The following is a 72,089-nucleotide window of genomic DNA, read 5'->3' as shown; positions in this document are numbered from 1 at the left end:
ATACGTCTCCAAATCCACTATTATCGAAAACTAAACTAATCATAATATGGCATATATTTTTTTTATATTTTATTTGTTTATTTGACAGAGAGCTAGAGAGAGAGCACAAGTAAGCAGAGTGGCAGGGAGAGGGGGAGAGAGAGAAGCAGGCTCTCTGCTGAGCAGGGAGCCCGATGCGGGGCTCGATCCCAAGACCCTGGAATCATGACCCGAGCCGAAGGCAGCCACTTAACCAACTGAGCCACCCGGGCGCCCCAATATGGAATATTTTTAAAAATACATAATTAACTCATTTATTCAAGAAACTTGTTTCTCAAAATTTGGCCTAAAATTCTATTCTCTTTATTGTATAATTTTCCATTTCTGACTAATATTTTTCCCCATTAACAACCACTTTTGATTAGTTTTTCATACAGATGTACACATTTTGCATGAACAAAATTATCACTTGACCTTGAAATTTTCTCCTCTTTAAAACTGAAAATATTTTTGTGTGTGCATATGTGTGTGCTTTAACCATGATGTTGGTGTGAAGACTAGAAGATAAATAATAGGCAATTATGCTTTCCTAAAAATTTGACACAAAAAGCAAAAGTACCCGACTTAGGGAGAAATCACTTTTTTTTTCCTGAGGCTATTTCAACTTCACTTAGTAAAATTGCCAATATATCTTTTCCTTAAACATATACCTCCTCAAAAAAGTATATTTCATGTTTAGATAATAAAAATTAGCTATATAATTCAGATTGGAATGTAACAGATATTCTAGATATGAGTGAAATTAAAAACATGTTAATATATTAATGTATAATTTTTCTAATATTTTAAATTCAAGATATATTTAATTATAATACAAATTAAGAAAACAACACTGAAAAGTTATCATAATATTTTCATAAGGGAAAGAATATTTTTATTGTTTGAAGTCTTTAATATAAGTATTTGTAGTATAATACAAACGTCCAAAATATAATACAAATTGTCCAAAAATGGTTGCTTACTAGTCATCCAGGATGTATTAAGCTTATACTAGTTTCTGAGCCCCATTTAGAGATTCAAATTCAATAGGTCTGAAATAGAAACCTGAAATAAGTAATTCTAAAATTTAAATATTGTAATTTTTCTGACTTAAATGGAACGCAAATGTTTGGGAACATTGTTCTTTCTACATGTGGGAGTTCATGAATAAATACTAAATCAGTCACTATATTTGAAAGGCAGAATGAATGCTTAATTTGGGAAAGTGTTTATTCCATCATGAGTTGGAGTGATATATGTCACTGTGAAAAAGGCTGCAATCAATTTCATTTTTTACTGTATACAGAGAGTATATGAATAATTGTATTCTAATGCATTCTATGTACATGGATATTATAAAGTATTTATGTATACAAAATCCATATACACATATGCTCACAGAAGTCAAGATATGCATGTATGCTTATAGTTAAAATACATATAGCTCCTTGGAGGTATATTCTTAAAAATTATGTGTTTTTTTTAATACGTGTTTTTTAACTTACAAAAGTTACATTGTGTTACATGCCGTACTCTCAATATTTTATTTTGAAATCAGGTAATTATACTCTATATAAACTTAACTCAGTCCTTCTATCTGTTGCATAATGCCCAACAAACAGATACATAGTATGCTTATCATTTATGGATGAAAACTTACACTACATCCAACTCTTTGCTTTCATCACAATCCTGTAATGGGCCATCTTAAAAATCTTTGGCAGTTTCTCTCTGGTAAATACCTGAGAATGGGATTGCTGGTCTGTAGGTATTTGGATCCATCATTTTGGTAACTGGGGTTGTATTACTCTTCAAAGATTCTGTTACCTATCCACACTGCTGAAATAATTTCTATGTACTCTTACTGACTCTTAATTATCCTACATTTTAATTTTTTGCTAACCTAATTGTTGTAAAGCGGTGCTTCGATGCTATAAGAATTCAAATTTCTATAAACATTTATGATTTTGTAATGGGACATTGATTAAAATGAAACCCATTCATTGACTGGACTCATACAAATGAAGCCCATACATTGATTACAAATTATAACTCTGACCTTATATTTTATTTATTCAACTAATCCTGAGCCATACTAAATGATGGCTAATATGACTCCATATGTAAGTGGTACCTTTTGTCATTTACTATTTTTTTTTCAAAATTATATCACCTTTATATTGACCTTTTTTACTTGATACAAATCTTAGAATCTAGCTTATCAAAACTTTGGTTGGGGGGCGCCTGGGTGGCTCAGTGGGTTAAGCCGCTGCCTTCGGCTCGGGTCATGATCTCAGGGTCCTGGGATCGAGTCCCACATCGGGCTCTCTGCTCAGCAAGAAGCCTGCTTCCCTCTCTCTCTCTCTCTCTCTGCCTGCCTCTCCGTCTACTTGTGATCTCTCTCTGTCAAATGAATAAATAAAATCTTTAAAAAAAAAAAAAAACTTTGGTTGGAATTCTGATATTTAATTAATTTATTGACTGGGTTAGGAAAATTTGACACACTTACAGTATTTAGTAATCCTAGGACAATACGTGTCTTCTAGTATCAAAATATTCTTTATATGCTATAATGGGGTGTTAAAGTATTCTCTATAAATACCCAATTTTAATATTTATATACATTTTAGTGTTATTGTTGCAAACTCTGAGTTTCTTTTCTGTATATTGGTTATTTTTGGTTATAAACACTTGTGGCATTTTAGTATTGATGTTTTATTAGTCAAAGTTGCTGAAGTCTCTTATTGGTCTACTATTTGGCCCAATTGATTCTCTTGAGTTTTCCATTTAAAGCATTATAGTGTCTCCAAATAACAAACCTTTTGACTGCACAACCAAATGTTACTACTTACATTGTTTTTTTTTTTTGTTTTGTTTTTAGTGATAAGATCAATATGTTTATTATATTTCTCAGTATATAGTATACATTTCTGGATGCAGTAGTGATAATGAACAACTTTGTTTTGTTGCAAACATTCAGTGATACTTTTAAAATTGTTTCATTTTGTATGGCACTATGGTATTTTTTGATAAATAACATTTTTTTTGGGGGGGTTAATAAAATTACCTTCTATTTCATTCGAGTTTTTGACTCCAGAAACTTAACCACAGCCATTGTCTAGTTTCATTGCTGTTCTTTATTATGAACTTTCTAACAATTTATTGTTAGGTTATTTTTATTTTTCATAAATGTCCCCACACATCTCTGGTTCTCCTGGCCACCCCTGTTTTTAGCTGAGCTCCCCACTCCCTAATTTTTCAATCAAGAATTGTCCACTTTGCATTTCCCAAAGGTTTATCATCAATTTATCATTGTTGTTGTTATTGTTGTTTCTTAGAAAATACTCTCTACTTCTTTTTCCTCTTTTTCCTCCTCCTTTCTTTGGTTTGTTTCTAGATTGAACATGGAAGTCTTGGTTAAGTCAACATATTGTCCTAAATTGCTCTTATATTTATAAAATCAAACTTCAGAAGACTCAAATATCTCTTGATTAAGAACAAACATGGCGCACCTGGGTGGCTTAGTACCTTGAGTGGCTGTCTTTGGCTCAGGTCGCCATCCCAGGGACCTGGGATCGAGTCCCGTGTCAGACTCCCTGCTTGGTAGGGAGTCTGCTTCTCCCTCTCCCTCTGTCATTTGCCTTGTTCAAACCACTTTGTTAAGGAATAAGAGTTATCAGTCAATTTCGTGGTCAATCTTTATTAGAAACCTTGAAATAATTTACTTTTGAAATATCTTTCTTATTCAAAAGAACCCAAGATTTCCCAGTTCTTTCTTATGTTCTCCTATCAATGAGTAAGCCCCAGTTAGAGAACCACAGGCTTTTTGAGATATCTATTCTTCTTGGAAGGTTACCTGGTACAAGATGCCTATATCTTTATTTTGTAATTGAGAGTGAGACCATTTTATATATTGTTCTTTGTTCAAAAGACATTCTGGGAGCTTGTGTTCATAGTGATTAACTAAAATTTAATAACTCAGCCTAGTACATACTTACATCAGTGACACCTAATTAATTTTCATTACTAGAATGATACCAACACAGCATTTGAATAATAAACACAAAGCATGAGTTATTTTTGTGTATCTTTATATGCTTTATAAATAATTACACATAAGTTCTTAATGAGTATCAATGCGGTTCAGTTGTATTGAATCGAGCTGATGCCTAAGTTCCAAGGTAGCTTAGTAATGTTGATTTCATAATTTGACTTGATTAAATGTGGTGGATATACCTGTTGTCATGAGAAGACTAAGGCGGCAGCATAACAATCTTTATTTTTTTGATATATATAAAATGAACCAACTCTGTAAGTACAATTTGGTGTCAGCAACCTATTGGCTACTTTTCAAAAAGGAAATAAGATTAACTTAAATGTCAGTCCCAAAAGTATAGTAATGGAAATCTTACAATATAAATTTAGCTCTATGGTTGTTCCTCTTTATAGCTGGTAAAAATTACTATAAGTAATTGCAGTATCCAACATTTTTTTTTCTGAGTTCAATCATATTTTCACTTGCCATGTAAAATTTAAATCAGATGTATCACTAATTAAATTTGGGATGGCTGGGTGGCTCAGTCAGCTAAGAATCTGCCTTCAGCCTAGATCATGATCCTGGAGCCCCCAGATCCAGCCAGGCATTGAGCCCCAAACCAGGCTCCCTGCTCATCAGGGAACCTGCTTCTCCCTCTCCCTCTGTGGCTCCCCCTGCTTGTGTTCTCTCTCTCTCTCTCTCTCTGTGTCAAATAAATAAATAAATAAATAAATAAATAAAATCTTTTTAAAAATTAAGTACATTCAATCTTCCCAACGAAAAATGACTTATGTTCATTGAAACAAATAAACTAGGAAGTAACTTATATGAAAGAAATAATTTCTTCAACACGCTGACATAGTACTTAAAGGTAATAACTAGAGGAGAGCATAGATTACTCAAGTTTTAAACTCACACTCTTCACAAAGATAGATTTTGTTATTCACAAGAGCATGATAAAATTGCACATATGTAGGATAAATTTGACAAAATGAACATTGCTTCAGCAATGCCTGTCAGTTTGTGGAATGCTTTGAAGATGTGAAGAATAGTTTTATGTTACAATAGCTTAGGTTATCAGCATCCATCTGCAAAGTCATTTAATTAAGGATGTTGTTGTTTTCTGTAGCTTAACATGTTATTTATTAATGAAATATACATTCATGCACACTCAGAAAGGTCAATTTAATGCTTAATAGGATATTTCTACATCTGCTATTTTCAGCATTTTCATATTAATGAAACTTTATAGAAATACACAGTGAAATTTGTCTTAAATTTTTTCACCAAACACCAGAATAAAACAACATTCTCTATTCCTATTTGGATTGCAGGTGAAGCTTTCATGGAAAATAATAATAGCTTGAAAAGAAAATGATGTTAGTGCTTGTAAACAAAATACAGGTAAATGTTGAGTTACCTATAAGCAGGTTGACCTTGAGCTTACTTTGATCTGGAATTATAACATCAAGTCTCTGAAGGAAAGTTCCTGCATAAATTTGTCAATACCATATCAAGGGAAAGTAGAGCATTTTAAAATATAAGTTGTTAACATATGATTAAATAGATAATAACTAATACTTTGGAGACAATATTTAAATGGATATGCAAAGCAAATAACTGAATAAATATATATGTAGAGGTGTACATAAAATCTTAACAATTCCCTTTAGATACATGTAATTTTAGCTATCAGCAAATTTGACCTTTTGTTTAAAATCAGCACAGTAAGACATCATGCTAGAGAGTCATCTATTTCCATAATGGTAAGTCCCAATGAATGATGATACATTTAATTCACAGAAGCACTCTAATCAATGCTATAATAGAATGTAATTATAATGATCTTTCACATTAACCATTGTATCTTTGGTCCCTGGGTATTACTTCATAAGTGCTCTCCTCTTTTACTAAGTCTTTCTGACAGAAATATATTGGTAATCCATGACTAAAGAAAATGCTATAGAAACTAAATTGATTAATATCAAATAAGGTCACAAGTAAGACGTAAAAGAAAGTATTCATGCATTTAATGTGAATTCTTGTAGGTAAGTAAACAATTTCACATATTACTATCCATTAAGATAAAGAAATGACTTTTATTCACTGAATACATTCAGTGAAATTTAAATAGCTAATGCAGACCTAATACATATGAGGCACTTGGGGATAGCCAGTGTCAGTATAATGAAACATTAGAAAAGTCTCTAGTACCTAACATCTTAGACTACAGTTGTAAAGTTAGAGGGAGAGAGGAATGTGAGTGAGTGAGAATTACCAGTAATGTTAAAGAGAACAATAACAAAAAGGATTCACCATTTTCAAAAAAATGTGTGCGAGGCACCTGGCTGGCTCAGTCCATAGAGCATGCAACCCTTAATCTCAGGATTGTCAGTTCAAGTCCCTTGTAGGACATGAAGCCTACTTAGAAAATAAATAGATGTATTTGTTTTGCAAGTTATTTATTTTTCTATGATTTAATTTTCCTAATGCAAAATGGCAATGACAATATTAGCTATCTGATAGTTGTGTGCTTGTATGACGACAGAGATAATATGTGTAAAGTGCTTAGAAATAGAATCTCACAATCTTTTCTAGGAAGGAATGTAGGGGGAATATATTATTCTTCTCAGGGTTTATAAATTTTGCTAAATGAAGTAAATTTAATATCAAGCTTTTCAGAATTAAAATAATTAAACCCATCAAGGAATGGAGGGATGTTGAAGCTAGGAATTTTTTTTTTCTAGAAAGAGTTCAACACACACCTGAAATACATAATTGATGTGTTCAGGAAATGTTCATAGAGAAAGGGTGCTATTGCTGAAGCCTACATTACTTCAGGGAAGCACAGTAGCATGGTAACTGAGTGACAAGATCTAAAAACTGGACTACTTTCCTGTTCTTGTATTTCATTTAAATAGAATCATATATCTCATATATCATTAGCATTCGGGACCTGGAATTTTGACTCAATGTTAACCTGCTGATTGTTAAAATTCCTGTGTGTTACTGTGCAAAGTGCAAGTGTTTTATTTATTCTTGCTGTCCAATATTCCATTATATGAATGAATATACCAAAATTTATGTATCACTAATAGAATTTTGGATTGTTTACCATATTTGGCATTGTATGAATTTAATAGATCCTATCAGTTTTTTTTTTTTTTTTCAAAAAACATTTTTTTCAACAGTGGCCAATTTATACTGCCACCAAGCAATATGTGAGAGTTCAATAATTGTAAGTTATTTTAGTTTGAGACATTGTGATGGGTTTATGGTTATAGTAGACTTGGCATTATGTCTCTCAGATATCCTTCCAAAGAGGACCTGACACAAAGAATATAGTTGGCTAATAGCCAACTGTTGTTATATTATCTTCCTTGGGTTTTGAGCTAAGATCTTGTGCTTTTCTAGTACTATCAAGCCACTGACTGAATAAAGCATTGCTATAAACCATTGCAACTACTCAGAAGTGCAGTATTTCTCTGTGGACAACATTTGTGCTGGCTCTTCTCTTGGGTTGGCTAAAACATTCTCAGGACTTCCCTGAAGAATGAGGTTCTTCCTTCCCTAACCTCCATGTTCCTTCCTCTTCTTTCACAGACCTGCACTGCAACCTTAAGTATTTTACTTTTTTCCTCTATCCTTGATCTTTTATAGGTATTATTCCTACTACATCTTATTATATCAACCTTCCTCTTGACATCTGTGTCTCAAAAGAGCCAGTCAGTACAGTAGTGATATTTCACACTGGCCATATTCATTTTCCTAATAAAAAAAAGTTGATCACTCTGTCTTATATATCTAATGGTAATATAAATATTTTCTTTTTACCATGCCAATTCAAGCATTTTGCTGACATTTCTATTGGGACACTTGACTTCTCTTATTGGGAATTTTTTTAATATATTCTGGATAAGAGTAATTTTTTCCAATACAGTACTATAAATATATTTTACCCATTTATGAATTACTGATTCACAATTTTGGTGTTTTCTGATTATCAGAATTTCATAATTTTTTTAAAGATTTTATTTATTTCTTTGACAGACAAATCACAAGGAGGCAGAGAGGCAGGCAGGGAGAGAGAGAGGGGGAAGCAGGCTCCCCGCTGAGCAGAGAGCCCAATGTGAGGCTCAACCCCAGGACCCTGAGATCACGACCTGAGCCAAAGGCAGAGGCATCAACCCACTGAGCCACCCAGGCGCCCCCAGAATTTCATAATTTTAATAATAATATTCTTTTCATATATTTTCTTATGGACAGTGGGTGTTTTTATGTTTTTTGGTCCTTTTTTTTTTTTTTAAGATTTTATTTATTTATTTGTTCGAGAGAGAGAGAGAGAGCGCATGAGCACAGGCAGACAGAGTGGTAGGCAGAGGCAGACGGAGAAGCAGGCTCCCCGACGAGCAAGGAGCCCGATGTGGGACTCGATCCGAGGACGCTGGGATCATGACCTGAGCCGAAGGCAGCTGCTTAACCAACTGAGCCACCCAGGCGTCCCGGTCCTTTTTGTTTTAACTACTTCTTCCTTCTTTACTAATATAGTATTTTAGTATTCTAATTCCATTTTATTTCCATGTAAATTAACCACATAACAAAATAAAGGGGATAAAAACATGACCTTTGTATTTAGTACAGAAGACTATCTGGAAAAAATCCAACATTCACTTATGAAGTTGGGTGAGCCTGGTGGTGGGTATTAAGGAGGGCACATATTGCATGGAACACTGGGTGTGGTGCATAAACAATGAATTCTGGTACACTGAGAAGAAAAAAAAAACACCTTTATTCACATGTAATTCCACCTCCTTAGAAAGTTGTTCTTAAAAAAAAAAAGAAAGTTGTAAGTTCCTTTTGGTTGGGAGCTATCTTATCCAATTAATTTTGTTATTTGTTTTTGTCACTGTACGGTAACATAATCCACACAGAGTTTAATTCTAAAAAAAGAAAACAACAACAACAACAATAAAAACTTCCAGCAACTGTAAATAGAAAAGATCTCACTGAAATACAGACAGAATATCTATATAAACCTTCAATGAACATATTATTTAAATGTTAAATTAACTGTCTCTGTCCTAAGTTTAAATTAAAACCAAGGATATGTACTATGAGACTTCCTACTAAACATTGAACTGACAATCCTAAGTAGTACCATAATAAAAGAAAAAAAGAATATGGTAGTTGAAGAAAAAGAAGTAAAGCTATCACGATTTGCAAATTTCATGATTGTACCTATATATAGAGAGAGAAAAATAGAATAGAAACTATGAACCTATGAAGAGATTAATAGATTAATAAATGAACCAAGTACATTGCTAGATAAAGGTAAATATATATATATATATATATATATATATATATATACTAGTATATTTCTATATATTAGCAACAAACCATCAAAATTTGAAACTTAAAGTAATTCTAATTTGGTGCAAAATATAAAAATATAACATAATAAACTATCCAAAAAATTATAAAAAATGCTCTATATCCACACTTAAAAATTCCAGACTTGTTAATGTGGTGCTTTAAAAAATTTAAAGACTCTCTTAATAGCATGAAGGAATATGTTAACATTTGTATAGATAAAAGGCAGCACTATTTGTTATTTACAGCTCGAAATGAGAGAAGGTGACCAGGTAGGACCACACAGGGAATTGTACCTAGGAAGAGGGTAAAAGCAATCTGGAACTGTGGGGGACAGCTTACATATGGGAGGTGAAGTGGGTTAGCTTGGTTTTGCAGGCTCACTGTCAATTAGCTAATTTGCATGTCCCAGAGCAGAAGACTGTCCCTAGTTATCCGATACCTGGCCCCACAGGTTATTGGGGAGGGTGTATGTCAGACTTGTGAGATACCGATAAGGGAAATGGTGTGAACTTAATCGGCTGCTTAAGAAGGGGAAGTGGTTAAACTGTACAGGCCTTCAAAACTGAGTTGAGACATTTCAAAATGAATGAACTAAAACAAAAAACCTATATTATCTGTGGTAAATGATGACAATTTTTCAAAAATTAATCCAATCTTGCATTTCTAAAATAATATGCATTTTTCTAGATTTTTTATTTATAGTAAAATTATTTATTATTTTATTTTCTCATAATTGATGTTTTGATATGAGGGTATTGATATGCGGGTTACACAGATCTCACAAAATTGCTGGGGAAACACTCCTATTCTTTGAAGTGTTTTATGTAATATGAGTGCTAAATTTTTTCTTAAATGCTTGAATGAGTTCACTTATGAAACCATTTGGGCTTGGAGTTTCCTTTGTGGGAAAGTATTCTTTGAAATGTATTAGTGAAATTATTGTTTCTTCTATTTGTATTAATTTTAATCCATCTTATTATTTTAATTACTTGTGTTATTTATAAAGCCACTTCTACTTTTCTCTGTGTTCTACTCAGTCCAGTGAGAGATGAATTTTTTTTTCACCTCAGATGTCCTTCTTGAGTAGTTTTTCCATTTTGTTTTGACCCTACCTGTCCATCAGTTTTTTAAAAAAGGCTTTTAATATATCTAAATGCTTCTTTTTCTCTACTTTCTGACTAATGTTGAATGACAGATGACATTATGCCTCTTGATGTCTTTTGAAGAAACAGAACAAAGGTTTAATTTATGAATATCTAACTTCATGTTTACATGTTCATGTTACAGGTTGGGCTTCATTCTTTACATAACTCATTTAAAAATCTTATTGGCAATAATTAATATTTAAATGATACTTAAAATGTTAAGTATTGGTATTTCATTAAAAATGATAACTTCATTGTTATTCACCTAATAACATTAGTTATTATTATTTAATACATGTGAAAACTGGACAAAAGTTTTAATAATTGGCTCAAGAGACATACCTAGTAAGTGGACACTAGCGAATGACAGTAAGCATTGAAACGAAGTCTGATCAAACACTCTTATGTTTATCTATGAAAGTATATTAAGTCACATGAATGATAATGTAATCTTTAATTGACTTTGCTTTTTTGAATTCTCTAAACCAATTGGTATGTTTTTAATCAATAGCATTGGACATTGTGCTTAATGCTTTTTCAAGCATAAATCTTCATCCATGGTTAGCTAGTGCTTTGTAAAGGGTAGAAGAAAATTATGCTTGTGTATATATGCTTGTGTATGCTTGTGTATATAATTATGCTTGTGCCTGGTTTATTTAACAAAGAAGTGTAAGAGACTGAAAGAGATATTAGTATTGGCAAAAAAAATAAAATAAAATACAATCTTACATTGCCTCAAAATTCCTTTGAAATCCATCTTTTTTTCTATTGAGAAGTATACCTAGAGATGATTAGATGAGGCCTTAATACAAACTGACATTGCTAGGCTACCACAATTATATTTTAACCGAGTCACAGAAACATCCAGTTCTAACACCCTGTCAATTTTGTCTGACTCAGGGTTAGTCAACAAATTGGATAAGGAGAACCCGATTTCATTGTTTTGGATATTTTCACCATATAATTCACTAAAGGTCTAATTCCATTTTTCTAGCTACTTACATCCATGTCAATGTGGCTATCTTAATTTGCTCTAAACTCATAATAGCCAAATCTGGGGGACATTTTGACTTTGTTAAAACTACTTCTCATAAGCATTCCTAGCTCTTGACATTTTACTCACCAAATCTTTCCTTAAATGCTACTTATAATCTCATATTCTTAAAACAGCTAAAGATAAAAATTTCAAAAATGAAAATTACAGTCAGGTAGATTAATGGTACACTTTCTGTAGCAGGTATTGGTTAAATTTTAATAACAGAAAGAGATGAACATTCCCTCTAAAAGCTCATTCTAAAAATATTTATTAAACATTTATAAAATGTTTTAATAAAAATTAACTTGCCTTACATATTTTACATTGTAATAATTTTGGATAGTTCCTAGATAAACTAAGATAAAAATTGTAATCCTTCTATATTGTTTCACGCATTAGCATCTGTTTACATAGAGTCTGAAGTTCTTTAATTTGGTATTATGTATAACGTTGTTTTAAATAATGACATTCTAGGGGCGCCTGGGTGGCTCAGGGGGTTAAGCCGCTGCCTTCGGCTCAGGTCATGATCCCCGGGTCCTGGGATCGAGTCCCGCATCGGGCTCGCTGCTCAGCAGGGAGCCTGCTTCCCTTTCTCTCTCTCTGCCTGCCTCTCTGCCTACTTGTGATCTCTCTGTGTCAAATAAATAAATAAAATCTTAAAAATAAATAAATAAATAAATAAATAAATAAATAATGACATTCTAGTTTATAGCAGGTACCTTCTATATATTTACCAAAATTTTAGCTGGGGATGTTAGAACATATTTTAGTTTTCATTAATAGTTCATACTCTTGTGGCATTTCAATATTTACATGTGAATATAAGAGAGTTGAATGAGATAGGTCTTTTAGGTTTTTTTTTCATGATTTATTTATTTTATTTTATTTTTTAAAGATTTTAATTGACACAGAAAGAGAGATCACAAGCAGGCAGAGAGGCAGGCAGAGAGAGAAGAGGAAGCAGGCTCCCTGCTGAGCAGAGAGCCCAATATGGGGCTTGATCCCAGGACCCTGAAATCATGACCTGAGCTGAAGGCAGAGGCTTTAACCCACTGAGCCACCCAGGCACCCCTGATTTATTTATTTTAGAGAGCACACATGAGTGGGAGGAGGGGCAGAGGGAGACAATCTTCAAGCAGACTCTCTGCTGAGAACTGAGGGCAGGGCTCTTAGGACCTATGAGATCATGACTTGAGTCAAAACCAAGAGTCAGCTGCCTAACTGACTGAGCCACTTAGGTCCCCCTATACTTTGTTTTTAAGTGAAAATTTTCCCAAACATGTGTCTTCTCTAAGGCATTAAGACATCTTAAGTTCTGGCTCTATATCCCATTTTCTCTCTGATTGTCCTCACACTGTTCAGTTGTTCCAATTGAGCCATGTCTCCATACATTTTCGTCTTTTTCTGTTAGAAAAACCCAGCAGAATAGATGTCCACACAATGCTATGAATACTCATTTCAATCAAAGCTTAAGTAAAAAGTCTGTGTCGTTCCAAACTAAAAACAGTTTGAAGACATTTGTAGCTCCTAAATCTTTCTTATTATGTGGAGGCAGATTCTAATTTAGAAGGCAGTACCTCTCTTCCAGCTGATACATGTTGCTGCCCTTAGAAGTGCAATTAAGCTGTGTTAGTGGAGAGGTCACATCAGAAATCATAGAAATTAAACATTTATAACATTGGATCAAAAATGATTTGTGCATCACACCGATAATCCTCCATTTATACAATTACCCGGTCCTTAGATTGCTTGGGTCTCGAGACATAAAAACCATTAATAGAGCAAAAATAAGTATGAAATGAGCATTAGATGCAGTTTCTAATGAAAAATGTATTAGTCCATGCTAATGCAAGCAAATAGAAGTTAAAAAGATTGGGATAAGCACGATCAGCTGCAAGAGCATAATCATTCATGATGCTCCTAGCAGTAGAAAAATCAATGTTTCCAAAGGCTTGGGAATTTTAAAGAAGTGTGTGGAGTTCAAAAAGTATGTCCATACTTTACACTAGGGCAACACTTTCTGTTGTAGGCATTGCATTTTAATAGAAATGTTGATAAAATCATACATGAAATAAAAAATTCCATTTTCTTTCAAGTACCTACTATGTGACATCCTAGATGTTAGGTAGGCAACCAAGAATAAAACATAGTTCCTCTTTTGTGAACTCAGAGTCTAGTTAAAGGAGGCTGACAAAAATGAATAAATTGCAATGTAAGATTTAAAATTATGAATAAATATGCATACAAAATCCTATAGCAAATAGGTGAAAGAATGTCAAATCTGAATACATGAAAGAAAGGAAGTATCCAAACAAGGATCATATGGGAGTAAAGTGGCAAAATCTTCTTGAGAGATGAGGCAGCTGCTGTATCCCTGCTCATTCCTCCCTAGGGTGTCTCCTTGAAAACAAAATAGGCTGGGTAAGAAAACCAAAGGTCTGATTTTACAATGCAAGATTGCAGGTTCTCTGGCTCTTGGGATCACATATACCTAACTCTGGAAATTAACCTTCTCATGATGTATACAGGAGACAATCACTAGCTGCCTCTATTTGTTTCTCAAGGAGAGAAGGGATATTAAAGTTTTTCTTCCTTCCATTTTATTGTTTAAATTTGTGTACAATTCCATCCAGACTTGTAGTCACTTTTGTGTTAATTTAACATGTTATGCACATCTTCTATACTGATATGAACAGAATTTTTTTGGCAAGATTGTTTTATTTTATCAGCACCAGACAGTTGCATATCAAGAATTTGGCAGAGCAGAGTTCTGCACTGGAAAGAAGATTCCTAAATTCCCTTTTAGTTGTGAGTTTTATTTTATGATTCAATTGTTTTCATTAAGGGCTAAGTTAAACTGGATATACTGGGGTAATATATTAATCTAGTTACTATAAATGAGAGGATTAATTGTTTTTTAGTTGATGCATTATGATAATTGAAACTATCCAAAGCCACAGAGCTCTCAGTTTCATCCAACATGAATTGATTATCATATACTATCTTCATCAATATGAAATGATACTTCTACGTCAGGGAATTCTAGATAAGGGAGATACAAATTGTAGATAACTGTATTGTTCTGAAAAACCCATGTGTATAAACATTAAAGCTTTCCATTTTTTTAAGATTTATTTATTTATATGAGGGGTGGGGAGGGGCAGAGGGAGAGAAAATCTTAAGCAGACTCTGTGCTGAGCCTGGAGCCTGATGCAAGGCTTCATCTAAGGACCCTAAGATTGTGACCTGAGCCCAAACCAAGAGGCTAATGCTTAACCAACTATGGCACTCATGTGCCCTTTAAAGTTTTCCATTTTTAAAGATAACATATCGAGTGACTATTCAGTCCCCAAGTCTTTTTGAAACACTCAAGTTAAAATCTTTGTTTTATTATGTCCACTAATACTCAACAATTTTATTAGGATTCTTACCCAAACTTAATCAAGTCCCTGTGTTCAGAGACTGAATTTAAACAAGTTTTGACTCAAAACCAAAATTATCATGACTTTCCCCCCCGTGCTTTGGAGTGGTACAAGGACTCTCTCAAAGCAACAATAAGAACAGTTTTGTTTCACAGACATGTTTGGGTGGTATATATGCCTAAAGGCATGTATAAACTGTATTGACACATATAAATAAAAGAACAATTCACACAGTACAAAATTAAGGGATCTGAGTCCAATTAAATAAAAGTCTGTAAACCCAAATTTATTGCCAAATTGTGGTTTATGTTGGCAGAGTAAGTCACATAAACCCTACTTGTCACTACTAAAAATTGGGGAAAAAGGTAAAAAGTGAAATTTTAAATATGTATATCTGTATCTCTTCATCTATATATCTACTTCTATATCTATATTAATAGATCACAATAATCCAACTGACAAACAAAGGAAAATGCATCTCATTGTCTCCTTTTCCAGGTTGATTTGGTAAACAAGGGAAGGCAGATAAATTTCTTACCTTTTAATCCTGCCCAGTCTGTCCTCACATAGACCCCCCAAAAAGTTCTGTGAGAATGATAAGGAAGAAAAAAGAAATGAATCAGACAGAAATCCTAATTTTTTTTTTTACTCCTATTTTGGAATGATGTAGATGGTTACATTAGGCAGGAATTCTGGGGGTAGATACACAAATCCCAAACATCCTAATGACAGAAGCTACTCTTAAACTTTCCATTTTTCCACAAGGCATGAAAAATTACTCAACTTGTGTGTGTGTGTTTGTGTGTGTGTCCCATTGGGAAAATAACTGGAGAGTGAAACAAAATCATCATCATCATCCAGAGTTAATTATGTCCTTCTGTAAACAGGAATTTAACAGAAAGGAAGTTAAATGAGAAAATACACAAGGCAAAATACTCTAGGGGAATATGAAAGCTGGGGAAATAAAATACTTCAAAGACACTCTTGAAGATTTCTCTGAAGCTGGACACTAACAGTGCTATGGCCCCCACACACAGTACATGAGAGCTTTTCTTCCAAAATCCTTCCAAGATCTATACATGGAATGGAATGGCTGAGAATGAGGTAGTGAGGAGTGGTGGGAGGACAAGGGAAGAATATGGTAGAACAAATTGCCACTCTTGAATTGTATCTTTAGGAGACTTTACATTGGAGGAAATACAAAGCTAAGTCTTGTGTTCCCATAAATACAAGAGCAATATTCCAGTGTGCCCGGAAAGAAGTGTAGAACTGGTCAAAGGCACTTACTACTTAAGAAGAAAATTAATTATTCACTAAATAGCCAGGGCAAATAGGAGTTTCAAAATAATGAACAGGGCAATGTTGGTCCTGAAATAAATTTCAGATAAATCAAAATTTTCTCATTTGTCTCCTATACCTTGGTACTATCTAAGCAATATTTTGAATGTATCTGTTGTAGGTGGAAAAGCGAGGTTGAACACAATAAATGAGGAAACTCCAATAATGTCAAATTGGATTTTTGTGAGTTTGAGAATTATTTTTGGACACTTCACAGTCATCAAAATTCAAAGAAATATCATTTGAAGTACTTTTTTTCATTGACTGCTGTCTTGTTGGTGTTGAATTTACAGAAAATTCTGAAGAAGTTCATTACAGGATAAGACAGGAGGATTTTCTTTGTAAAAACAGCTAAGTTTTAAAAATAAATTGTCTCCATTTTAACATAATGATTTAAAAAATACTCCTCTTATTACTTAGGATTCAAATGAAGTATACATATTTTGTGATTCACATTCTTTAGGAAGATTTTATAGACAGTATCTACTAGAGGGGCACCAGAGTGGCTCAATCAATTGAGTGTTCAATTCTTGGTTTTGGCTCAGGTTGTGATCTCAGGGTCATGGGATTGAGCCCCTAGTTGGGTTTCATGCTCTGTGTGGATTCTTATTGTTCCTCTCCCTCTATCTCTGCCTCTCTCCCTGATTATGTGAGTGAGCATTCTTACAGCACACTCTCTTTCTCTCTGGAATAAATAAATAAAATCTTTTTAAAAAAGAGAAAATGACTCTAAAAACATTAAAATTTCCTACCAAACTAAAATCATAACTCCACACAAATACTACTAATACTTTCTCGTCATGAATGGATTGTACACATATTTAATACCTTCTTAGCATCTCAAAGATATATAAACATCTTCGAAATTTTTCTGAGAGCTGCTTCTCCACTGTATAGCATTCGTTTGAAGTGTCACACAATTTCTCCAAAGCTGAAATTTCTTTAAAACATTTAATGTTTTCTTAAGATAATTTTATAAATTAATATAAATTATATACTCACACACATGAATAGACACGAAAAAAAAGTAGAGCAAACAGATGTTTGAGTTAAAGTACATCTGTTGGCAAGTAAAGAAATTTTATGTATGCTAAATTTCATCTGCCCCTTATCTTTCCCTTGATGGTAAATATTACAACTAAAAATGATATTTTATCAATGAAAATAATGATTACCAAGAAGTGAATTTTCTACTTTTGTATCCTAAAATGTTTCATTTACTCCATATTTTTATCATATAGAAAACATATATAACAAAAATCATTTTGTGTATGGGAAATGGGATTTACCTGTAAAGTCATATTCATAATGATTAATTGTAGCTGTATACTATTAGTAATTATTAGAAGAATTGTGTTGGGATACATTATGTCATCAACTGACTACGTTTATTGTTATTAGCAAGAAAGATACTAATTAAAATCACTTTCTAATTACATATCTGCATATTTTATATTGATATAAATAGCTGCATTATTTTCTTGACACCACAAAGAATATAAAAGAATCATGATTTATTGCCAGTTGTGGCAACCTAAAAAAAAATCAGTTAAGTAAAGCTGAAGGAACAAACCCTAAACAATGGTGCACATGTTTAAAAAGGGTGCCATAATCTAAAGGATTAAGTGGGTTATATTTATGGAACTGACATTTCTTACATTTGCATATTGTTGGCTTCTGTAATATCTAAGAACATGTTTCAGTTGATCAAATAATTTATTAAAATAGCCTAATGGACATTTTTAATTATAGCAAATAGGCAAAAATATCTACTGAGAATATAATAGATACTGAGATCATGTACAGAGGAAAAAAGGAAATATTTTTTATTTAAAATGCCAATCTTCATAGGAAAGATCTTTATTTTATTTTTAATTATTAATGTATCAATATATGATGAAGAATCCCAGCTTTCTCAACTTTTCACTATACTTATCCCCGGAAGCTTTTTATTCATTCAACCACTGGATGAAGTTAAAGGTAGTATATTTGGAATAAGAAAATCTAATTTCAAATATTGGGATAGGAACTTTATTCTGCATAAGTCATAGGTTTTGCATATATCACCTGGCTTCCACAATTTTGTGTAAAACTAGCTTAATATTTTGGCTTATTAATTTAGGTAACATAGAAGCATAGGTAGCATATTATACTACATAAAATCAGAGTATTTGCTAAAAAGTTGTTTTTTCTCCCCTGAGAGCTGCTCAATTTTTCCTCAGTGTTTTCATTCTAAAATATCAAATTTAGAAGGTACCAGCTAGTTTAATCTGTAATTAAGTGCTCTTACAAACCTCTATTTTTTTAAGATTTTATTTATTTATTTATTTGACAGAGAGAGATCACAAGTAGGCAGAAAGAGGGGGAAATAGTCTCCCCACTGAGCAGAGAGCCCGATGCGGGGCTCAATCCCAGGACCCTGAGATCATGACCGGAGCCGAAGGCAGAGGTCTAACCCATTGAACCACCCAAGCGCCCCGACAAACTTATATTTATTTTTGAAAGAGACAATATTATACATTTCAAGGTATATTTTAAACTAAAATGTAAATCATATGTTTTATTAGTAAAATATAGTTAGTATGTTCAATATAGTTTTACTTTAAGATTGAGGCATGCATTGAAACAAATACTGTGGAATAGGGGCGCCTGGGTGGCTCAGTGGGTTAAGCCGCTGCCTTCGGCTCAGGTCATGATCTCAGGGTCCTGGGATCGAGTCCCACATCGGGCTCTCTGCTCAGCAAGAAGCCTGCTTCCCTCTCTCTCTCTCTCTCTCTCTGCCTTCCTCTCCGTCTACTTGTGATCTCTCTTTGTCAAATAAATAAATAAAATCTTTAAAAAAAAATACTGTGGAATAAAAGTGTGTGAGAGCTGTACATGTAATCTCAAGTTTTAAAAAATTAGAACCTACTTCTAGTATTTACTTCTACCTAGTACTAGTTGAGGGTTTTTTTTGTATATAAACAATAAGATGGTCTTTGAAAGTATAATTACTACTTAATTTTTTATTCCTTCTATAAGAAAATGAGTTTTCTTTTTGCAGATTATATCTTATAAATCATGTATCTTGAAATTGAGAAGTCTCTTTCCCATGCTATCCTCAACTCTGTAACACAGTTTCTAACAAAGACATTCCTCTATCAAAGCCTTTTTCCTAACGGAGAGTACTGCATATTTGATAATCTATCTCAAAAATATATTTTTTCTTGGATTTTTTTTTAATTCTGAAGGGTGGGAAAATGCAAAGAATCTATTCACAACTTCACTGTGAGTTTTTCAAAAGATTTTATTTATTTATTTGAGAGAGAAAAAGAGAGATCAGAGCAAGAGAGAGAGAGTACAGGTGGAGGGTCTGAGGGAGGAGAAGAGGGCTCCCCACCTAGCAGGGTGCCTGACATCAATGGGCTTGATTCCAGAACCCTGGGATCATGACCTGAGCCAAAGGCAGATGCTCAAACAACTAAGCCATGTAGGCACCCCTCATTGTGATTTTTATATCGGTATATATTTATGTATGTCTTTTGCTTATTTAGTCAGGCATAAGTGCTGATATCTGGATCCTTAGGAAATATTTCTTTGCCAAGTTGAATGTGCAAGTATTCATTAAGGTCAACACCCATGGAAGGAACAAAAGGAAACAGGACTGGGCAGAGAGAAACTGAAAGCAGTGTAGGTGCAACAGTTTTTGCTGACCTCACACAAACTTGTGGAGGTAAAATGGCCCCTTGGTCATTGGATAGGGAAAATTATTATTTTAATGTGAAGAATTACTTGTTTTTTCCATTTTGTTGATATTTTTGTTCAATATGCAAAAATAGTAGTGGGTATCTTCATAAATATGTATGTATATAATGTATATTCTACATTTTATATATATAGCATATATAATATACATTTACTTAATATTCCTTTGAAACAGAAACAAGTATTATTTTAAAATCTCAGTATTGAATACACATTTTTATTAATTTCTTTAAATATCAAACTTTTTTGTTTTGTTTTGTTGTTTTAAATACGAAACTTCTAATATCTTTTTGCTTTGAAATATTCTTTGAGGAAATGTACTTCTGTTGCATAACAAATTATAGAAATTCTTTTTAGGGGAAGTATATAAGACATTGTTTTAGTTGCAAGCTCAAACACCTTCCCCTCCCCCCACCCATGGCTACCTGTTTTTATTCAAAAAAGCAACAGACAATAAACAAACAAACAATAACAATAACAACAACAAAAACTATAATTATTCACTTGTAGGTCTTTGGCAGATATTTTTTTTAAAAATGAACAAAGTGAAACTCTCACTTCATGAAAAACAACCACAGTTTGTTGCCATTAATAAAGTGAGAGTGTTCAAGCTTCTCAATGCTTAAATTTTCTGATATGATCAATAGTGTTATCAGTAAATGTGATCTTAGAGAGTGTATAATGTATTACAGAATGTAATTTGTAAATATTTGCAGTATCTGACAACTCTGCAAACCATAGTTCTACCTAAACTTTGATAAAACTAAAAATAAAATGGGAAGTTATAGTTAGAAATTACAGATGTTTCTCTTAGAAGTTGGAGCAATATAAATTTTGGTGATAAAATGTAGAAATAGATTGTTAACATGTTCTTCTAGGTAGAATATTAACTTGTATAACATAAAATTAAAGCTGAAGTTAATGATCACTTCCTAAATGTAATTTGTATTTGTTATATTTTTTGGAAAAGATTAATTGATTAAAATCTAGGTTCACAAGGTGGAAAAAATACTGCTGATATTTTAATTAATTAACAGGATAGAACTGATATCTTTAAACTATTCATCCAACAACAGCAGATTACACTTCTTCCCAAGCTCATGAGGAGCATTTATCAAGATACACCACATTCTGGGTTATAAAACACACATTATTAAGTTTAAAAGGATAGAAATAATACAATCTTCTCTCAGACACAATACAATTAAACTAGAAATTGATAATTCAAAGTGGAACATTCTCAAATTCTCGAAGATTAAACCACACACCTCTAAATAACAGAGGTATAAAGGAATAAGTCTCAAGACAAATTACAAATGTTTTGAACTAAATGAAAATAAAAACACAACTTGTCAAAATTTGTGGGATTCAGGGAAAACAGCACTTAGAGGGAAATTTATAGCAATAAATACATATATTAAAAAAGAAGGATGTAAAATCAATAAACTAAGCCTCCATCTATGTAAGTAGAAAAACAATTTATGTTCAATGTATTCAGAAAAGAATTAAAATTAGAGTGGAAATCAATAAATATGAAAAAAGGGAAGTCAATACAGATAACCAATGAAAAGATAAATAAAATCAATGACTCTAGCTAGGCTGAGTAAGAAAAAAAGACACAAATTGCTAATTTCAGAGATGAAAGAGGTGATATAACTGCACATCCCATGGATGGCCATTAAAAGAATAATAAAGGAATTTAATGAACAACTTTATGCCCACAAATTTAATAACACAGACGAAATGGACCAATTCCTAAAAAGACAATCTTTCTAAACTCACAAAAAAAAATAAGAAAAATTAGACAATCCAAATATGGGATATATCCAAATATCTAATATATCTAATACAAATATCTAATAAGTAAAGGAAATGATAGACCAATAGCCTCAAAAATATATTGGCAATTGAATCGAACATTGAGTAAAAATAATTATTTACCCCATCAATTTGAATTTATCCCAGGTATGCAACTCTGGTTCAACATTTGAAAATGAATTAATGTAATCTATCACATCAACAGGTAAAATAATAAAAATCATATGATCATATCAGTAGATACAGAAAAAGTATTTGACAAAAATCTAACTCATTAATGACAAAATTGCTGGTAAACTAGGGCAACTTCCTTAACTTGATAAAGAATTCCTACAAAAATCTACAGACAATATCATAACTAATGATAATAAAATCAAAGTTTTCCCACTAACATTAGGACTAAGGCAAGGATATTCTGTCTCACCATTTCTTTTCATGCAATGAGGCAAGAAAAAGAAAATATATACTGAAAGGGAAAGAAAAAATAAGAAATAAAACAGTCTTTGTAAATAGATAAAATGATTCTCTATATGGAAAATCCAAAGAGAATCAATTTAAAAACTCCTCATACTAATAAATGTGTACAGTACAGCTGCAGGATAAACATTCATATACAAAAGTCAAATCACTTTCCTATATACCATCAATGAACAAATGGAAGTTGAAATTGAAAACACAATAATGTTATTTACAATGGCACTCCAAAAAATTAAGTATATATGCTTGTATATATATCCTGTATAAAAGGATTACAGGATCTGTATGAGGAAAACTATGAAACTCTAATGAGAATCAAAGAAGAGCTAAAAAAAATGGAGAGATATTTCATGACTATGGATAGGAAGACTCAATGTGGTCAAGATGAAATTTTCCTAACTTGATCTATAGATTCAATTCAATTCCATTCAAAATCCTAGCAAGTTATTTTGTGAATATTGACAGACTGATTGTAAAGTTTTTATGGAGAGGTAAGACTCAGAATAGCCCACACTATGAAAGGAGAAACATAAAGGTGAAACAGTGATGCAACCCAACTTTAAGACTAATTATAAAGCTACAAAAAAGAAGAAAATGTGATATTGCTAAAAGAACAAACGGATGTATAATGCAACAGAGAGCCAAGAAATGGGTCCACATAAATATAGTCAACTGACCTTAACAGAGGAAGAATGACAATACAATAGAGGAGAATAATCTTTCCAACAAATGGTGCTAGAACAGCTGACATCCCCGGGGGTGAGGGGGGATAAATCCAGACAGAGCTCTTAGATGTTTCATAAAAATTAACACAAAATGTATCACAGAATTAAATGCAAAATCCCAGAACCTAAAACTCCTTAAGAAAACATAAAAGAAAATATAGATTGAGTTTAGTGATGACTTCTTTTTTTTTGATATAACACCCAAAGCATGATCCATTAAAGAGGGAATGGATGAACCTGACTTCACTAAAATTAAAATATTGAGCTCCTTGAAAAATACTGTTAAGAGAATAAAAATAGAAGCCAAACAGGGAAAAATTTGCATAATATATATCTGATAAAGAACTATTATCCAAAATATTCATGGTATTTTTCTTTTATTATCTGTGTTTTGTAACTCTCTATACCTATGATATTTGCGTACCAATTTGTATACAATATATTCAATAAATATTTCATTTCCTGATTTGATGTTTTGAGTGTTTTTTGATGAGAAAAATGATGTACATGTATGATACACTGTGCCATAAAGATAATGTTTTAGGTCTTCTGTGGAATCCTTGCCTCAGTTACATCTAGACATTTTAGTAGTTAATTAATGACCAATAGAGTTAAAGATCAATAGCAATAAGAATAGTATCACCAGATAATGTGTTAAATAATTGTTATTGATAATTTTAAATGATGTTTATTATAGATCAAGACATAGAATTTAATAGGAAATGTTCACAAATGAAGCTCTGAATTAGGAAATTAGAAGGCATTCTTTCAATAAAAAAGAAAATAATTAAAATAGACTTGTTAATGGATAGAAAACATATACAAGTCTATCATTAGGAGAGGAGCAGTGGCTTATAGTATTACAAATTAATGCAAAAATATTAAGTTAATCAAACACAATTATCAGATGATCTCACTGATATGAAGAATTTGAGAAACAAGACAGAGGATCATAGGGGAAGGAAAGGAAAAATTAAACAAGATGAAAACAGAGAGGGAGACAAACCATAAGAGACTCTTAATCTCAGGAAACATACTGAGGGCTGCTGGAGGGCAGGAGGGTGAGGGGAGGGGCAGCTGGGTGATGGACACTGGGGAGGGTATGTGCTATGGTGAGTACTGTGAATTGTGTAAGACTGATGAATCACAGACCTATGCCCTGGAACAAATATTACATTATATATTAATAAAAAATGACAATAAATTATTGCTTAGCAGTATTGATGTAAATGTTTTGAATTAAAAACATTTTCTCTCTTCCTCCCCTCTTTCTCCCTCCCTCCCTTCCTTCCTCCTTCCCTCCCGTCCTTCCTTCCTTCCTTCCTTCCTTTATTTCTTCTTTCCTTCTTCCCTCCTTTCTTCCTTCCTTCTTTCCTTCTTCTCTTTTGAATTCCTATAGTATGATCTCTCAAAGAATGTACTTGGGATTTTCTACCACAAATTCTTATCTGTATACTCCAAGTGGAAAAAATTAAAAGAAAAAAATTGAGAATAACATACTTAAACCAACAGCATTATCTGTAAATATAAAGTATTATTTGTAAATACATGTAACCATAAAACTTATGCTACTTGCATATTTAAAATGGACAATATTAGATATAAAATAATTTGTTAAACAGTAGTTGTTGACTACAATTCAGAATTATAGTTATGCTGTAAGTACATTTAAGTATTTTCCTATCTGAAGAAAAGATAATAGACAAATTGAATTCTTTAAATCACTTCCTAATTTATGATTCTATTTAAATATCACTCAATAAACTAAATTAAAAGGCCATTATCAGAAACTTCAGTTAGTTATCTTTCCCTAGGCACTGTAATTGCCAGTAAAACCAATATCTTTGATTGCTTTAAATACAAATTAACACAATATGCCTGAATATGATTATTAAACTATAGTTTTTAAAAAGGCATCTGCAGTATGTGAAATTAAGTGATTTACACATTACAAAGGGATTTTTCTTTTCAACCAACAAAAGATCAGATTATAACATAGGTTGCTTAGAATAATGTGGATTTGAATTATCACTTAGTAGTTACCAAAGACCTTTCGTTTCTTCTTTAGCTATCACAAACCACATGTATCATATCAAATGGCACAAAAGCTAAATTGATTTTCTTAAGTTTCTATTATCTTCTACCCACAGCCATAATATATAATGATTGATTTTTATTACATTAATTCAGTGTAATGGCATTAAAGTTAAATAAGCAGCCAGGATTAAAAAGGATAATTTCTAACTGTTTCTTATTAACTTCAAGTATATCATTTTTCTCTGTGATTGTTTAAAGTATGACTGATGAAGTCATTGAAAAGATCCTTTCTCTAAGCAGACAATGAAACATAACAATGTAATGTTGAGATATAAAAGCTAAAAAGGGATTCTCCATAGGAAAAAAAGAATGAGACAAACAGTAGAGTTTGAAGGTTTAATTTTAGGTACTCTGAATGAACCATATGTTCTCATCTTCAGCATCTGCTAGTTATGGTGATCAGGTTAAGTATTTTTTCAATAAGTGAAAATATTTTGAATTGCTCCTTTTTTAAGTAGGTGCAGGCCATGCAATAAACTAAAACTAAATGGAACGTGTTATTGTTTTGCTTTGAAGAACTTGGTTAGGGATTCCCGAAATTTGTAATTTATAGCTCATATTTTAAATAATGAATGCTCATAAACTTTGGATTTCTTAACATTTTCTAACTCATTTTAAGGGATGCTAAAAAACGCTTGAGTGAAATAAGTCAAGCAGAGAGAGTCAATTATCATATGATTTCCTTTACTGGTGGAGCATAAGGAATAACAAGGAAGACATTGGGAGATGGAGAGGAGAAGTGAGTTGGGGGAAATCGGAAGGGAAACAAACCAGGGGAGACTGTGGACTCTGAGAAACAAACTGAGGGTTTTGGAGGGGAGAAGGGGGGTGGTGCTGGGTGAGTCTGGTATTATGGAGGACACGTATTGCATGGGTCACTGGATGTGGTACATAAACAACGAATTCTGGAACACTGAAAAAATTTTTTTAAAAAGGTTTTCTATCTACTGGGATTTAGCATTACAGTGATTTAAGATTTCACACAAGTCATTCAAACTGCTAGGCATTAGAGTGTGCTCTTTCTGACAATGTAATTAAAAGAGTATGTTCACTTCTCTGGTGGTTTTAAGTTTGCATTTACCATGAATCAGACCCAAAGAATTCTCCATTGATCTGTGGAACTTAAGAATAAAGTGGATCCTCTTGAGTTCCCTACAGCTGATGAAAAATATTTCAGGACAGCTGGAAACCTCCTGAAACACTTAAATATTCCAATGAGTGGTAGTTTGAAAACTATACTCTGACATCTGTGAAGGTTTCTTAGGACAGTTAGGAGTGGGTTCAGTGTAAATGAACAGGGATTGTGATGGTGAAGAAGTCTTGGTTTATGGGGAGTTAGTATCTACGATATACCATGCTTTTTGCTTATGTGAGCTATTCTTATATTCTTCACTGCCAATTGTATAGAACTATGTAAAATTTGGATTGCATAGTGTTCCCAAAATTATATTTTTGGAAAGTCTATGATTCAAAGTTTGCACCACTGAGCACTAAGTATTACATATGCATGGCAAAAATACATCTCTTTAGGGGCGCCTGGGTGGCTCAGTGGGTTAAACCCTCTGCCTTCGGCTGGGGTCATGATCCTAAGATCCTGGGATCGAGCCCCACGTCGGGCTCTCTGCTCAGCAGAGAGCCTGCTTCCCCCTCTCTCTCTCTCTCTCTCTCTCTGCCTGCCTCCCTGACTACTTGTGATCTCTGTCAAATAAAGAAATAAAATCTTTAAAAAAAAACATCTCTTTAATGATGCCTATCAGACAAAGATGGCAAACATTTTATGTGTATGTTGCTTTACAGATTAGTTATTTGTAAAACTGCATATATTGTTTATGATTCTGTTTATGTAAGTGGAAGAGCATAAAAATTGGGATAATGTTGCAGTATGATTATTTTAAGAAAACTTTGAGAGACAACAATATAAGCTCTCTCTTTAAGAGAAAGACATGAATATAAGCTCTAGGGCTTTCTACCTTTTGGTGCACCTGTTGGAGAAACTATTTCCCATAAACTTACGTGTCTGTTCTTTTCCATGTTATCACGAAAGCAGCTAAGCTCTAACAGAGAAAACTCCATAGGAGAGTAGATGGGTCCTATTCTAAAGTTATAACTCCCTCCTTGAAAGTCTTCCTTATTGTAGTCCAGAAAGAATGCATATATGTTCTTACCTCTAATGATGATGTTAAATGTTCTTAATTTTTCTTACAAGTGCAGATATATTACATGTTTGTTGGAAAGGATTAAAATGGCACAGAAACATATAAATTGATTTAGCACTTATGATTTAGCACTTATACCGTATGCAAGATCATGTCATAGGAGTTATAGGACAGTAGGGAGCATAGGCATTCATCAAAACTATCACTTAAATGAATTTAAATGAAAACTATGATAAACTTTTCAATAAGAAGTACCTGATACTATGAAACTAGTCTGTCCTTGCTGGAATTGTCAAGGGAAATTCCCCAAAGAAATGAAAGGCTAGCTGAGATCTGAAAATGAAGAATAATTAAGTGAAGAGGTCAGCACGCAAACAAACTCCGGAGTATAAGAAGAACCCATAAGGAGACAGTGTAAGGAGGCCAGTGGGATGAAAACTAGAAAAGAGGAAGCTTCATGAAGTTTCATGAGCCATGTAGTGTTAGTCCAGCCCCAGATGGCTTTGTTTCACCAGATTATTCCTGGATACCTAATAAAAGAAGAAACTCTTCACCTGTTCAAAACAGGGAAGGTCATGCTGCCTATTGTGTTCTGATGCAATTGTTGTTGACCTTTACTTGCTCAGCCCAATAAGACTACCCTCTGGTGCTGATGCCCTAGCTGCAGTGCCAACTTGGGCAAAATCAGCTACATTTGGATATCATCCATGATGCTTCTCTTTATGCAAAGGTGGAATTTCCTTCAACTTCTACCTGCTTTTGCTGACACTCCTGTGCTTTCAGTTTGCTTTGAAAGTTGTTCCCCTTGGATTTGATCGTTTTTTACTGGCAGGAAATTAAGTGCAATAAATGAACAGATATGCCTCTCTATCATCTATCAATCATCATCTATCTATCATCTATCTTCCTATCGATCATCTATCTATCTATTATCTATCTATCCATCTATCTACCATAAAATTTTTCCTCTTTGGTCTTTTTTAGGCTTTCTCTTCTAGACCCTATAAACAACCAAGCTCAAATTCAGATCTGAGGATACATTGTGACCACCAACACACAAAATTTTGTTTTGCTTTTTAAATATAAATCAGAATGTCCTCATGATATTTGAATCAGCTGAAATAAAATACCTGGTAATATTTGAGGCACGGACTGGCTCAGTTGGGAGAGTATGCAACTCTGGTCTTGGCATTGTAAGTTTGAGCCCCACATTGTATGTAGAGATTATTTAAATAAAAACTTAAGAAAAAATAAACATCAGGGGTGCCTGGGTGGCTCAGTCAGTAAAGTGTCTGATTCTTAATTTCAGCTCAGGTCATAACCTCAGGGTTGTGAGACCAAGCCGTGAGTGGAGCTTCATGCTGAGTATAGAGCCTGCTTAAGATTCTCTCTCTCCCTCTCCTTGTGTTCCTCCCCCATCTTCCTCTATCAAAAAAAAAAAAAAAAAATCTTGTAATATTTCTTCAGTGAGATTGAATACATTAATTTCTGAAGTAAGCAGAAAGAATAAGAAATGGAAGGTAAAAACTAAAATAAGAATAACTCTTCAACTGATTAGCAAAGTACTTCTTTGCCAAGCAGCCGTCCACTCTTTTTGTATTGTAAGCTTCATTCTACTAATTTTTGAAATTCCTTATTGCCCTTATCCGGTCAAATATGTAAGTATTAGGTTAAAGGTGATTAACAAATGCATGAATAGCTGAGTGCCTTCCCTTATCCTGATTCTGAGAGTAGAATTTACTTCTGTTTATTTCATGCTTTGTGTATATACTCAAAAGATAAGTTTTAGCTTATATTTAGGGATTTTCACATACACCAGAAGAAATTTAGAGTAAACCTATACAGGCCACCAAAATGAAAAGTCATATTTGACTCTTTTTTTTTTAAATGAAAAGTCATATTTATTTATGTTCTGGATTTCTAGCCCTTATTTCATATGAGTATCAATGAGAATACAGTTTAAATTCCAGGAAAAAAATAGTTGTAAATTTCTATTTCATTCAGAGTTCTCAAAATTTCCCAGAGTGTTTATATTTTCATCAAAACTGATCTATTGCTGGAACGTCCTTTTGAAGTCCCTGACGTATGAGTGATATTAGTCTATTAATAGTTTGTTTTTAATGAACAGTGGTACTAGTTATCTTTGCTATGTAATAAAATACCACCGATTTTGCGACTTAAAACAACATTTAGATTCTGTGGGACAGGAGCCTGGACATTACTTGGCTGGATCCTCTACCCAGTGTCCTCACAAATCTTCAGTCAAAGGTTGTAGCCTAGGCTGTCATCTCATCTGAGGTTCAGGCTCCTCTTCCAAGTTCACTGGTTATTGTAAGTTTCTTTTTTTTTTTTTTTAAGATTTTATTTATTTGACAGAGAGAAATCACAAGTAAGCAGAGAGGCAGGCAGAGAGAGAGGAGGAAGCAGGCTCCTCGCTGAGCAGTAAGCCCAATGTGGGGCTCGAACCCAGGACCTGGGATCATGACCTGAGCCGAAGGCAGCGGCTTAACCCACTGAGCCACCCAGGCGCCCCTATTTTAAGTTTCTTGAAGTTTCAGGACTGAGGCTCTCAGCTTCTGGAGATCACATATTATTTCCTGCCACATGGCCTTCTTCACAACATGACAGTTTGTTCTCTCAAGGTCTAGACTAGTGACGGCTGCTTCCTATCTTTTAACTCTAGAGTCTCTTTTACAGGCTCTCCCGATTGTATTACAACCACAACCAGAGATAATCTCTCTGTTGATTAACTCAGAGTCAACTGATGAGAGATCTTAATTACATCTGCAAAATCCATTTACCTTTGCCGTGTAATGTAATTTAAGCAAAGGAGGGTTATGACATTATATTCACAGGTCTGGCCTGTACTCAACAGAAGGGAATTATACAGGTTATGGACACCAGGGGACAGAAATCTTGTCATCTCAGAATTCTGCCTACCATGTAAGTTTGAAAGAAATTTTTTAAAAATATTTTATTTATTTGACAGAGAGATCACAAGTAGGCAGAGAGGCAGGCAGAGAGAGAGGAGGAAGCAGGCTCCCTGCGGAGCAGAGAGCCTGATGCGGGGCTCGATTCCAGGACCCTGAGATCATGACCTGAGCCAAAGACAGAAGCTTTAACCCACTGAGCCACCCAGGCGCCTCCCCCCAAAATTTTTTAATGATACAATTAAGATTATAGTTTCAGGAAAGTAACCGTCAAATCAAACAAAGTGTTTACTTTATAAATGATTCACTGTTTTTAGAATATGTTGGTCAATTAAACATTTAATATTTTTCATGTGAAATGACATACGGTTCCTCCAATAGATAAAATAAATTGTGGGTTTAGGTAGGGGGGAAGAGTTAGTCAAAACACCACTTCCTCATACATGTTTCAATCTGTTAACCATTTGCTAAGGATTTTTAAAGCTTCTACATGAGAAGGAAGGTATTTATTGAATGCAGTTGGAATTAAATGCATTTAGATAGGCTGTTCCATTGTCTAGTAAGGAAATGCCCTAAAGGTGGAAGAGAATCCTGAATTAAATTTTCTGTTATGTGAATTACACTTACCGGTCTTACCCTATTTAAACAATATATAGGGAGCTCTATCATTTGTTTCTCAGTACTTGGTCCAAGACTAAATATCAAGTAACTAATATGGTCTATAGTTTTCTGATTTATCATCGCCATTACAAATTCAGTTTCATTGCTTAAGTGTACTTGGATCTGTTTGGCACTTTAGAACACGGTTAGGTTTCTTTTTACAGACGTCAGTGTCTTAGAAAGGCTTATATTATTTAAGCTATTTATATAAGGATTGAGGATACATTAATTTTAAATGTTCTTAAAATTTTAGAAAGATTAATACAGCTCAATTTTGCCATCACTGTTTGTGGTTTTTAAAGATGTCTTGATATTTTTAAAATACTGTTTGTATTTTTTAAAGATGTCTTAGGCAAGTCATAAAAAAATAACGATACAGAAATGATCTGTAATAATATTCACTCCATTGTAAGAGTTCATCTTGCTAAACAGCTTCTCATTAAGTAAATCAAGCATTTGGGGGCATCACTATAATTATACGTTCCTTAATGTTAAATTTATTCAATATCTATTTTTCAATTAGCCGGATGGAATCTTGTCTTCCAATATTTAACATGCATATGGTGAATACTGCTGTGTGAAACCCAAATCCTTCGGTTTTGCTTTACATGATTAACATTTCACCCAGCTTAATCTGTATATTTGATTTTAAACTTCTGGGATGGTCTGTGATGCATGCTTTGAATGAAAAAACAACAGCCTTGACTCTGAGAAGATGATTCTGTTATGGTCTTACTAGCAGAACTGATCCATCTGCTCTCAATTTCTTGCACTTTATAATTTACTTGTATATGTGTATGTGTGTGCTTCATTCACATTCTGGCTTCTGCAAAAAGTTTGGTTTACCTTTCAAACACAGTTAAGAGATGCCGTCGGTTTATTCATCTGGATCCTCCATGTAGAGGACCATGAAAGAGACTGGAGAAAGTAATTACAGATTTCTATTTCTGAAAACTTCCTACAACTGTATTGAATGAAACAAAATCAAAACAAGTACAAAAACAGCCTCAAGTGCGGTGTTTACAGTGGGTGGGTGGGGAGGCGGATTTAATGACCATACTACATAAGAGTATGTTTCATTAGGTAAAAATTTCAACACAACTCAAAAATCTGCTAGTCCTTTCATTTATTCTTTATGTCTTGTTTTTCAAGTACTGCACAGGAACTGTGTACCTGTTACTAAAGTATTTTGTGCAATTTTTAAGCAAGAATAACCCTAAGTAACCAGAGTTTTAATTTAATTCTTAAGATTCTTCACAGCAAAACTCACAAGGGAATAGAGTCCATGTTTCCAATGGTAGAACATGGACTATTCTCAGGGAAGTATTTTCTTTCCTCAATTCCTTGTTCCTCTCTCCCAAAGCCAGTTGCTAGTCTTTTTAAGAATGTGGCATATACAAGCAGCCTATTTCCTTTCAACAATTACATAATAATTTCCCACTTACCTGAAAAACAGCACAGTCTTATAACTCCTAATGCTGATGATGAGCTGTTATTCTTTCAGCAACCATTACAAAGATTCTCAATTTCTTCTGAACCAAGGCCATTTTCAGCAAGGGTATAACATCACCATGGATGGTCTTGTGAGCATGAGATAATACACTTTGTCCATGGATTAGAAGATTTATTACTCACTTCAACAAATACGTATGCCACACGTACAGTGTGTATAGCTCTATGTCAGTGTCTCATATTAAAAAGACAATGCTCAGTAAAAATATGTTCAAGAGCAATAGCCAGTATGGAAATGAAAATGAAAGCCATAACAAAATATTGCTATATACCTATAAGAATGGCAAAAATGAAGAAAAAATGTGCTATCACAAAATTTTCTTCCGAGCTTAAAGATTCTGAACCCCAGAAAGCTAAAGGCAAAGCCCACGTAGTCCACACTCTTCAGAACTCTTCTCAGACTACAGCATTCATTCAAAATAGCAAATGGTGCCCATGCGGCAGCATCAGGGAGACTGACTTAAGCCCAAAGGGGCTTTTTAAGTTGAGGAAATGATAAGTTACTTTTAATGGGACATCAGTTTTCTTTCAGATATAAATATAAATAGGGTTAAAAGCAATACCAACGTGAGCTATAGATGATATCTAGACATTTGGCATATCCCAGTTATAGTTTATCACTTTAAGCCCCACTGCTCAATTTTTAAGTGATGTGCGGGGGAAAAAAAAAAAAGTTATTCTAAAAGAATGAAAATATTCATGTACCACAGATTTATTAGAGAAGAACAGTTAACATAGCTACAGTAGAAATTGGGCATATTTTATATGTGTGTTATACAGTGTGTTATACAGTGTGTTATACAGTGATGATTACTCTTTTGTGATCATGGGTTGCGCTGTGTTTACTTTAATACAAGCTTATGGATATGGACTACCTCTTAATCTCACGCCATTATTGAGTCTGTCTTCTGTGTAAACTTTTGTGTTTAATTCCCCGTACAATACCAAATTGCAGGTCATTGTAATGGGTCTCAACCTTTTTTATTCATTCTTGTCAACAATTATGTTGTAAATATGATCACATAATAAATAGAATGGTGTTCTTTAGCACCATCTAGCTTACTTTTTGAGGAATTCACACACTGAAATTTATCTTTTATAACACCAGTAATGACAATTTTAGATAGTATGGCTATGAAGGTCTATGAAGATAGGTCAAAATGACTACAAGCATTAATGTCATTTTAAAAAAATTACTTTATGCACACCGTTGCTTTCTCATAGCATTAAGGGATTTGTCTTTTTGTACTGTCACTATGTCTTAAGAAATCATTTTCTTTGTGCTAATTGCCAGAAGTGCTTCATTTAAATGGGAACATTTCACTTAATTGCTCTTCAGTTGCTGATAATCTTTAGAACTAATGTATTTTTTTTATCAATGGAGATTGAAAGCACTTTATAAAATAATTTATTAATTCTTACTTTGGGTAATGAAACACAAGTTATTGACATTGCCTTGAGAGAAAGAGCTAAGTTATATACAGAGTAGGGAAACAAAATGTAATATGTTGACCTACATTTAGCTGACAAGCACACTTAATTATGGGAAATTAACATCTACTGCTTATCAAATACCTTCTAGAAGAAAATATTTTGATCAATTTCTGATTCTGATACACTAGATTATTTTGATATTTCCCAGTAGTTTGTATTTCTGTGTCACTATTTAAATTTATCTATTCTGCTTGAGGTTGGCACTCTTCAATTTCTTTTATAATAGTTGCAAGTTACCATCTAATTTGTGCCTATTACCAGCCCAACGAATCTATTTAGGAGAAAGTATAGAACTTGGAGAAATGCAAGATATACACTAGTGTAATGTGTTTTATAAAAACACTTAATGCATGTTAGGAAAAACATTAAAGCAACTGGAGTTTCAAAACTAAGGTTTAAAAAAGTTAGTAATATGGATACTCAAGCAAATATCAGAATGTTTCAATATACTATATTTATAACCATTTAATTTGGTTACCTTATGTTAGGTGAATGAAATAAAATAGGTCTAAAATAATCCATCCTAATGTTAGAAGTTGCATAATATTTGTTAAAATGGGCACATTTTTACAATGTTCTCATTGAAAAAAAATATTCCTGATATGTCTGGTTTGAATTGCAATTTAGAATTAAATATTATGGTGTTAGTTTGGTTATCAAAATTATATAAAATTTTAAGGTATTAGAATAATTATTCTCCATCTTACTCATTCACTTACCTAACATTTATTGAATAAAAAGTATTTACCAGTCACTGTTCTAAATGAGAAGTTGGTGGTACTCAATGCAGTTAAAGTCTCTGATCTTAAAGAGCTTTTATGCTAATAAGGGTGTACCAACTGGTGTGTGTATGTGTGCATGTGTGTATGTGATATGTGAAATAGTGATAAGTGAACACTATTAAGTAACAGGAAATGTAAATGATGTGATAATGACTTTTATTTTCTTAGATTGGATGGGCAAAAGACTGACATTTAAGAAGAAATTTGAAGGTCAAGGAATCAACCATAGAAAGAGGAGAAGGAAGAATATTCCAGAAAATTGGAACACCTATTTAAATCTCTTAAGTGGCTAAAAGTTTATCATATTTGAAAAACTACAACTATGGTGTGAATTCAATAAAGTAGGTAGAATGAAAAGTGTTGAGGTATATGACTGGGGCTAGACCTCATAAGATTCTAAACTAGGGGAAGGAGCAATCTTTCTTCCTCTCTCCCACTTCTCCTCCCTTCCTTCTTCTCTCCTTCCCTCCCTACCTCTCCTTTCCACCTTTCTACAGTAACCCCAATGGGAGTTGACATTGGCTTTTATTAGGATCTTTGTAAAACATACATAAAGACAGGGGTAGAGTCCATATATGTTTGCAGGTAGTATAAATCGGATTTTTTGATGAAATAAGTTTCAGAGTATGTAGTTGGGAAAAGAAAAGTATCAAGGGGAATACAATTACTTAAAGCTTGACAATTGGGTGCTAGTGTTTCCTTAACAAGTGGATGCTAATGTTGCCTTTTACAAAACCGAGAAACTGGTAAGCAATTGATTTCATTCCTGGCAGAATCAAAATTTCTGTTTGGGCTTTTTCAGTTTTGAGATGTTTGTCTTGTTAAGGCATTGAGTAATTATTGATATGTATCTAGTGTGTGTACCAGAAGTCAGGATAGGAAATATACCTTTTGGAATCATCTTCACTTGTATGCACTTTTTTTCCTCCCAAGAAACAAACCTATAAGCTTACTTAAAATAGGTTCAATCACTGGTTTTATACGAAATGAGAAAGAAAAATTTTATTTTTTAAATTTTTTTCCATTTAAATATAGCATATTGATCATAGAAATTCTAAAGCAAATTAAGGAAAAAAGCAACAGTCTCAACACAAATGAACATAACAATTAGTTATTTGCTGTGTTTATTTATAGATTTTCCATAACAAATTATAAAGGCGAGAATGTTCACTTGGTAACATCATTGCAACTAAAATATCACCAAACAACTTTAATTTAATTAGGAAGTTATTTTTTTTTCTGTAACTCTAACACTAGTTCTATTCAAGAGGCAAAATTACCTCACTCATCATTTCCAAAATCCTGTCCGCCATGCTATTTTCTTTATAGGACTTCAGACTCAACATCTCAGTGCATGATAGAAGCAAAAGTGAAATGTAGCTACTATGGATAAGTTTAGGTACATGCAGTGTTCAGGAAAAGCATCACACAGAGCAAAATATCCCAATCTGTTCCATCTACCCAAACATTTAGCATTTTCAATTCTTTCTCTTCTGTTTTATAAGATGCAGCTACTCTTCTGTACTTAATTTAATTTACAATATTTTGCTGGTGGCCAGGCTTCCATATTTTCCTGCATTATCCTCTTAGCATCTGCCTTTTTCATTCCTTGATCATTGCCTATAAGACTAAAAAGTCTTTATTCTGGAACAAAGCCTCGTTTTTTATCCCATGCTCTGCCAACCTGGAAACAGCTCCAGTCTTATCTCATATTTATACAGAATGCCAAATCCTGTTCCCTTAATTGTCTCATCTGGGGAGCCAAGAGTGCATAAAACAGCTGGTAGCAAGTGTGTATATAGCAAATAGGTAGGGTAGACTTTCCTGCAAAATTCAATGCTGCACTAAGAATTTTTGCAGTTAGGGTTCTTCCCTCTGGAGGAAACCAACACAATTGGTTCTGTTAAAACTCATTTGCTGTACACAACCATCTTCCAGATGGTAGCCTCTGACACCACAAAGTGCCCGAGGCAGAGTTGTGGTTGTAAAGATGTACATATGAATGTGATAGGGTAAGGAATACTTCTTTAACAAGCAACTGAAAAAGGCATTTAGGAGATGGAGACTTTGTCACTCTGCTCTTCAGACTCAGTGGTGATGCTGTCATGCTTTGCAGTTAGCATAAAAACTGAGATGCTATTTTGCTCATTTGTACATGTGCTAGAGATCTATTTAGGTCTTCATTGTTTTTCTATAAATGTGCAATATGTTTTTTAAGACAGAAATGCGACAAAACTTTGCATATTTTGTTCATAATGCAATCTTTTGTTTTGAAGATAGTTCTCTTTCTAAGCCTATGAATTTAGGTCACTTTGAAATTGAATTCTCATAGAAAGCCATTATCATGTTGTCTATTGTCTTTCTTCCCATATTTTAGCCTTAAATATTGAAGGTCACATTTACTGTGCATCTACAATGTTTTTGTTCATGCCTCTAAACTCCATCTATGTATTTTCTATTGATTTCAAAATTAAATCCAGACCTGGATGAGGTAGAGAGGATAATAAAGGGGGGATTGAAGTGAATAACTCAGTGTTTCATTCCATATTTGCAAAAAAAATTATTTATAACAATCACACTTAAAATATTTTTTCTTGATTTGATAATATCTTGCTAATTATTTTGTTCTTTTAAAATAAATAACTGTCTTTGTTCTTTTAAAATAAAGCTGAGTCCCTTGGGTTGCCTGGGTGGCTTAGTCAGTTAGGCATCTGCCTTTGACTCAGGTCATGAACCCAGGGTCCGGGAATTGAGTCCCACATGGGGCTCTTTGCTCCTCTGCCTGCCACTCTCCCTGCTTGTGCTCTTTCTCCCCATCTCTCTCTGACAAATAAATGAATAAACTCTTTTAAAAATATATAAATAAATAAAGCTGAGTCCCAGAGTAAGTTGCAGATTGATACTTTATATATAAAACATGATATAATCATTTAGATTTTTTAAAATATCTCCCTCATTCAGAAGAGAATAGATTAAAACCAACAGAATGTAAATTTTTAAGAAATTCAAAATAACTACATTGGGAAAACTAAATCAGTTTTAAAATTGATCTTCCGGTGTATAATAGAATTTTTTATCATAACTTGATTTTGTTTCTGGAATATCAGAGTGTTGAGATTAGGATGTCAAGATTTTGGGCAGGTTGTAAAGTCAGTTCATAATGTAAGTGATTTGACAATTAGCTTTATGCATAATTATGTCATTTATTCACCCATCAAATGTATTGATGGTCTACTATGTGCTAGATACTGTTGAAATTGTAAGGGTACATTGTTAAGCCAACAAACATACAAGTGAGAAATTTTAAAAATATGGCCCATTTGGCACAAAGTAAAAGTTGCAGGAAATAGCTAAAAATTTTAAAAATCAAAAATTACCAAATCTCACTTTCACATAATGTAGATAATAGGGAAACAAGAGAACTGATTCTATAATTTGCTAAGAAACTGACGTTCTGGAAGGAGGAAAGAACTTATCAATATAGAGTGATATAAACAGGAAAAATGACTACAGCCAAGTTCCTCCAATTCTTGGTGACAGATTCATTTGATTTTGAATTGCATGGAAACTATACATCCATCAATTTGCTTTTATTCAGTGATATTTCTGAGGGGGATTTTGCTAGACTGTTGTTCTGGAAATTAGTTTTCTGAGTTGCATATGCCAGAACGGCACTCCTGGAATTTGTTTTTAAGTAAATGCCTTTGAGATTATAAAGAAATACACAATATACACCATCAAAAAGTTATTTTCAAATCAAATAAAATGTTTTTTCATGTATATTTTATATCCCTACTTAATAATAAAATAATTTATATTTTCACCAGATGTCTTTATTATATCAGTCCAGATTTTTCTATTTCTCATGTGAGATCAGCACATTTCATATACTATACATTGGGGAAATAATAGAGAAAAGTGAAAAATAAGAATTTACAAGCTTGTGATTGTTCCAACTAATAGGACCCTAGTAGATTGTTTTTCTCACATATTCCTCAGAGGAAACAGGTAGATTTTTGGACTATGTATTTATTCTTAGTTTAACAAATATATTCAGTCATAGATACTGAAGGATGCCATGAAACTTGGCACAGATAACAAAACTTGTCAGAGTATGTATATACAAATAAGAATAGTAACATTCACTTATGAGAAATTATAGATAACATGTTAAAAGAGAATGTATGTATATAAATTCAGAATAGTTACAAATATATACAAATTACTATAATGAATACATACTAATAATTAATGTTTTAATTAAACATTGAACTTGTAAAGAATAACATTGGAATAAATTTAAAATTAAAAGAGTTGATTTAGGCTAGGGGCTTACTTTTCAACAAAAAGAGCTGTGTTTCAACTAAAGTAAAAAACAAATCTATACTCCAAAATATTCTTTCAGCACGTATCTGCATCTTTCAGTCTCTTCATCTCTCTTTATAAATATACTCAATTAAATCAATATAATAACTAAGTAATTAGTAATTTGAGATTTTGACAACTTAAATTTAGATAATATCTATATTTTTTTAAAAAATCCAATATTGGATAGGCTTTAATTTCTTTTTAGTTTCTTATTTCATTGCAAGTTTTTATTTAAATTCTAGTTAACATACAGTGTAATGTTGGTTTCAGAAGGGATGGGCTTTATTTTAAAATAATGTTTGTTGATCCTACAAATTATTACATCTTCTTCTATTTTGTTTTTATTTCTTTTGAGGATTCCCTTTAATGGTCTTTGATAAAATAACACAGGCAATAAGTTCTGGTACATTAATATAATGTCAGATTGAAAGAAAAATTGAAAGCTCAAATACATTGAATAATTCTTTGTGGATATTTAGAAAGGCAATAACAATGGTTTCCACATTTGAAATACTGACAAATCAGGGCGCCTAGGTAGCTCACTGGGTTAAGCATCCAACTCTTGATCTCAGGATCATGAGATCGAGCCCGATATCATCTCATTGAGCTCGAGCTCAGCTGGAAGACTGCTTGAGATTCCCTCTTTCTACCTCTGTCCCTCCTGGCCCTGTACTCGTACATATACTCTCTCTCTCTCAAACAATAAAGTCTTTTAAAAAAAGAATATTGGCAGGCCGCAAAAAGTTCCTCCATACTCCTTACAATAAACCATCAGTTTAGACTCCACAGCATAATAAATACAAAAATAATTTGCCTATGCAAATAAATATATGTTTTCTAATACTGATTAGTGTATTATAAGGTAAAACCCATAGATACATTTGTCATGCTTTGAATTTTTAAAGAAGGATACAGTAGATTGTGTGAGTTTTAAAAAATTCATTTGATACATATTGAGGTCCTACAGGTTGTCAGCCTTCTAATTAAGTGTTGCCAAGACAAAATTATCCCTGAAGACCTTAACTTTGTCAATTTAGAGATCACAATAATTGATTTTATCATTTTACAAAGAGACAAACCAAAATCCTGCAAGAATAGTGTCTTGGAGAAACAGAGGATTCAAGGTTTAGAGACAGATGTAGGAAAGCCACAGAAACCATAGCAATGAAGGGAAATGTTGAATGGAGGAAGAGGTCTTACCATTATGAGGTCAAAAAGGGTAAAGAGAGGATGTGGTTGACGAACTCTAGAAAGAGAAAGCTGGAAAGTTCTTCAGGCAGTGGCTCTGACCTTTGGTGGTGAGGCTCTGCTTGTATAAGGTGAACCCAAACACAGGAAATGGGAGAACATAATAATGCAACCTCCTACTCCTCCCACCCTCTGATCTCCTGCTTGACTTCTGGTCTTTCTCATTGGCTTGAACCAGTTGAAAGCAAGAAGATATTGAAGCCAAATTAAATAGACTAAACAGCCAGCATCCTGGGGCACCAAGCAAGATAACAAGAGGATGGAGAGTGAATCCAGATCCACAAGTGAATGATATCCCACATGCTCCATTCTTTCCGTTCTTTTTACCTGCTGCCTATGCCCCTCCTTTTTTTTCCTCACATGAACTACTGTGTTCCCAGTACAGTCTCTCACCCTCCATTGTATAATCATAAGTGATATTAATTTTAACATACTCCTTCCAGAAACCTAAAATACTAACTTTCCAGGGTTCTTCATATGAGGTAGTGGAAGGGGGTTGAAAAAATAAAATAATTTATTACTTCATAAAGCATATTGCCATAGTCCTTTCCTTTGTATTTAGTCATAATGCTTAATATTGTGATCATATTCACCATCTCCCTCCTCTGTGTTCCCTTTAACTACAGCTGGACAGCATCTTCTGCTTACCAAATCTCCACTCCCATACAACCTGAATCCTTGGGGACCTTATCTTTATTGAGTTGCATCTTATTAGGACTATGGGCAAACAGAATTAAAAAGCACCACAGTGAGTTATATTGGTTAGAAAAAAATTTGTTTTTCATTGTCCCTATTATGAAGTATTTTTTTTTCTGAGTACAGTCAATATACTGTACAAAAACTTCTCCTATGTTGTAGGTTCAGTGGACAAAGACCTCCAAATGTCCAATGACAACCTTGGTGTCTATTTTGTCAGAAATATTACTTATTTCTCTCAGAGAAGAATTCATCCTTCTGGCACTGGAATCTACCTTTATCAAGACTGTAGGGAGAAAAAAAATATTTCCTTTAGTCAGATGATTGTTTTGATAGTGTAATGAGCCAATTTTTTTATCCCCTTGGTCTTTATACATTCTCTCCATGAGATAGATGTCACCATAAAGAGACCTTTGGTCTAAAAAATATACTGTTGGTGAGAATACAAACTGGTGCAGCTACTATGGAAAACAGTATGGAGGTTCCACAAAAAGTTAAAAATAGAACCACCATACCAGCCAGCAGTTGTACTACTAGGTATTTGTCCAAAGGATACAAAAATACTGATTAGAAGGGACATATGCTCCCTGATATGTATAGCAACATTATCACAATAGCCAAACTATGGAAAGACCCCAAATACCCATGGACTGATGAATGCATGAAGAGGTGGCATATATATACAATAGAATATTACTCAGCTGCAAAAACAAAAATAAAACAAACAAACAAAAAACCTAAATGAAATCTTGCCATTTGCAACAACATGGATGGAGCTAGATAATATTATGCTAAGCAAAATAAATCAGTCAGAGAAACAAATACCGTATGATTTCACTCATGTGTGGAATTTAAGAAATAAAACAAATAAACATGGTGTGGATAAAGAGAGAAAAGCCAAGAAACACACTCTTAACTGTAGAGAAGAAACTGATGGCTATCGGGTGGGGTGGGAAGGGTGAGAAGTAGTAAAGGGAAGTGGGGATGGGTAAAATAGATGATGATTATTAAGGAGGGCACTTGTGATGAGCACAGTCTTGTATGTAAGTGTTGACTCACTAAGCTCTATACCTGAAACTAATATTACACTCTATGTGCACTGACATAAATACATAAATAAAAACATAAATATATATATCACATTCTTTCACATGGGACAGCATCTAGTTACATAGTTTCTTAAATTAATATTATTTGGCCATTTCACCAATGCCAGCTGCCTCTGAATGATGGAGAATAGTAAAGCCAGTTAAGTTGAGTGGAATGAGCCCATTTTCTTTTGCAGGATGGTCATATTTGGATAAAGTTACCTCTGTAAAACACAGAAGTGATTAAAATACTTTTTTAAAAAGATTTTATTTATTTATTTGACAGAGAGAGATCACAAGTAGGCAGAGAGAGAAAGAGAGAGAAGCAGGCTCCCTGGGGAGCAGAGAGCCCAATGTGGGGCTCGATCCGAGGACCATGAGATCATGACCTGAGCCGAAGGCAGCGGCTTAACCCACTGAGCCACCCAGGTACCCCTAAAATACTTATGTTTTGGAAACATTCAATAACTTCTCATTTCCTCTAAAATAAAACTCAAAAGCTTTATTATAAAATATAAGTTTAAAATCAAGTTTTAATTTTTCCTTTTGTTTTTATTGTCTACTAACAGTTTCTGGATTCTTAAAACTAGATTAACCCACTTGCTATTTACTTTTTTACACTTTCAGGCTTTTATTTACAGTTCTTCATTTCTAAAAATATCCTAATTCATCATTTCTACTTATCCAATATTCATTATTAAAATTCAGCTCAAAAAACTAGCTCTTCTAAATTTGCAGATAGATAGATAGATAGATGACAGATAGGTAGATATTTTTCCCCTCTGCCTTGTTTTTCTCTGTTGAAATATATGAGAGCAGGCAATATACATTGACTCTAACTCTATGTGACTATGGCTCATTTCTGATTTTAAGTTCCTCGAAGCCAGAGATTACATTACATAATTCTGTGAACCATGGTACCAAGCTTATTAGGTTTTCATCAGTTCTTTATTGAATTTGAATTAATGCACAGTTTTATATTAAGAAATGTATGATAAATTCATGATAATAAATCAATCATACTTTATTATTGAATGTTATAATTTGTTTTTCATCTTTTTTTTGAGGAATCAATGTCATAAACAGGGTGTTTAACTTGTCCTATTTGCATTCCTGATGTTTTCTGAGGCATATTTGATGCATCTCTGCTATCAACATTTACAGAAGTGGCTGCTCGAAGCAGAGAGGCAAAACATCTTTAAAGTCTCCTGCTGACTTAGTGAACACTGAAAATACTTTCAGATAGGTTAGTGGGTACTTGGGACTTATTTGTTATCAATGATGATTAAATTAGTAAACATTTATTAAAATAATGAATAAACCAAAACTTTAATAGGATAAAAGCATTTTACTGTAAGCGTGTAGGATTGTTGCTACTGTTGGTGACTAAAGTAGGTATAATTGTTTAGTTCTACAATAAATTTTGTGCTGGTTACAAAAGCATGACGAGTGTTTAAAATATTTTTAAAATTGAGATGACTGCACAAAAATATTCATTTGTGTATATTTTTTCTAATTCTCTTATATTACAAAATGTTCACCCAATATTTATATAAAGATGAATGTTGCAAATTTCCGTCCCAAAGACATCTTGAAAAATTCCCAATTATTCCCACTAGATAATAATTTGTTAAGAAAAAATGCGGTTGTCTGGATAGTATACTTTTTACTAGCAATACATGAGACCATGATGTGCACAAATTTAAGATTAAAAAAACTTGTGATTTAAGATTATAGTGTTCTTTTATGCTAAATTTTTATTGTATTTTGAGCTTTAGTAATGTTCTTTGTGATCATATTTTGGAATCAAATAGAGAGTTGATGTTGAGTATATTAAATTTTTGCACTGGGGACACCTGGGTGGCTCAGTCAGTTAAGCATCTGCTTTCAACTCAGGTATCAAGCCCCACATCAAGCCCCACATCAGGCTCCCTGCTCAGTGGGGAATCTGCTTCTCCCACCCTCTGCTTCTTCCCCAGCTTGTGTGTGCTCTCCTCATTCTTGTACATCCTCTCTCTCAAATAAATATTTTAAAAAATTAAAAAATAATCTTTGCATTGAATCAATTTTTGAAAGCTTAAGCATAATATTAGTAAATGTAAATGCACTAAAATTAGGAAATTTGGTTACATATATGTATGTACATATATATGCATATGTCATGCATTTGCTCTTTACTTTGTCAATTTTTCACTTATTCAACAAATATTTAATGTATTTTGACTATCCAACAGTATTGGAAGAGTCTCGAAAAACAATGATAAACCAAATAAATACAAACACCCTATCATGATGCTTAAAGTTAATCAAGAATCTAAATAAATCCATGCTCATGGATTGGAAGAAAAATACTGTGAAAATGCCTATTCTACCTAAAGCAATCTACAAGTTTAATGCAATCCCTATCAATACCATCAATTTTTTTTCAAAGAAATGGAAAAAATAATCCTAAAATTTATATGGAACCAGAAAAGACCTCAAATAGCCAAAGGAATGTTGAAAAAGAAAGCCAAAGTTAGTGGCATCACAATTCCAGACTTCAAGCTCTATTACAAAGCTGTAATCATCAAGACAGTATGGTACTGGCACAAAAACAGACACATAGATCAATGGAACAGAATAGAGAGCTCAGAAATAGACCATCAACTCTACGGTCAACTAATCTTTGACAAAGCAGGAAAGAATGTCCAATGGAAAAAAGACAGTCTCTTCAACAGATGGTGTTGGGAAAATTGGACAGTCACATGCAGAAAAATGAAACTGGACCATTGCCTCACACCACACACAAAAATAGACTCCAAATGGATGAAAGACCTCAATGTGAGAAAAGAATTCATCAAAATCCTTAAAGAGAACACAGGCAGCAACCTCTTTGACCTCAGCCACAACAGATTCTTCCTAGAAACATTGCCAAAGGCAAAGGAAGAAAGGGCAAAAATGAACTATTGGGGCATCATCAAGATCAAAAGTTTTTGCACAGCAAAGGAAACAGTCAACAAAACCAAAAGACAACTGACAGAATGGGAGAAGATATTTGTGAACGACATATCAGATAAAGGGCTAGTATCTATCCAAAATCTATGAAGAACTTCTCAAACTCAACATGCAAAGAGGAAATAATCCAATCAAGAAATGGGCAGAGGACATGAACAGACATTTCTGCAAAGAAGACGTCCAGATGGCCAATAGACACATGAAAAAGTGCTCCGTATCACTCAGCATCAGGGAAATACAAATCAAGACCACAATGAGATACTACCTCACGCCAGTCAGAACGGCTAAAATTAACAAGTCAGGAAACGAAAGATGCTGGTGAGGATGCGGAGAAAGGGGAACCCTCCTACACTGTTGGTGGGAATGCAAGCTGGTGCAGCCACTCCAGAAAACAGCATGGAGGTTCCTCAAAAAGTTGAAAATAGAGCTACCCTACGACCCAGCAATCACACTACTGGGTATTTACCCTAAAGATACAAATGTAGTGATCCTAAGGGACACGTGCACCTGAATGTTTATAGCAGCAATGTCCACAATAGTCAAACTGTAGAAAGAACCTAGATGTCCATCAACAGATGAATGGATAAAGAAGAAGTGGTATATATACATATATATATATATATACACACACACATACACACGTGTGTGTGTGTGTGTGTGTGTACAATGGAGTACTATACAGCCATCAAAAGAATTGAAATCTTGCCATTTGTGACATGGATGGAACTAGAGGGTATTATGCTGAGCAAAATAAATCAATCAGAGAAAGACAATTATCATATGATCTCCCTGATAGGGGGAGTTTGAGAGGCAACGTGGGGGGGTTTGGGGGGTAGGGAAAGAAAAAGGAAACAAGATGGGATCAGGAGGGAGACAAACCATGAGACTCTTAATCTCACAAAACAAACTGAGGGTTGTTGGGGGAGGGGGTTAGGGAGAGGGTGGTTGGGTTATGGACATTGGGGAGGGTATGTGCTATGGTGAGTACTGTGAAGTGTGTAAACCTGGTGATTCACAGACCTGTACCCCTGGGGCTAATAATACATTATATGTTAATAAAAAATAAAAAATTTAAAAAAAAGAATCTGAACAAATGACAACAGATGTATCATAGCTACCTCCATGGATGGAAGAACAAACTGATAGATGGATAGATGGATGGATGGATAGATAGATAGATAGATAGATAGAACAATAGATAGATGGATGGATAGGCAGACATAGATGTGTAGTTAAATAGATTAATCAATGTGAGTAAACTCTGAAGGTAAATAGATAAATTTAAGTGAGTGTAACAAAAATACATCCTTGGAATTTGAGAGTCAAACTGGGTCTATTTAATAATGAAACACTTATAGGAAGTAGCCAATTGATGAACAGGGAAAGGCAGTTTATGGAAAGAGAAGAATGTTTGCTTCGGTGTTATGCATACTTCATTGTGTTTCAGAAATTGGAGAAAGAAGGAAGGAAGGAAGGAATTGAAGAAAGGAAGGAAAGAAAGAAAGAAAGAAAGTCAGTCCACAGTAAGTAGAAATGGCACATGAAGGGGAAAGCAACAGTAAGAGAGACAAGATTGGGAAATTAGGCATATATATAGAAAATGGCACAGAAATAGGGAGCAAATATGTAGATTTTGTAATAGCCTAATTACTATGGGAAATAATTGAATTGTTTGAATCACAGAGAGCTTGGAGTATTATGCTTTCTGAAAAAATCTCTCAGCTTCATGGAGAATGAATTGGAGGTGGACTTTGGATCTAGGAGTAGAATGAGAGAAACATGCTAAAGCCTGGAAGCGATGAGGGATGATGTTGGTTGTACTAGAATGATGGCAGGTAACATGTAGAACAGTGAAGGTATGAATATGTATTTTAGATGTTAGATGTCTAGATATTGATGATATTTTAAAGACCAAAGTAGGAAGGAAATAGACATATAACATTATATCAAAGATAATCCTTAGCTTTTAGGAAGAATCAACATGTTAGATAAAATAAAACTTGAAGTGGAGACAACAGGTAGACTAAATTACTTTACTAAATCAATGAAGGGCCGGGTGCAAAGTGGGGATGGGAGAGTGATAGGGTGAGAAGTAAATCAGGCATTCAGTTCAGAACATGTTAAAGTAACTAAGAAATATATGTACCACCAGAATTATCAAGAATATAGTTGAATACATGGGTCTGTAATTTCATAGAGGCAAAATATAAATTAAGAGATGACACCAGATGGTTTTAAAAATGCATAAATAATTCACTTGAAATAGAGTGGACATGATAAAACAAGAGAGTCTAATTCCAGTATTAACACATCAGATTGAATAGCAATATCTATGTAAGAAAACTGAGGAAAAATGTATTTTTGTATGTATGTAAATGTATGTAATTAATGGAAATTAAGGAAAGAGAATATTTCAAAAGAAATGTTCATTCGGTTGTGTTGAATGTTGCTAAGAGGTCAAAATAATTGGCTAAATATTCAAAAAAATAATTTCAATATTAAGATTACTTATTACTTTGTTTATATTGAGAAAAAAGACTTATACAATTTGCCTCCATGTATCATGCCTAGAACTAAAACTAAGGGGGATTTGAAATATTAATGAGTAACATTGCATCAATAGCTTTTTAGATAAAACCCTTAGAGAAGAATAAAATCGTATATGTGTTTCCTCACAAAATGAAATTGATCTACAGCATTAATTAAATTTAGGAATTGTTTATATTTAATCAGTCTTTACAGAGTGTTACAAAATTGTGTGAACTTATGAAAAGAAAATAATACATGGGATTTTTAAAATTCTATTAAATATATTATAAAAATAGCTTTTGATGATAGTATTTAGAAATAGCAAGTATGACAGTTAATACTTGCACTAAATGGTTTATAACAGGTAAACTGAAATTCTTAAATGTGTAAGAATTAGACTTATATTTACTAAGAATAAAATCTTGCATGACATTCAGAACAAAGAGAAATATTATTTTCTCCACTGCGATTCCATGTTTTACTTCAAATGCATTGACGTTTAAAAGCAGTTACTTGAATCAAAGCAAAATTAATCCTTGTTTCATCTGTATTAAAAAAAAAAACTATGCAGTTTTCACACAATTCAAAGATAGACATACATGGGATTCTGTTTCCTACCCACTCCATTATTGCAGGATTCCCCAGAAAAGCTTCAGTCTTACAAAAGCAGCTGCTTGTCTTTAGTGATAATCCTCTGTACTATTAGTTTTGTCTTTTGGGATAGGAAATTGATTACCTGACCTTAACATAGTGAAGACTTTGCATGTGTCTTGCCTTCTGCCTCTGACAGTAAATTAGTTATATAAACAGTGAAAAATAGTTAAGAGTACAATGATGCTGTAGTTTGATTAAGAAAAAATTGAGAAAATGAAAAATAGGCTTTTGTTTTTATTTCCCACAGTATTCCTTAATTTTATTTACTCTTACTACTTTTTTATTTTCCATAATAAATTACAAATTAAAATGCTACTGCCTTGATGCATTTTATAGTAAGTTTTTAATGTTTTTAGTAAGCACATCCATTAACATTTCAGCAGAGAGAGATGATGGGTAAAAGAGTGACTCTGAATACAATTACCTATCAGGATGCCTGTGTTTCTATCCAAAGAGAGAAGTGCTTTTCAGCTTGGGTACCTACAGAGTATGACAATATCCATTGGTAAACTGAACAAGAGATCAGTTACAAAGAAACAAAGAACTGAACATCTTATCTTACACGTACTTGGCTAGTTAGTGCTGATGAATTAAAAATTAGTCTGAATACCACTCTGAATAACAATATTTTATGTGTATGTAATTTTCATTTAATTATTTTCAAAACAAAATTTATATTGTCCTAGAATATAGTAAACAATCAACCATAACTGACAAATTCTTTTATTTCTTATCAAATAATTTCTCAGCATCTCATGAAGTCTTATGTCACAGTATAAGATAGATTCTATTGAGAAAAACTCTATTGAGAAAAAAAAAACCCGCATTTCCTTTTAAGTACCTAGTGTTCTACCAACCTTGACAAAAACTTTATGTATTTTCTTGGATCCTGGCAGAATTGCAAGTGGAAAAATAAAAACTTCATGAAGGTAAAACTATGATTATGAATTCTTGGAGTGTGTGGGAAATAGACAGTATATTTAATATTTTAAGCATATTAAATATATATTAAGTATATAATTAAATATACAATAAATTAAATAAATATATACATACCATATATTAAATAAACACAAATATATATATATATGATTTTTTTTGTATATCATATATATATGATATTTTTCCCTCCAAGTTTACTTTTCTTTCAAAATGTAACCTTCCAAACATTCTAGAATTCTTTTTAAATCTTCATTTTTTCCTGATATGGGCCAGAGGTTTTACATTCTCTTCTATCATTTTCAACAATACAAATCATGTCCCCAGTGCTTCTTAAACTTCTGGGTTCAGTAAAGCTTTATTTTAATTTCTATAGATTGCTATTAACTTGTGATTTGTTTAGATATGCACTTTAAGGGATATTTGTCTTGTCTAGTATCTGCCTTATGCAAGTATTACTAGGTTTTTAATCATAGAAGGGCTTCCAAACATGTAGATTAGTGTATTTTTGAAGTCAAAGTGTCATAGCATTACGATACCTTATTATTAAATGTGGAAATTTTCCGTATCATTTTTTAATTAAAAAATTATCTTGTATCTCTTATGCTTGTATTTCCTTTACTTATTTTAATATACATTGTGCTCTAAGTATTGTGAAAAAGTAGCATTGGAATTTTTGTTGGATTGTTTTTTAAAGTTTTGATATATTGATTTGTTTGTAACTTTGAGTATTGTCATCCATCAACATGGACAATCTCTCCCTAGTCAAATTGTTGTTAAAGTGATATTTGTAATTTCTCTATTAATGTCTCCTAAAATTTGGTGTTTTCTAAGAAGCTTGTGTTATTGTTGATGGAAAATTTATTCTATTGCTTATTGTTATTATTATTATTATTTTAGTTAATGTATTTTACTAACCCCTATACAATTCCCTGACTTCAGATTTGTTGAAACAAGAGGTCAGACATTTACCACAATAATGTGTGTCAAAGTGGCCAGCACTAAAAACTCCAGCACCACATTTTGTAGGGCATGACCCACAAAGGCAATTGATTGTGCTCTTCTTACCCACTTTAAAATATTCCAAAACAGTTAGCTTAATCTTCTTTCTCTTATGCTTATTCTTCTCAGAAATGGTGTAAGACTTATTCTTTCTTAACACCACCACAAAGTCTCAAAACAAGATGAAGAGTGGACTTTAGATATTGCAGTCATACAAAGTACATGCATCTTCCCCTTGCTTGCAAAACTCAGTCCCTGCTTATCAAGAGGAATTCCTTCCTTACCCTGGCTCTTGGTCTTTACATTTTTTATAGTATCTGGAGGTTCAACCTCAAGAGTAATGATCTTCCCCATTAGGGTTTTCACAAAAATCTGCATCTTGGTGGTGGTTCCACCACAGACAGTAGATCAGAAAGTGATTCTATTGCATTTTTTAATTAGTTATTACAATTTTATAAACTCAATAATCATTTTTTTTGCTTATTTTCTATCCACGAAATAAATTTTAAACTACTTTTTGATGTACTATTTAAGCAGTTATATTTTCTGCAAATTATATATTCATTTCTTTCTTGCCAATAATCATGATCCTCATTTCCCTTTCCTGTCTTATAGAATTAGCTAACTTCCAGTATAATGTGAAATGACTAAGGTATAGCAGTTTTTGTTCCCACTAAGCTGAACTGAAATGTTTCTAAAGTTTGATCACTGTGGAGGACCTTAGCTCTACATTTTTAAGATCCCCTTTACTAAACTAAGTTCCCTTCTATTCTTAGTTTTTAATGATATATGCATTTGGGGGTGCCGGATGACTCAGTCAGCTAAGCATTCACTCTTGGTTTTGGGTCAGGTCATGATCTTGCAGTCATGAGATCTAACCCCTAGTGGAGCTCTGTGCTCAGTGCAGACTCTGCTTCAAATGCTCTCCCCCTTTCCTTCTACCTCCAGCTTGTGCTCTATCACAAATAAATTAATAAAATCTCTAAAATAATAATAATAATAAAATGTAAGTATTCAAAATCACTTATACACTTAGGCCTTAGTTATTTTTTACCTTGATTTTTATGCTTATATGTTTTATATTTATTCGATTAATGTGGTATTTATTAATAAATGTTCTCATGCTTATCTATCATTACCTCCTTAGAAAAATTACTGCTGGATGTGATATGGGTGGATTTTTAGAAACCTAATAAATAACACCCCTTTCCTTCATCTAAACCATTAGAAAAAATAATTTTGTTTGATCAATTAAGAAGGAAAATTAAAGAAATTCAAGTTACTACTTATATTACCAACAAAGACTGTAATAGGTACTGTGGCTTATTTTTCTTATCCATGTAGACTTGCTAATTCTTCTATTCAAAATTAGATAGATTTCCTCTTGGGATCATACACACTGCTGGAAAATCCCAAGTCTTCCTATTAAGATTCTGCTGTGATAGGTAATCTTTGAAGTCTCCCTGTTTTCTTTCTTTTTTTTTCTTTAATTAGATTTCTAATTTGTCTTTCTATGTCTATTATTGTCACATTTATTTATTTATTTACATAGATATATAAATATATCTTTATGAGAAAGGAAATCTCTAGTTTATTTGTATTATATCGCTTTGTTTTATCTAGTAGGTTTTATTATATATTAATTCATTAAATTAATTCAGTTCTGTTTCAGAAGTATTCTGTTTCTATTGTAAAATTTTTTTTCCATTTTTCTGTTCAAAAAAGACTATTTATTTTTTACTCTATTTGTGTGTAGATCAGATTGGTATGTCCTGGGAGTTAGTTTTAAAATTTTTTACTTGTTATTGGGATATTTGTACTTACAGAGTTTGTTCACTCATTCAATAAATATTTATCCATCACCCACTCTGTGCAATATACTTTTCTAAGAACTAAGACAATGTCAGTGAATCAAAAAGCTACAAACCCCTAATTTAATGGATTGCACATTCTAGGAAGAAATTTCAGAGAGGAAAGCAAGATAAAGAAGCAAAATATATTGCATGATAAAATCAAAGAGAAAAAAACAATAGGATAGGGAAAAGGAATAGGAATATCAAGAACTATAATGGGTCCAAATGTTTATCCCATTTACAAACCAATGCATTAATGTGGTGACATTATTAGAGATGTGACTGAAGAGATGAGACTCTTGGGTCAGAGGTAAATGACATTATTACTGATAGCATAGCAAAAATCATTAACATTAGCATATTTGCCTCAGGTCTACTTGAACCTGAGTCTCACATGGGCAACACTGATTGGCCAAGAAAGATGCCTGTACAGTTTGTTACATTACAGAAGAGAAACCCTGAGCATAAAGAACCTGAATCTTTTATAACAGAGAGTAAGGATACCTGTCATTTGTTCTGAAAGAGACACTGTATTTTCCAAGATTGTTCATCATGCAAACATACCAGAAAGATAGGGGGGAAAAAAAAAAAGCCAAGACAAAACAGAACAGTTTGTGCCTTTGTTTACACAACCCACAGAAATGTAAGAGACTCCAGTGTCTCCCTGTAATATTCACCTATTGCTTTTACAACATCTTGGCTTTGGTTGAATCTCCTCATGTGTAAACTGCTGTTGGGCATTCTGAATAATGTGACTAACAGTGCCTGAGATCAAATCTGTTCTGTATGTCTCACAGAGAACTTAATTAAGGCTGTCCTCTACAGGACTCCAAGCAGCAGAATTTGTCAAAGAACAATTCACCAAGGAACCATGTTTAAGCTCATTTCAGAGAAATCATCTTAGTCATGTGAGGCCTATATGATCTACTAGTAATGCTTTGTTTTTGTTTTTGTTTTAATATTTTCAAGTCTTCCATGACTACTTGTAAGGTTCATGTCACCATTTTAGGAGGGAAGTAAATTAATTCCTAGGGTTGAATCCAGAGCAGAAGCATAGTTCCAGAGGCCCATAGTAAGAAAACATTGGTTACAACTATTGGGGCCTCACATCTTTGTTGTAGTTCGATCTGCTAAGAGGCACAAGTCGACAATTCCTCTAACATAACCTCACAAGTGTTAGGTCCTGGGGTTTCCAGTCCAGTTGAATAATTGAGTTCAGTTCTTGTTTTTGGAGGATTCATTATTCCAACCTCCCTAACTTGCCCAAACCAAGAATCAAATGGCATTCATTCAGCCCATGGAAAGGCAGAGAAACAACCAAGAGGATGGGAGTGAGAAAAAGATCCTGAGGTACTGACAGGCATTTTGTGGTGGACATACAGGATCCAGGGCCATCAAATTTGTTTCTGAAAGACACTTCAAAAGTTAAGGAAAAGAGTAATCAGATAGTGATAGGGTTTTTGTTTTGTTTTTTCACTGCCAGAAAAATTGAGCATTATAAATTTACCCAAGTAATCCCAAGGAACTTTAGTGCACAGGCCTCTGAATTGTGTCAGGAACTATCATCTACCTCTACTGGTAGAAGTTTGAGAACAATGCAGTCAGGACTGAGGCAGCTGAGGCTTCTAACTTGCCAACTAACAGGACACTGTCTACAGAGTGAGACCTTAGGACATCAGAGATACTCATGCTAAATTCTGACTGACCCACTGGAGGAAAAATTCCAGAAAGAATTTGTCTCACTAACATTTCTCTACATGAAACTCTTCATTATCATGATAATACTCCCTGGTACTTATGGTAGAGTAACTCATTAATTTCTATTATGCCCTCAGATGTAGAAGCAACAATAGTATATTGATCTGTCCTAAAGGATCTCCCATAAAAGGTAATGTTAGTGTCCCCTCCCCACTGTGAAATTTGCCAAACCCCACCCAGCATGACCACTTTATTTATGAACCAGTTGAACAAGCACTTAAGATATCTGGGGAGAGAGTATGACTCACATCCACAAAACATATTAATTGTCTATATGATTACTAAAATCCTCTGATTCAGTGGATGCCCTTTGGTGGGCATTCAAGTATCCTTAAAATCTGTGCCTATTCTGAGAGATTCACCCACATATCTTTTTTTTAATCCACATTTTTTCTCACATTCAAATATGGTATAGGTTGGCTTCAGTCCAGAAAAAAAAAAAAAAAACTTATTACGCATTATGCTGCAAGGAACAGCAAATTTTCTTACCACTGAACCCCCAGAAACTTCATATAGGTAGCAAGACCCTAAAGTTTTGTGCTTATCTCCTACCCTCTATATTAAAGGTTGGGAAACTTTTTCTGCAAAGGACAATATAATAAAAGTTTTAAAATATGTGATAGATATGTTGTCTGTCACGAGTACTCTGCTGCTCTAGTATAAAAATAACCAAAGACAATATGTAAACAGATGATCATAGCTTTGCTCCAATAAAACTTAATTTCTAAGATTGAGTTTGTCAATCTCTCCTCCAGTTGGAATATGTCATACTAAGATATTAAAGTACTTCCTACTCATTAGATCAAATCAAAATGATGTAATCAGTAATAAGCAGTGGAACATGAAAGAAAATAAAAGGAAAAAAACAAAATATTTATAGACAATACTATGACAAGGAACAGAATTGATATCACCCTACTAGATAAGGAAAAATGGCTTCTCATAAATTTTATATATTGAGATAGGGAAGTCAGTATTAGCCAAACCAATAGCTGCATACCAAGTACCAGGGGGGATGATTTGCCCAATAAAGATATTAAATCAAAATAGCAGTGGCAACTCAAGTTAAAACCAAAGTAAGCTAGAAATAATACAGTTATTATTCAAGTACCCCCTGACTTGGTGTAGACTAAACAGGTGACATACATTGAATTTAGTACTTGTTACTATGAATGAGTTTTAAAGTACATTTATCATGGCCTTCATACTTACAGTTTCACCAAGGGCATTACAGTGCTTCTGTTTAATTATCTTGGTAGGGAGGGGACATTAGGAGGAGTCTCATTATGATAGAAGATGACTGTGACAGAGCTGAGGAGAATGAACATGCCCTTTGTTGGCATGTGCCCCGGGGTGGTGGGGGGGATGTTTTACAGGTTTTCAAGTATAGAGAAGAAAAGTTGCTGAAAAGAAACACCACAGCATGACACTCCCACTAGCAAGGAAGGCTCTTTAATCCAGGATCCAAAATCCTCAGTTTCATCTGGGTCCAAAGTTTCCATTCCAAGTTTCAGGGTCTCCTATTTTTCTTAACTTACACCCCATTTGTCCCATAAGAATCTTGTTGAGATTGTGAATCCAGCTGTTGTTGTATTTCTGCTGCATATGATTTTTTTTTTAATTTTGTTTACTTATTTGAGAGAGACAGAGAGTAAGAGTGAGTGAGAGAGCATGAGCAGGAGGAAAAGGAAGAGGGAGAGGGTGAAGTAGACTCACCGAGAGCAGGAAGCCTGACATGAGACTTGATCCTGGGACCCTGGGATCATGACCTGAGCCAAAAACAGACGCTTAACTGACTGAACCACCCAGGTGTGACCAAAATTAAATTTTGCATTTCTTTTAAACAATATTGGTTCTGATGATACAAAAGATAACGGATCATTTTATGGCTGTCATGGAAGTTCTTTAGTTTTCAGACTGAATTTAAATTGAGAGTTAAAGACTTGAACTGGTCATTTTCTTTCTATAAGCAGCACATTCAAAAGAACGCATGTAACACCACAGTCAGACAGTGGTCCATAATTACCCTGGAAACAGTCAAGTGGAGCTGCCTCTTGGTCTCTCAAGGTACCTATTTCTGTTAGAATTTTATCATGATCAACCACATGTGATGACTTGTTATATAAAAAGCCACAGCAGACTGTGCACACTAGCTTCCCAGTGACCATTTACAAGGAGTTCAGCACTACATTAATACCCAATCTAGTTCCAGGAGAGGCTGTGTGCCAGAATCACTCCCAGTATCAACTCTTTATCAGTCAGCTCCAACTAGGAGTCAGAAAAAGCTTTATTTTGAGAAAGGAAATTTTAATAGAAAGAGTGTACAATTAGGCAAAAGTGGTTGACTAGTTAAAGAGGTAAGGAAATACTCGAGGAGATCTAAAATTAGTGAAGGCAGACACAAAGCTACTATCTATAGACTAAGGGAGAGTGATGACAAAGGAAGACGCCCACCCAAAGACAGATTCAAATCTCTTTGAAGAGGGTTAGACAGACTCAGAAGCCAACAGCCCTACTGGCGTAAAAGCAAATTGCCTGAGAGTACAAGCTGGAGCTATGTTGTTGGAGTCACTCACAGTTGTCACAAGGTGTGGGTTGGGCACATCAGGTCTCTAGATGTAGTCACTAGGTTGGGATAGTTGGAGTGTGCTGCCACAGCCTTGCTGGGGAAACAGGGAAGGCAGGTAGTAAGAAGTAGTTGTTAGGTAGGGAAGTAGCTGTCTCAGTGATGGTAGAAATTTGCTCATAGAAATAACACACTGATTGGGAGAGTGTGGCCTGAGATAGTAGCAGGGATGCTCTTTACTTTGGGCCATAGGGGTAAGTAGACAAATGTCCCGTAAGCTTGACTAAAACCTGCCATAAATGCATCCTCATGTTGGAAGAGTCTGTGAGGTCCACTAATATTGTTTGGGAAATATAACTGAAAATGGAATCTCCTGATACCTGAGAAAACCGCTCTACAAAAGAAGAGAAATAAAACCAGTTTTATTATTGAAAGAGTATTAAACCATAATGTGATGTGCATCATAGACATTTCCTAAACAGATTGCAAAATATCTGCAATAGATACTATGAAATCTTATCCTTGTACATAGCCAATCAACATATTTTATACATTATTTTCAAAATAAACAATAACTAATCCTTGATTAAGAGGACTCTACCACACCATTTGTTACATATAACTCAACCTAAATCACCTCGTAATTGGAGTAACCACTTGTTCTGTTAAATGTTTTTAAAAGAAAAAAAAGGGGGGGCACCTGCATGGCTCAGATGTTAAGCGTCTGCCTTCGGCTCAGGTCATGATCCCAGGGTCCTGGGATCAAGCCCCACATTAGGGTCCCTGCTCAGCGAGAAGCCTGCTTCTCCCTCTCCCAATCCCCCCTGCTTGTGCTCCTTCTCTCATTGTGTCTCTCTCTGTCAAATAAATAAATACAAATCTTAAATATATATATATATATATTTATATATATATAATATATATATATATACATATATATATATATGTATATATATATATATATATATACATATCTTGTATCTTTATGACAGAAAAAATGGTAGGTTTAGAACTTGGAGCCAGGAAACTGGGAGATAGAGCTGATATCTTACATTTCAAGATATGGCTCCCAGGCCTTGACAGGTTCCCAAGTTCCTGGGATACTCTTTCACTCATTAAATAGATTTATACTCAGTTCAAAGAGGCAAAGAAAGAACATACAAGTTTTCTAAAATAAACACTTTAAAAAAGGGGAGGAAAATGGGAGTCTCTTCCCTTATTTTTAACAAGGAGAATTTTTAATATGTATTTGTTCTTACACTATGAGTATCAATGGGTCTTAGCAATCATGTTTAATAAAAGGAAAACTGGAAGCAGGACCAGAACTGGGAAAGGAAGTGAAATCCTATCTCTGTTTCCTTACAATGTCACTCTAGTGCTTTCTCTTGACAAGGTTGAGCATTTTTGCTAGCTGTGAAGAAGAGGTTTTTAGGAAGAGGATATTGCTCTAGACAAAGAAGTGTTGACTAGGAGCTGAAAGACAGTAAGTTAATAACCTTGCTCACATCTTATACAAACTTTACTTACTCTACTTTTTATTTCTAAAATAATCCCAGATATTACATCATAAAAGTATATAGATGTATAAATTATTACTTTTTACAGTGACAAAGTCCCCAAGTGGACCCCGTTATTGCACGGTACCATAATTTTTTCAGTCTATTTATTGATGGGTAATAAGTTGTATCCACAAGCACTATTTAAAATTGCAAATACTACTGCAATAAGATATACTTGCGTATGTGTGTTTTTGGATTTTTGCCAGAGTATTTTAGAATAGATTTCTTAAAATGAGATCTCAGTGTAAAAGGGGAAATGCATATGTAATTGGCCAAATTCCCTTCCATAAGGTTGTACCATTTTGCTTTCCCAACAAAAATGTAGGAGTTCTAGCTTCTCTGTAGCCTTGGCAACAAAGTATTTCTGCAAACTTTTGAATGTTTGCCAATCGTATAGATAAGATATGGTGTATAAGCAAAGCTGTAATTTGCATTTGTATTTAGTTATAGCATTTAATTCTCTCCTTTAGAGAGCTTATTGTTTTTAATCTTAATAAGTAAAAGAAGTGAATGTAGAATTTTAATTTGGAATGCTGCCCTAAGCTGGCTTCTTTTAATCTCCTAGACATATGTATCTTTATTTTAATATTGATTCAAGCATGTAAAGCATTTATTAATGAGTAAGATATATTTCAGAATATTCATTATTTCTGGAAACATGGTTATTAGATAAAGAATTAATATAAAAACAATTAATTAATAGATTTAAGGGGGTTGGCAAAGTAAGCTGAGAACTCTTTATGAAAATAGGGAGAGAGGGACCGCTGGGTGGCTCAGTGGGTTAAAGCCTCTACCTTCAGCTCAGGTCATGATCCTGGGGTCCTGAGATCAAGCCCTGCATCAGGCTCTCTGCTCAGCAGGGAGCCTGCTTCCCCATCTCTCTCTCTGCCTGCCTCTCTGCCTACTTGTGATCTCTGTCTGTCAAGTAAATAAATAAAATATTTTTTAAAATTATTTAAAAAATAGGAAGATACTAGAAAAGCCATGAGACACATAAACAACAACAACAACAACAGAAACTAATATCTGTGAATCTTGAAGAGAAAAAAATGTTAAGTTCAAATGAGAAGTCAGAGGAAGTAAAATAATATTGCTGATTAGATCTGTCTTAAGGTATGATGCAATACTGATCCTGGAGAAAGTAGGAAAGAAACAGGATATAAATCCTTCAAAAAAGCATCTCCTTACAATAAGTTTTCATGGTTACATTTGTATTTAGAAATACAAATTAAGAACTATTTTTCATAAGGAAAAAACAAAATAAAACACATCAAAGCAAATCTCCATTTTAAGCATTTCAATCGTAATGCCACCCAATCACAACCAAACTTTTTGGACTACATTTTTTTTTTTTTTTTGCATGATTAATTTAACAGTCTGTTTCTTCTTCTCCATTTCCCCATAAAAGACTACTGCTTTTAAAACTTTTACTGGGGGTGTCTGGGTGGCTCAGTGGGTTAAAGCCTCTGCCTTTGGCTTAAGTAATGATCCCAGGACCCTGGGATTGAGCCCTGCGTTGGGCTCTCTGCTCAGCAGGGATCCTGCTTCCCCCCCTCCCCCGTACTTCTCTGCCTACTTGTGATCTCTGTCTGTCAAATAAATAAATAAAATCTTTTAAAAAATAAATAAAAATAAAACTTTTACTAGGTTACGTATACTCCATTTAATTTTTAGAAATAACTGGCTTTGACTACAGATATTCACTATATCATTATGATGGCAAGCTCATGGAAATCAAATCTAATTTATCTGAGCTTATATTTGTTCACTTAACTACCAAGCTAACCCGGGCAATAGCCAGACCTACTTTTGTTTGGAGAAAATATATAACATATATATGAGTGAAGCAGTGTGCATTAGGGCAGGTGATGGGTAAGAGAAGTGTTTATAAATTCTACAACAAAAGCAAAAGAAAATTTAGTGATATTTAATAGAGGCTGACATACTTCATTCAGGTGTTCTTTTCCCCAATCACTTTTTATGTGGGTATGACTCTCAGACAATATCTCTGAAAGTATTGTCTCTTTTCCAAATTCATTCTCCTCAGTCTAAGCAGAATAATTTAATTAATACACAAAGTGTGAGGATAGTGTCCTTCATATTTATAAATAAATGAATTTTGTTTTTTAAATTTAATTTTTTTCAGTGTTCGAAAATCCATTGCTTATGCACCACACCTGTGCTCCATACAATACGTGCCCTCCATAATACCCACCACCAGGCTCACCCAAACACCTACCCGCCCTCCCCGCCAAAACCCTCAGTTTGTTTCTTAGAGTCCATGGTACTTATGTGCCTTGGGTCATCACCTTCTCAACCAAAATTTTAATTTGCATTTGACTTAAACACAATTGTTTTTACAATGAGTTTCAGAAACATCAACTTCATATATACAGAAAAGAAAATGTAACCTGATTTCTTCATGTGAAAAAGGTTGGGGTTTTTGTTTAAAACAAACAATATTGGGATGCATGGGTGGCTCAGTTGGTTAAGTGTTTGCCTTTGGCTCGGTTCATAATCCCAGGATCCTAGGATCTAGTTCCCCATCAAGCTCATTGGTCACTGGGGAGCCTGCTTCTTCCTCTGCCTGCCTCACCTTTGCTTGTGCTCTCTCTCTCTCTGACAGATAAATAAAGAAAATCTCAAAAAAAAAAATATGAATTGTCTGTGTAATTTGATGGCTTTTTAAAAAAGCAGATGTAATCCTAGGCTTAAATTATACAAGAATAGAATATAGATCTTGGGAGGAGATAGCCACATTATATAGTTTGACAGTTAGAATTTACCTAGAGATGATATAGAAAAGCCCACATGAGGTCTCATTATAATTCTACGTGCAAAGAGTTCACTATCAATGTTAATTTGAGATGGTGAGGACATAAAAATAATTTTGCTTGCGACCTTCAAGGGCTCACTCTAAATCAGATTATCAGTAAATATAGACAGGTCTCAGAGATTATACCAGATTTAAGAAGTTCTAAAAGTTTATAAACAGTGATGAAATGGACGAATTAGTAAGGATTTATACTTAAAACATGACAAATGGGAGATTTATTATTATCCCAAATGACATTAGAAAAAAATGGTATCTGTTCAACATAACATTTTCAAGTATTTAAAACAAGTTAGGATGAAGATTGACAATTTTAGTGATAGACTGTGTTTAAATGAGAGTGGATTGGCCCTCGTATTTGTTCATTCTTGCTGTTAGCCAAGAGATGGATGGTCATTTGCTTGAGGTAGAGGATATAAGAATCTACAAGGCACAGTTCCTGCTCCCCAGTTTATATCAACTTATTTTTGTTACAATAATTTTAGTACCTTTTTCAGTAAGTTAATCAGATGACTTTTATCAGTTCTTTGTTTTTGTTTCTTCTTAAGAATCCTCCTTCCCCAACACACACACACACACACACACACGCATGCACATGCACACATGCACAGAGCAATGAGTTTGTAATTGTTAGCTTTTTTGACACTTACCATATATTTTACCTGGATAGCATATATTTAGATTGAATTTCCATTGTAGAGTTTGCCTGATTTGTAAGTATTTTTATTTCCTTGTTTTCACCTTGTTCCTTTTAAGAGTATGTCAAATTTCATATATATAGATTTTGCCCATGTTGAAACTCTACTGGCATGGCTAAAACATACTAAATTCCTTTATCACTTTACAAATTCTGGTGTGTGTTTGTTTTTCCATTTGTAGTTTATCTGGGGAGATACAGATAACATTTATGATCTTTACTTGCTCATATGAGAATTGCTGCTGTTAAAATACCCTGAAAACAGCATTTCAAATTAAGCCAAAAATGATTTGCCCCATGCTGTTGTCATCTTGTGTGAGACTTAAACAAGAAACAACTGTGAAATAAAAGCTACTAGTAATGCCCAGAAAACTGAAGTGAAACATAAAGAAACTCAACCATGACTGGATAGTACATTTTCTTTCCCCATGCTTCTACTAAATGAAAAGAAGATGATAATGTGTGACATAAAGTTGCAAGAGATCACAAAACAACAGATTTTAATTCTAAATATAGAAAGAATTTATAAAATGGATCATTTCTCTAGTAGTTTAGTCTTCATATAATTGAACAATGATGTGTTAATGGTGTATTTATTAAGTGGTTAGCCATTGAATGTGATATTCTTTAAAATTAAGAGAAACGCCTTTTGAATAATTGAGTTTTTTTTTTTTTTAAGATTTTATTTATTTATTTGACAGAGAGATCACAAGCAGGCAGAGAGGCAGGCAGAGAGAGAGTAGGAAGCAGGCTCCCTGCTGAGCAGAGAGCGTGATGCGGGGCTCGATCCCAGGACTCTGAGATCATGACCTGAGCCGAAGGCAGCGGCTTAACCCACTGAGCCACCCGAAGGCAGCGGCTTAACCCACTGAGCCACCCAGGCGCCCCATGAATAATTGAGTTTTTTTACAACATGAGTGTCAATATTAGAAGAGTCATTTCATAGTTTGCTTATTTCTATTAAAATTACTGTATACTTATTGCTGGACCAAGAACACTGGTTTATAGAACAATATTTTTCCAAGTCTTTGACTGCTTTGGGGGACATTTTCTTGACAAGTTTTGCTCTATTTCCCAGGTTTTAAAACTCTAGACCCTGGGGTCATGCTAATGCGGTAACTGATGGAGCAGAAAGAAACCGAACATACTACTTCAAATCAACTACACTACAACTCAGGGTTCTCGTAGGTTACATGAAGCACAATGAAAATCATTGATGCACATGAAATCATTAGTTCCATTTCCAACATTATCCTATTTAAAAGAATCAAACACAATTTGTAATTCAAATGGTACTATTAATGAAGGTGTCAGTTTGGAAGGGTGATTATTAGCCATTAAAAAGTGAAAAGATTGGGGCACCTGGGTGGCTCAGTGGGTTAAGCCTCTGCCTTCGGCTCAGGTCATGATCTCAGAGTTCTGGGATCGAGCCCCACATCGGGCTCTCTGCTCAGCAGTGAGCCTGCTTCCTCCTCTCTCTGTCTGCCTCTCTGCCTACTTGTGATCTCTCTCTCTCTCTCTGTCAAAAAAAAAAAAAAAAAAAAAGAATATAAAAAAAAAGTGAAAAGATCTATTTACTCTCACATCTGATATCCTATGTGGGCATTTTGGAAAATGCAATAGTATTTGAAGCCATGTTTCAACTCAGAATTCATGTATTAATAACCATGTGCTACAATAGTTCTATAAAATAGTTCTATAAAAAGCATTTACAGCTAAATTTATATTCAATATTCACTATGTGATTTTCTCTATGGAGTTCTTAGGAAATCTTATTCAAGTTGCTCTTTGTTTAATGGAGAGAGGCACACATCTATCTGTTTGTGCTATTAGCTTATTATTAAGTGAACCATGAATTTTTAAGTTAGTGACCCCAATATCTAATAGTTTAGTATATAATGGACTAAAAATAAATGAACATTTTACAGGTTTTCTGTTTTTAAACATTTCTTAACATGTAATTGATTTCAAAATTAATTTAGGCTTTTTTTAACAATCAATAAAATGTATCATAGGAACTATGCTTTCAAAGCTTGTCAGGTGTTATTACACTATTCTATTGAGTACATTTTTTTATGCATACAGGTTATTGAATTTGAGATTTTTAAAAACTTTATTAAGTTAGTATTATAGGCTTAGACAGGAGACATGCCAAGGAAAACTTGCCTGAGATCCAAATGTTGGTAATGACAAAGCCAGGATTCTAATACAGGCTTGTCTGGTTCTAAATGCTTTATTCTTTGCCTTATGAGGTAGTATTTATTATTTAAAGCTGGCTCTGGAATCTTTTACAACATTTAGTCAATTAAATCTAAATCAGTAGGGTAATATGTAAAACACATAACGGGAGGGTACTTGGTCTAACTGAAGCACAAGGGGATAAAGTTTTGGCAAAGTCTATATGTTTACAAACACAATAATCGCTCATAATCTTTAGTACTAAAACTTTCCTCTTACTATGTTTTTGGTTTTCTTTTTATTCTGATACTATAAATATAGATTACCAGAGCTCTGTTTGCAAACACTGTTTACAAATTGAAATCATTAAATTAATAATTTTAATATACCTATGTGCTAATGCCTGTGGTAACCTATATATTTTTTCCTAAGACAAATAAAAATGTTATTGGAGTTTCAAGGTTAGAAGCTTTCAGAGAAAAGTTTTCCATCTGTATTTTTTATGATATCAGTTGATTTACATCTGATATCTATAACAGATATGCCCTGTAGGGACCAGATTCAATAAAGAATGGATTAGAACATAAGAAATAAATGGAGGACATTGATAATCAATCAAGAAGTTCTTTCCTACTTAGTGTGGACAAGACCTCAAAATCCTTCTCAATAAATACTCTAGGCAGCCAGTACCAATTGATCAGAGTTGGCATGTGAATTGAAACCTGTTTACCACCCCTGCCTCACTTCCATTCTTTTTTTTTTTTTCAAAAGATTTTATTTATTTATTTGGCAGAGATCACAAGTAGGCGGAGAGGCAGGCAGAGAGAGAGAGAGGAGGAAGCAGGCTCCCGTGGAGCAAAGAGCCCGATGTGGGGCTCAATCCCAGGGTCCTGGGATCATGAACTGAGCCGAAGGCAGAGGCTTTAACCCACTGAGCCACCCAGGCGCCCCTCTCACTTCCATTCTTAACACAGTTGCCAAACTTGTCTTTCTAACATTCTATCCTCCTACTAAAATCCATTGTTGACTTGACATTGCCTTTAAAATGAAGGACAAACTCTTGAAATATAGCATAGAATGCTAACACAGCTACTATCTCTTCAGCCTTGATGCCAGTCCTATTTCCCCAAATACACCTCAACACAGACACACACATATACCCTCTCTCTCACTCTTTCACACACACAATACATTCCCAAGTAGACACACATAAACACATATACCACCACATACTTTCACATACACTTATACACACATATCAAGAGACACACATCTGCACTCAATTCAAATAATAATGATTTGTAAAACTCTTCCAAATCTTTCAAAAGTTATATATATTGTTGTCTCTATTTCACTCACGATCATCCTTCATATTTTTTGAATTGTATAATCTCTACTTAGCCTTTCTGACAAATCTCCTTCTTGATTACTTGGGTTGAGTTCTGTGTCCAAGATGATTTTTTTATATTACTTTTTAGAAAACCATTAGAATTCAGTATGTACTACTGTCATCATATTGATTGGATTGCATTTATTAATATTGGCTTAATTGTCTATATAAATTGAACATATGTAAGAGTACTGTAGGAAAATTGATTACTTGTTTTCTGATGCATAGAATGTGTGTGCCATATAATAAGCACTTAACAAATTATTTTATATTAATCGAACATATATTGTTTCATCGTTTTATAATTTATATACTAATACCTATTTATCACGTTATGTGTTATTGTTATAAATATTTTGTATGCACTAATTCTTTAACCCTCACAACAGCCTTTGACTTAAAGACTATATTCCAATTATAGAGATGAGAAACTTGATGTCTTTATTCAATTTCTCCCAAAGGAGACTGCTATGAAGATTATTAAGCAAAGTTTTATCTAGAAAGTGCTCCCAAGAGAAACCAGAAGCAGGTTGGGAAGGTAAAAAATATATATATAGTAAGGTGTAATTTCTAGCTAAGTGTGGCCTTATCCCAGAGAGAAGTTCTAGAATATACATTAGGTCTTTATATATTGTCCTAAAGGCAAATGAGCTGAATTTTCACCCTACTGCACCAGTAGTCCTGGCCTAACAATACCCCCAGCAATTATAAGCTTCGAAGCACATCTTCTCTCTCTCCACCTATAGTCAAAACAGCTTTACATGCAAATGGGAGTCATCTGAATAGAGTCCCTACTGTAGCAGTTTGAAGCAAGTAACATGTAAGAGAAGCAGGAATGAACAAAACAGTTAAAGGGATCTAGATCCAAGGAGTCCTGTGTGGGTTCCTACAGGCTTCATTATAAGGAGGCTAAATAACTTGCCCAGTTAGACAGCAGAGCTGAATTGGAACACTGAGCTTCCTGTTCTCAATTCTGTGTTCTTAACTACTGTCCTATGCTGTTATTCCTCCATTATATTTAGAACTTTAATCTTTTAGCCTGGTTTCTACCCAATTGACTAAACTATCACCTAAAATATGCTGCACTCTAAAGTCTGAGCAAATCATTCTTTAAGGTTTATATTTTGCAAGGTACAATGTGTATTTTGGTAAGAGTAGGGGCTTTGGGATCAGAGAGTTATGGGTTATAATCCTTGATCCATTCTGTATTATGCAGGGTTCTCCAGAGAAACAGAATCAATGCCATGTGTGTATATATAAGAGATTTATTTTAAGGAACTGACCCACAGGGTTATGAAGGCTAGCAACTCCAAAATATGCAGGGTAGCCTGAAAGAATGGAAACGCAGGGAAGAGCTGATGTTACAGTCCTGGTCTGAGGGTCAAGTGGGTAGAATTCCCACTTGCTCAAAGGAGCTCAGTCCTTGTTTTTAGTGAGACCCTCAACTGACTAGATGAGTCCCATCCAAACTATCGAGGACAATTGCTTTACAGACAACCAATGGAATTAAATGCTAACATCACCCCAAACCATACTCACAGAACCATCAGAAATGTTGAGAATAATATTTCACCAACTGTCTGGGCATCATGGCTCAATCAAATTGACACAAAATATTAACCATCATACACACTTTTATAACTACCTTTAAGAAACTTACTAACCTCTCAAACTGAGTTTCCTCTTATAATTTTATCTTGTTTTCTTTATCTTTTATGTGTTTTCTTTATTTTCTTATCATCATTAGTAATCACAACATTGTTAGTTCAGGCCAAGAATTAATTGGCATAGAATGAGAATAGAACAAAGCACCTAGCAATGTAGCCCATAATATATATTCCATAAATGGCAATATTTACAGAAAGCAGGTCTAATTTCTTCATTTTTTTCCTCCCTCAGAGTTTGTGGGTTTGGGGATTCAGAGCTTGAAAAGGTACATGTTAATGATTAGCTTGTTTAGATGATTATAAGGGATTAGAGCATACGATTGTTCCTTTTATAGTGCCCATTTCTTTGCCTTTGTAGAAAAAGGAGAAAAAAATACATAATGTTAAGAATCTTAAAAAAATGGTATCATGAATAAAAGACTTTAATTTTCAGAAAAATAAGAACGTTCCCCTGCTGGAAATGACTCATTTATAATAATCTAAGTTTCAGGAATATATTAGCTGTCTCAGAGCCTTTAAGAAATGTTTAATGCAATATTGCTTTCCACGTATTAAATTATTTTTACTTTATTTTTCTTTTTTTGGTGGCTAACTGTTGGAAAAGAAACTGAATATCTTATACTATTCAATGTATACTACTTCACACAGAGTGGACCATACAGAAATGTTTGCTAATAGTATATTGCAAGCACTATTGCATTAAATGTTTCTTAAGTTTTATATTCTCATAATGAAGTGAGACATACAAACAATAAACAATGCACAGAACACACTACAAAATCAAGCCTGTCAAACAGGAATTAGAAAGGGTATTCAATAGATAATTAATAATGTGTGTGAGAGGCTTCAAATCAAGGTGACAGGAGGTAAAGACTGGCTTCCTTTAGAGATAACCTCAATTATGACCCAAAGGAATGGAGGGAGTTGATCACCAGAGAACCAGAAGATAAGTTTTTAGACATTAGGGAAATCAAATGCAAAACACCTGAAATAGTAAAGAAGATAGCATGATGTAGAGTCAATCAGAGAACCAATGATGCTAGAACATAGGGAGCTGGGAAGAGTAAGGTAACATTAGAGAAGCAGAAACAGGCCAGGCAAGAATGGCACTACAATTCTTTTTTAACTGGGCAAGTTGGTTATAAAAAAGCTCTGAATCCCCAAACCCACAAACTCTGAGGGAGGAAAAAGATGAAGAAATTAGACCTGCTTTCTGTAAATATTGCCATTTATGGAATATATATTATGGGCTACCTTGCTAGGTGCTTTGTTCTATTCTCATTCTATGCCAATTAATTCTTGGCCTGAACTAACAATGTTGTGATTACTAATGATGATAAGAAAATAAAGAAAACAGGGATGCCTGGGTGGCTCAGTTGGTTGGACGACTGCCTTTGGCTCAGGTCATGATCCTGGAGTCCCAGGATCGAGTCCCGCATCAGGCTCCCAGCTCCACGGGGAGTCTGCTTCTCTCTCTGACCTTCTCCTCGCTCATGCTCTCTCTCACTGTCTCTCTCTCAAATAAATAAATAAAATCTTTAAAAAAAAAAAAAAAGAAAATAAAGAAAACACATAAAAGATAAAGAAAACAAGATAAAATTATAAGAGGAAACTCAGTTTGAGAGGTTAGTAAGTTTCTTAAAGGTAGTTATAAAAGTGTGTATGATGGTTAATATTTTGTACCGATTGTCCACTTTCTTCTAAGTTAATGAGAGCTAATCGCTTCTTGGCCTTTTGGCTAAGATCAAGTGTAAGTTAATGAGAGCTAGGTAGTCACATATCAAGAGCTCTAGAAGGTATAATGTAAGTTTTGAGAAGGAAGATGGAGGATGAGAGTATGTAATTTAGAACACTGAAAGGAAACTAGGAGTCCATTTGACAAAAAGAAAAAAAAACAGGTATTCAAGATTTTTGGTAAAGGCAAAAGCATAGAGGAATGGTGGACATAATGGACATACCTTTTTTAAAATTAAGGAAATTTAGTTCTAGAATCATGGTAGCAAATACATAAATCACATGGTGTCATGGCCACACATTCTAGTTCCACTACTACAAGTTGGTGGAGATATGACTTAGTGGTATCCTCTTTGTTTTTTCCTAGAACGATAAACACACACACACTCCACTTCTGTCAGAACAATTCCACATCTCCCTGTAAGTATTAGCATGGCAAAGAAGCCCTCTTTCATAAATGAGCTTTTCTTTACTTTGGTAACTCTTTGAGACACAAAATTTCCATAGCAAATTTGTGCTAAAATCAAGATCTTTATTCATAATTCTTTGACTTTGTCAATCTCTCTAATCCATTTATCTCACCATTAGGTCACTATTTATGAAGATATCCTGGCTTCCCCTCTTTACATAACTCAATTAAATTTTATAATCATCAGTAGTGTTAAATCCTTTCTACTTGGGGCGCCTGGGTGGCTCAGTGGGTTAAGCTGCTGCCTTCGGCTCAGGTCATGATCTCAGAGTCCTGGGATCGAGCCCTGCATCAGGCTCTCTGCTCAGCGGGGAGCCTGCTTCCTCCTCTCTCTCTGCCTGCCTCTCTGCCTGCTTGTGATCTCTGTCAAATAAATAAATAAAATCTTAAAAAAAAAAATCCTTTCTACTTAACTTAGTCCCCTAACACATTTTAACAATAATTTTTTGCTTAATTATTTAATTTCCTTGACTCTGTGGTTCTTGACCTCAAGGATATTGTTTATTTACTTGACAGTTCTTTATTTAGCACTAAAAAGGCACTATCTATATTTATAGTTGTACTATCTACTAATGTTATAACTGAACCCAATGATTTATTGATATAACCAACTTGCCCAGTTAAAAAAAAATCTAATCAATAAGAAGCAGTGCATTATAACAAGAAACAATGATTTAAGAATACGTTCTAGAGAAAAAAAAAAAATCTACAGTCCACAGTTAGTGAAGGAAATTACATCAGAGCATGAACCAAGAGCCAAAGTTCATTGGGGGTCATCCTAGAGCCTGTCAACCAGAGTCTTCTCTCAAGTAATCAATAAGTCATATCTTTCTACTATGCAAAATGTACTCTATCCCCTCCAAATTACCTTGAGTTTCATCCTTATGGACTCAGTTCAAAGTCCATAGGCTCAACCTCTAAATCATGTCCAGATACAAATAAAGCAACCTGAATGTATTTGCTCAAGTACACCACCTCAAGTGTGACTCCAAATCTGTGGATCTGAGAAAGTAGAGAAATAAGTAACCTGCCCCCATTGCCCCAACAAACACTCAACATATAATACTGCAATAAGCATTGGATGGCTGCTACAGGTATTCTAGTTCAAAAGAAAGAAAAAATTAGGAAGACAAAGAAGGAACTAATTCACAGAAATTGTAACATCCAATTGTACAAATACTGGCAGTTCTTTGAGTAGGACTCAGGCCACGGAATAATTTTCTATGAATTTCAATTGTGACTTCATTGTTTTTGGTACCATCCTCTTGGTCATGTTCCTTTACTTTCCTTTTTTATGAAACATACCATGCATCTGCAATGCTAGAGTAGGCAATTAGTTAGACATGAGTAGGGAACTGGTGTTTTATGACTGTTAAGAAGTTTCAAACAGCTGGGAGAGACCTCGGGGAACACACAGGCAATCTCCCCTATGACCGTTGCCTGCAGTAATCTATAATACATTTACATTGAGGTTTGACCTCTGTTGTAGAGGACAGCTGCCATGTCAGTTCCAACAAGCACCACATACGGCCAAAAACTCCTTGTACCAGCCAATGGGAAGAGTCCCTTAGATGACTGTAAGGAACCTTAGCCAGAGACTGACTTGGCTATGACTCATAACTTAGTCAAACATAAGAAGAAAAGATGACCCTGGCCCTCATGTTGTTGTCACTTCTGTACCTGTCTGCTCTCCCCAAGTCCAGGGTGTACTCTTGCTTTAACTGCTATAAATGCTCGCTTACTTAAGAATTTGCCTCTGAATTCTTTCTTGGCTGATCTCAAGAACAGAGGTGAGGGAACAGGATTTGCCACTGACAGAACTGAATAGATCTCTCATTGTCCTTCTTGCTAGTAGAATTCTGGGGATCCAGAGGTCTCTCCTGATTTTGTACAATCTCTGACTCTCAATCTAAACAGGTGATGTTTTGGCCCCTCTAATACCAAATCAGTATCTTAATCTTCTACCTTAGCCAACCAAAAAAAAAAGAGCAAACTAAGCCTGAAAATAGCAGAAGGAATGAAAAAATAAACAGACTCTTCACTCTAAATGTATGTAGTGTGATTATGAATTATATCTTAATAAAGATGTGTAAAAAACTTCAATCAGATATAATTTATGTTTTAAAAAACAAACGTAACTTCAACATGTTAATGATCACAGAAATTTTAACTTTAACCCTCTTTTCTTATTTAGAAAATAAACATTGGAAATCTTTTCTAAAGTCATCCAATAGCAAGTAAAAGAATGTGTCTATAAGGAGAGATACATGATGATGATAAGCCTCCATGTTGGTTAACATAAAATTGTGTCTAGTATTTGTCCCAATAACACAACATCCAGATATTTTGGACAAAAATGGGCCTACTTTCTTTAGTCCGATACCCTTTTTCTTCCCTCTCCCTTTAATTGGTTTTTGTTTTTGTTTTTCTATAATCTCATATTAGGAGTTTCTCTTCCAAACCACAATCCCGGCCAAGGATAAGCTACCCTACTGCAGTAAAGCACAGTGATTATGCTATGACTTTATTTCTGCTCTGCACCCTTCTAACAGAGGGCAACTCCACTAGGATGCTAGATATGGACTCCAAAGTACAAACGAGTGCCAGAAAAATCTGCTAAAAGGCTCCATGGGGGAAAGAATTAATAAATCACATATGAAAAAAAAAAATCACATATGAGCCAAGAGCCTGAAATTTTGGAAAGTGTGATGAGAGGGAAAATGGGGAATGAGAATCAATCATTCTTTACACAAAAGTAGGTTCATCTGTGAATGGGTGTGTGTTTGGATTGCAAGGGAGTAGTAGTAGTACATGATGATATTACCTTGTGTGATGCTTAATTTTCTGTCAGCTTGACTAGGTTAAGGGATGCCCAATTAGTTCTGGATGTGTCTGTAAAAGTGTTTCTGGAAGAGATTAACATTTGCATTAGTAGACTGAGTGAGGAAGGTCTGCCTTTACCAATGGGAGTAACCTCCAGTCGACTGAAGCCAGAAAAGAATAGAAGGGGAGGAAGGAAAAAGTCTCTCTTCTTTCTCTCTCCACCTGAGATAGAACCTTTATCTTCTTCTGCCCCAGAGCCACAGTTCTTGGGCCTTCAA

General features: G+C 34.0%; 1 pseudogene; it reads right to left on the bottom strand.

Moving 5' to 3' along the window:
• Window positions 1–50,195: 50,195 nt before the first annotated feature.
• LOC125095643 (ubiquitin-40S ribosomal protein S27a-like) lies at window positions 50,196–50,662 on the bottom strand (annotated as a pseudogene).
• Window positions 50,663–72,089: the final 21,427 nt, after the last annotated feature.

This window comes from Lutra lutra, chromosome 3 (genome assembly GCF_902655055.1).
Source record: "Lutra lutra chromosome 3, mLutLut1.2, whole genome shotgun sequence".
Classification (NCBI taxonomy): domain Eukaryota; kingdom Metazoa; phylum Chordata; class Mammalia; order Carnivora; family Mustelidae; genus Lutra; species Lutra lutra.
Note: the sequence above shows the minus strand (reverse complement) of the source record. Positions and strands in the feature narration are given on the sequence as shown.